This window comes from Pinus tabuliformis, chromosome 5_1 (assembly GCF_031772625.1).
Source record: "Pinus tabuliformis cultivar Carrire ecotype Pingquan chromosome 5_1, CPIR1, whole genome shotgun sequence".
Lineage (NCBI taxonomy): Eukaryota > Viridiplantae > Streptophyta > Pinopsida > Pinales > Pinaceae > Pinus > Pinus tabuliformis.
Window position 1 is genome coordinate 300,771,705 of NC_142305.1, and position 72,089 is coordinate 300,843,793.

At 35.9% G+C, this 72,089-nt stretch overlaps 2 pseudogenes; both read right to left on the reverse strand.

Moving 5' to 3' along the window:
* Positions 1 to 6,537: 6,537 nt before the first annotated feature.
* LOC149164560 (putative histone-arginine methyltransferase CARM1 pseudogene) lies at positions 6,538 to 27,556 on the reverse strand (annotated as a pseudogene).
* A 4,983-nt stretch (positions 27,557 to 32,539) lies between these two features.
* LOC149164561 (putative histone-arginine methyltransferase CARM1 pseudogene) lies at positions 32,540 to 32,863 on the reverse strand (annotated as a pseudogene).
* Positions 32,864 to 72,089: the final 39,226 nt, after the last annotated feature.

The following is a 72,089-nucleotide window of genomic DNA, read 5'->3' on the forward strand; positions in this document are numbered from 1 at the left end:
GAAGAAACCTACTTCAAAGCATTGATAGAAGAACTAGAGGAACTAGAGGAAGTTGAAAACCCAATCTTAGAACCAGAACCAGAACCCTATATTAGTTCTAAAGAATCTACAATGACTGGAGAAGGGGAAGGAGAGGTACATAATTTGAATGGTGAACAACCTAGGATTGGAGGGGGAAGAGGAGATGGAAGACCAGGTGAATGAGGAGGTGGTAGAGGTGGAGGAAGAGGAGAGGATATAAATCCATAACCCTTTGGATTTTCAATCCTCGATGAAGATACAACAGTAACAATAAAAAATATCTCACCCTCTATCCTTCCAAACTTCATGGATTAAGGAGTGAAGATTCTGAGACATTTCTCTTTGAATTTGAAGTCTTGTGTAGATCATATGATTATCTACATGATGCTCAAAAGTTGAAATTATTCCCTACAACCCTTAAAGATGCAACATTAAAATGGTTTATGGGTTTAGGAATAAACTCCATAAGAACATGGGAACAAATGAAAACTACATTCTTAGAGAAATATAAGGATTATTGTATGCCCCATAACATTAAAGATGAAGTCTTTAAAATGATACAAAAAGAAGATGAAAATCTTGAAGATTTTGTCGAAAGATTTGCTTACAATGTAAAAAGGGAAAAAATGAATAATCTAGATGAGGAAACTTTGAAAGCTCTCTTATTGAAATCAATTAGAGATGAGTGGATTGATATTCTCAATCTAATGGGTAAGGGAGACATTTCTCAGTTGTCACTAGGATAAATTTGTGAGTTGTGCATACACATTTCAAGAGGCAAAGCAAGAACTGGGAAAAATCCAAGAGATCCTCTTCTATCAAGGATTAATAAATATGCAGTTGGGACAGTAAGTAGAGCAGAATTAGGAAATTTGCTTGATAATTTTAAAACAGATATTTTAGGGAGCCTTAGTGAACAAATTGACACCCTTAAAATACAAAACAAGCAAAAAGCTGAAAATGTTGCATTGTCCATTTTTTGCCCTAAGTGCAGAAAGAAACATGCCTTGAGAGAATGTCCTCTTGATTTAAAAAGTGTAGAAACTTGTGTTATTTGTGCGGAAAATCATGATACAAAAGAATGTCCCTCAATACCAGGTCTTAAAGTTGTTTATCAAGAAGAAGGAGTACCAAATCAGGTAGATCCTCTTTGTTTTATTGCTAAAATACCTTGGCAGAATCCACAGCCAAATACAGCTCAAGGTTTTAATACTCAACCATTTGCACAATCTTCGCAAAGTAATTGGACTGCTCCAGTGCCTTGGAAATATTGGCCACAACCTTGGTCACAAGGATGGAAAAATCCTTATGGAAAATTCCCTCAATATCCTCAATTTCCACAACTTCAACAATCATATCCTACTTTTCCTCCACAATATTATCCTCGGCCTGTTCAACAAACTCAACCTCACAATGTGAATCCACAACTTTCATTACCATTTCCTCAAAGACCAAACCAATTTCTTGCCCAACCACTTCCAAATCCAAATAATAATAAAAATTCACAACCTGTTTACAATATGGAAGGACAAAATTTTCAAACCTACATGATAACTCCACTAGATCTAAATAATGTTCAACTTAGATCTGGTAGAATATTAGAAAAGAAGCCCCCCTTAGTTGTTATTCAAGAAAGTGAAAAAGAAAAGATCTATGGAGAAGAAAAAGTCTCTTAATGAAAAAGAAAAAAAGAAAAAACAAGTTACTCCAACACATTCAAATAAATCAACTCCTATTATGGAACAACCTTCAGTATCTGTTTCAAAACCACCTTTCCCTGAAAGATTAAAAATTCATGAGGGGTAGAAAAACAAATTTTATTACCTCATTATGACATGTTAGATGAACTGAAGAATGTTGGCATAAAGATTTCTTTGCTTCAAGCCATTAAGGAAATACCAATTTTCACAAAAACAATTAGGGAATTGAGCATAAAAAGACCTGGAAGAAAAAGAAAGAAATCAAAAGAATCCAACTTGTTGGGAAAATTGTAGATATCATGATGGGAAAAACAACAATTTAGAAATATCTTGATCTAGGAAGTCCCATTGTGAAAACACACATCAATGGTGTGGAGATCCCAATGTTGGAAATACTGAGAGGGGGGTGAATCAATATTTCTTTTTCTCACTATTGTTTTACTAGTTAAATCATATATGTTCAGAACACAAAATGAACAGCAGGAATAAATGCTTTTATTAATATAACTGTGCAGTAAAATAAATACAATAAATAGAATGTCACAATTGGTTGCCAAGCTCCAACTTGGACTTTGGTGAGGCTCCAACCTCCTGAGCACCAACTCTATTTTGCCAAGACACCAATCTTGGATTTAGGAGCACCAACTCCCAAGGACTTCAATCCTTTTCAATTCTGAGGCTCCAACCTCTTTGGTATACACTGGTGTGCTGCTGCGCTCTTTTCAGCTTCCACTGCTTCTGCTGCCCCCTTTTCTTCTGCTGCTTCCACTATCTCATGCTCAAGTTATGCCATCCACCAACAACCACCAATTCTCTGTTTTCTGCTGCTTTTTATATGCTCCATGCCTCTGTCCCTTCATATCTTCTTTCTTGCTGGCTCTTTGACTTCCTTTCGTCACAGGCTCTTCGGCTTTCTTACTCCGCAGACTCTTCGGCTTCCTCAGAGCTTGCTTGCCCTGTCAGTTACCTCCATATGCTTGCCCTGTCAGTTACCTCCATATTTTAGAATCAGAGCCACCAGCCGAGCGTTTCAATCAACCATCGGAAGCCACCAGCCGAGCGTTTTAATCAACCATCACCGAGCGCTTTAATCAACCATCACCGAGCGCTTGCAATCAACCATCACCAAGCGCTTGCAATCAACCATCACCGAGCGCTCGCAATCAACCATCGGAAGCCACCTTTTATTCGGCGCTTTCTATCAATAATCAACCATCGGAAGCCACCACCCGAGCCATTAATCAACCATCACACAGGCTTTAATATATATCTTAACCCCGCGGCCATATATCATATAATACACGGAAAACATTATAAACCCCCGCTCTAATTCAAATGCCGGACTTCAATTATTATGCACCCGCCTTTACAATTATCGGCGGGTCCGGATTTCGGCAATCGCAATGGGCCGATGGCCGATGGGCCGATCCTCTTATGGACGCGATATTGTATTGAACCATATTTTATGTGCCCGTCGAGTCCGCTCCCTTATCGCAATCGGCAGTCACCAATGGCCGATACACCATTGCTCTGATGAACCGGATGCGATATGATATTAAGCATGCTTTATATATATATGTCGGGTCCACTCCTTTCATCGCTATCGGCGATTAGATATGGGCGATTACCGCGGATGCGATGTTAATATATATTCTAGAAAGACCATGGCTAGCTACAGCCGATGCTTTCATAAGTTGTAGATTTGGTGACATGTTCATTTATGATGGGAGCACAACAAAGAAATTCACATTGTATCCATCAACAAAAACAACAATAGAGGTTTAAAATGAAGAATATGACCAATCTTTGCTACTTCACAAATAGACGAAGAAGATCAAATTTTAAATTTAATGGAAAATAATGAATCTTCATCATATTTTGAATCTAGTCAGAATTTTCAAGAGCAATGCAATATTGAATATTTATCATCTCATCAACTATCCTTGCACTCTATGGAAAAATTTGGCAATTCTACAATTGAAATATTCCAAGGAAAAACTTTGAATATCAATAATAATTTGGAATAATTAAAAAAAAAAGAATTAATCAAGATGTTACAAGAGCATTCATATGCTTATGCATGAGAATATACTGACATGAAGGGAATTGATCCTAATACTTGTAAACATCATATCTACATTGAAGAAAATGCTAAACCAATTCGACAACCTCAAAGAATAATGAATCCAAATTTAAGGGAGATTGTTAAGGAAGAACTATAAAAACTGTTGAATGTCAATTTTATCTATCCAATATCAGACAGTCAGTGGGTTTCACCCTTAGTAATTGTTCCTAAAAATAATGGAAAATGGAGAGTGTGTATTGACTATAGGGAATTGAATAAAGCCACTTTAAAAGATCACTTTCCACTCCCTTTCATAGATCAAGTTTTAGATACATTGGCAGGAAAGAAATATTTTTCATTTTTAGATGGTTTTAGTGGGTATAATCAAATCCAAGTAGCCCCAGAAGACCAAGACAAAACTACCTTTACCTGCCCATGGGGAACTTATGCTTACCGGGTACTTCCTTTTGGATTATGTAATGCTCCTGCAACATTCCAAAGAGTAGTATTAGGCATTTTTCTGATCTAATTCATGATTGTGTGGAAGTGTATATGGACGATTTTACAGTTTATGGAATTTTTTTTGAAGAAGCTCTTAAAATTTTGGAAAAAGTTCTCACTAGATGTAAAAAGGCAAATCTCTCATTAAGCCATGAAAATGGTTTTATGATGTTTACTAAGGGAATTGTTTTAGGACACCATATTTCAGGAAATGGAATTAGATTGGACACATCTAAAGTAGAAGTTATTTCTAAATTATCAATTCCAACCTGTCAACGAGATGTTAGGAGTTTTCTTGGTTTCACTAGTTATAATAGAAGATTCATAGAAAACTTTACAAAAATTGCATATCCACTTTTCAAACTACTCACAAAATATTGTGAATTCAATTGGAATTCTGATTTCCAAAAGGCCTTGGAGTCATTAAAACATAAAATCTTTGAAGCACCCATTCTTAGAGGACCAAATTGGAAATTACCTTTTCACATTTCGACTGATGCTTCAGATACAACTTTAGGAGCTGTACTAGGAAAAAAAAACTTAACTTCGTATGCCATTTATTACACCAATACAAAATTGACTCCCACAGAGCTAAAATATACTGTTACAGAGAAGGATTTTTTAGTTGTTGTTCATGCCATCAATAAATTTAGACATTATATCACTGGGTATGAAACTTTTGTACATACTGATAATTCTGCAATTAGATACTTAATGAATAAATCATTCACTAATGGCAGAATCACTAGATGGTTGTTGTTTTTGCAAGAGTTTAACATTACTATTTTGGATTGACCAGGCAAACAAAATACAGTTGTTGACTTTTTATCAAGGATTCAAAATGATAACAATGACATGCCTGTAGAAGATAATTTTCCTGATGAATATCTTTTTGCAATATCTACTAAATCTCCATGGTTTGCAGATATTGCTAACTATTTTGCTACAAGAAAATTACCATCATACTTGTCTCCTTGAGAAAAAGGGAAGATAATTCAAATTAGTGCATCTTATTCATGGATAAATGAAGAATTGTATAAAACAGGTCCAGATCTGATCATCTGAAGGTGTGTTAAAGAAGATGAAGTACCAAAGATATTGAAAGCTTGTCATGATGAGCCATGTGGAGGACACTTCACTGACAAAAGAACTTCTTACAAAGTCCTTCTCTTAGGATACTATTGGCCTTCCCTTTTTAAGGATGCCAGGGAGTATGTTAAGAGATGTGATAGTTGTCAAAGGATGGGGAAACATGTTCCTTCTGATGAGATGCCTCTATAACCTCAGGTACTTGTTGAGCCTTTTGAAAAATGGGTTATGGATTTTGTTGGTCCAATCAATCCACCTTCGAGACAAAAAAGGTACATTCTTGTTTGCACTGATTATGTTACAAAATGGGTAGAGGCTAAAACACTTCTTTCTGCTACTGAAAATGTTGTAGTTTCATTTCTTTTGAGGATATATTTACTTGTTTTGGTGTCCCAAGAGAAATTGTAACAGATCAAGGTACTCAATTCACATCGAAGTTGGTACAAAATATAATGCAGGAATACAAAATCAAACATCAGAAGTCTACTCCATATCATCCTTAAGAAAATGGACAGGTGGAGTCCACCAATAAAGTCATTGAAGCAATTCTCACCAAAAATATGCATTTGCATAGAAGAGATTGGGCAGAAAAGCTTCCAGAAGCTTTATGGGCATACCGTACCACATGGAGAAATACTACAGGACATATTCCTTATGAGCTTGTCTATGGAAAACAAGTCATATTTCCTATTGAGTTTCAAGTCAAAACTTTCAAGACAATAACCACATTAGGTCTTGATCTTTCAGAGGCATAGAAAAAAGAATGGAGCAACTGAATGAACATGATGAGATAAGACAAGATGCAATCCAAAGAACCAATCTAGTTCAACAACGTAGATCCAAATGGCATGAAAAATATATCAAAAGGAGAAAATTTCATTTGAAGAGATTGGGCATTACTGTTTGATTCAAAGTTCAAAGATTTCCAAGGGAAATTTCAAACTTATTGGCTTGGGCCTTATGAGATTGAAACAATCTTTGACAATGGTGCAGTTAGGATCAGAACTATTGATGAAGAAATGACCACTTTTCTTGTGAATGGTCAACGACTGGGAATCTATCATAAGCCATTAGCCAAGATTAAATTTTCTTCACATCTGTTCTAAACCCATTTTCTTTATATCCCACTCTTTTCTTTTCAAGAATAAAATAACTACAAAATTATTGAGTTTTTGCAGCTCTAACAGATTTGTGCAGCCAATTTGATGGAATAATTGAAAGAGTGATTGGCTCCCTCCACTGTAAATCACCTGAAGACAATACCAAGGACAATAACCAAACGTTAGAAAGCAATAATTCAAAGGTATGTAACTCTTTAATTTGGTAATAGGGATCACAAAAATAAATGTATGAATTATATAGACATCGTACTACCAAAATTCAAAATCATTATTACTAAGAGTTGATAGTATCATGTCAAATCGGATCTAATCCACCATTCACTCCTCGTCATTATACTTACACTCCAGCCCACATCCCGATTTTATTGATTTGATCACCCAAATCATGCTCATTCATGCTCTCAATGATTAGATTTTGCCGCACTTCTTTAAACTCTTACCACTTACATTCCCATCATTCACACTCTCGTCCTCATCGCTCTGAAACCCTTTGAAACCATCATACCCTGTCAAACAAAACAATCTTGAAACAAAGTTGCTCAGCCATGGGGGTTATAGTCAAAATGGAACCAGTAGGGAAATTTTTTTTAGAAGGATATCCACAGACAAGAGAATTATTGCAGACAACGCAGTGGTTGGAGTTTGTAGAGAAATTCGATGGTTTCCACAAAGAAGTAACCAAATCCTCGACATAGCTCCTCGACATAGCTTTTGATGGGGTGGAAGTTGAGATAGGAGACATAAAATTTACAGTCATAGAGTCCTTTGTTTCCAAAGCCACTCGATTGCTTCGAATTGAAGAAAAATGGTTTTAAAACAAAGGTATTGAGAGGGAGGACTGGAAGATTTTCCTGAAGAACCCTAGCATGGACACCACCATTTTCAAGAAGGTCATTCCAAGCACAACATTGAAAAGTAAGTGGAGAAATTTACTTCTAATAATTCAAAAATTTATTACTTGTGAAGGGAGGTTTGGATGCATGTTTTTCTATCATATTTGTCTGCTGATGAATTTTATTGTGGATAATGAAATAAATCTTCCATATTTCTTACTTAATAGTCTAAGAAAGATGTCAAGGAATGTTCAAAATAAAATTCAGTTTATAGAGAATACCATGTATCACCATGGTCTTGTTAAAATCCTCATTGAATTTCATCTTAAAAATGTGGGTGATAATTGGGAAAGATTTTTAATAAGGAATCATTTGAAGGAAGATACCCAAAAATAGCCTAGCAGGAGCAAAGCCAAGAGAGGGAGAAAAAGAAAAATTGAAGAACCAGTGGAACAAGAACAACAACAGCCACAGGAGCCGTTAGAGGATGACATTCCTCTTGCAGAAATTTTAGAGAATATAAACAAGAAAGATGTTAGAAGAAAGAAAGTCAACAAAAAGACAGAGAGCACACCCAAAACAGAAAAGCCTAAGATAGAAAGGAAGAAAGCAAAAATTCAAATGCCTCCTGTGACAAGCTTAAGAAGAAGTACCAGACTCAATCCAACAACAAAAGAACTGCCTTCAAAAAGTATGGAGCATATCGACTTAGAAGCAGAGGAAGATTCAAGGGTTTCTCCGCCAACTTTCATCACACCTCCTTAGAGCCCAGGCCGAAGAACACTTGAAATTGATCTTGTACAACAGGAGATTTATGATTATATTGAGTCCTTGGAGAAAAGAGATGCGGCAAGAGCATTAGTTTTAAATCAAGAAGAAGTCCAGTTTAGTAAACCACAAGAACTTCCAGTAATAAATGTTTTAAAACAAGAATTTTTCGAGCTGGAGACACTAAATAGGTATGTTTAGAAGGAGAATCAAACCCTAAAAGCATAGAGTGAAATCCAAATAGCTAAGAGTGACAATCTCATTTTACACTTAAGTCTGTGGTATAAGAAAAATAAGAAGTTGAAGCAGAAAAACAAAGCTCTACAAAGACGAGTCATAAACCTAAAGTACAAGATTCTCATGAAAAAGCCAAGGATGGCAGTGGTCGGAAAGAAAGGGAAAAAGATAAAGTTGGATGTACTTGCAAAGGTCTCAAAAGAAATGTAGTAATTAAAAAGGAGACATTAGTTTTGTGTTTTGCTTGAGGACATGCAAATACCTCAGCATGGGCGAATGTAGATTCTCATGACTGTTTTGTTTTTGACACCCTTTCCATCCATTTTCCCTCTTTTCATCATTGCTATTAACTCAAATAAACAGTACACTATAGATTTTGACATGTTAAGGTACTCAAATGTCTTATTTTTCATATTTATTAATGTGCCTTATTATTAAGTTAAAAAGATTGCAATAGCTACATATTTAATGTGATTATGCAGTTGTTTCATGATTCCGCAACTATCTCCATGGTTTGTCGGATTCCAGTATACCATCCAAGCAAAGAAGCACATGGGCAGATGAGGATTGATCTCCTCCTATTCTCCGAGCCAAATCATCAAGGAAATTTGGATGTCCCTTCTCAAACACATTAGTAACAGGGTGCTGCTACACAATTTTGCACATTTTTTACTAAGGAAGAGGGCCCCACATTCCGACTTGGGGACTTAGGGGCCAAATCGACTTTATTTAGTTGTTAATGGAATGTGGGGGCCACCCACATAGGAGTTCGATTAGCCATTCGATACGCTTGGAGGGAAAATCGAATGGGTGGTTGGAGGGGCCCACATGAAGCTAAGGGGGCCCAAGGAGTTATAAAGAGAGATCAACTCTCATTTTGTATTCATTTTGAATATTTGACTAGCAAACTCACTCTTGTACGCTCTGCTGCTTAGCGAGTCTACTGGCTATTTAGCCACGAGTCTTCCGTAGGGAAGATTCAAGCTCTACTTCAGGGTACCATCCGTGTTCGCCCTAGGGAGGTTGTTCCACAAAGATTGCAGGAGTTTCCAACAATGATTCACAGCTCATCCAGCCACGCAGAGGAAGGGATTGCATGTTTTTTGGGCAGCCAAAAATACGTAGAGGTTGATTTAGTCACCCAAGAGACCAAAAATCCAAAGTCAAAATCAGAGAAATTCGCTTCTGGGTTTACTGGGTTTTGTCCAAGGAGTCTATGGCTAAAAAAGCAGAATTTTATGGGCAATTTTTGGGTACTTTCCAGCAGTCCGAAAGTCAACATATACAGTTGGAGAGTAGCTCCCAAGAGGCTGAAAATCTAAAGTCAAAATCAGAGAAATTCCCTTCTGGGTTTTGTCCAAGGAGTCTAAGTCTAAAAGGGAAGAATTTTCTGGGCAGTTTTTGGGCACTTTCCAGAAGGCCGAAAGTGAGTAGATGTAGCCAAGGAGAAACTCCCAAGAGGCCAAAAATCCAAAGTCAAAATCAGAGAAATTCCCTTTTGGGTTTTTATGGGTTTGTCCAAGGAGTCTAAGGCAAAAAGGGCAGAATTTTTTGAGTAGTTTTTGGGCACTTTCTAGCAGGCCGAAGTCAACACATCAACAGTTTACTGGGACAACGCAGAACATAGTAGAGCAGCAGCTGAACATCCATCTTTCCAGCTATTCTACCACCTAGGTTTGGTCCAGCTTGTCCTTGAGACAAGCCCAGGTGCACTACTCCATTTACATATTGTACTCATGCTCTCATATTTCATAATATATGGCTCAACAGTTCTAGTATTACAATGTTTCATTGGTGTTTGCTAAATGTTTTTTATTTTGCACTGTTGCAGTGTTTGTTTAATTGGTTTATCACTTAAATTTATGTTTAGGAACATTACAAAATTGCCCAGTGGCGTAGTCAAAGAAGTAGGTCAATACATGGATGAACGAAGCAATGAGAGTTTAGATAGATCACAACTATCTGATTTTCTTTCCAAATAGCAAATCGTCGAGAAACGTTATTTCTCCATTATAGATTAGAATTCAGATTAGGATTGTTTTAAGTTTTATAAGGCATAAAATTATCAATCTGTTGAGCATGAATCCTATATATATATATATATATATATATATATATATATATATATATATATATATATGTATATATATATATATATATATATATATATATATATATATATATATATATATATATATATATATATATATATATATATATATATATATATATATATATATATATATATATATATATGTATCTCTCTCTCTCTCTCTATAAACAGAAAGCAAGGACACACATGTAATCTTTAATTAACAGTTTGAAGTTTTATAACTCTGTTCCTTTTAATTAAAGAAGTATTCTCGTTAATCTCATGCACAATTAGTTGTTGAATTAACGTTCTAAACCTATTGTTTTGTGGAGGGCCCCTACAGACAGTCGAGGTTCAATCTTTTATTTTTAGCTCAGTTCATTTCGTTTTTATTTTCCAGAATTGCATTATCGCAGCGTCAATTTCTTTGTAGTTATTTGTTTACAGTATTTCGTTTGTTGTCTCCCAATTTCAATCGTTTATATGCTTTCTAAAATACAAAACTTGTATATAATCTTATTCTTTTCATAGCAAATACTTTTGATTAGATCACATTCCTTTTGTTTTTGTTTTATTATTTCAACTAGAATTGTTAATAGCAGTATGGAGATCTCAACATAAGTTGCTTTATAAATTCATTCTAGAATAGAAGTGATTTTCTTTTAGAACATAAACAATTGTCTTTCTAGAACATAAGTAGTTTATTCATAGATTTTAGAATAACTTTCTTTTTATTTTCTTTTCAAAAACAAAAGTTATCTTAAAGAAGTTTTCATGGAATTTACAAAATAGTTTTCCTTTTCCACTACCTTCCATTGTAGTTCTTTTTGAAACTAATGACAGTCAGTTAAATATGATCATGATAGATTGTTTTACTTTTCTTTTTAGAATTGATCATAGAAATTTAACTGTAAATCTTCAATTTCATTAGGAACATAAGAATAAAGAAAATCCTTAAAACAAACACAATCATCATTATAATAAACTCAAAAAGGCTTCTAGCATATATAGTGCATTTGCACTTCACAAGTTTACCAACTCCGGTCGATAATTTATGTAAGCAATTTAAGAACATCAAATTAACTAAACAAAAAGCTTATCAGTAGCGGGGGTGGGGGGAATATGTAGAGATAGACCTTGTAAATGTCCTTGATGACACTAAGATTTTGTTGAGTGAAATGGAGTACAAACAACTCTTGAATTACGTTGTCACTCCTTTTAAGTGAAGTGTTTGTATAGGTTATGGTCATTATAATAATTATATTCAAAGAGTAGATAAATGACATGATATATTACATGAGCTAGATGTAAAGTTTTTCTAGGTATGGTAGCCAAACTTGAAGAAGCTTTGAGGTTCACCCAAAATATAGTCAAATACCTAGCCCTTGTAGCAAGGAAGAATATTTTTTCCCGCGATCTATGTTTGACTCACTTGTTGAACAAGGAATAAGCAAAAACTAGTAAATATTGCGAGGGGATATATACAACTAAAAAATATAGGAAATCTATGTTAGTAGATGAAATCAATAGTATACACTATTAGTTAGATATGGTACTTGGGCACAAACAAAGAGGGGAGGAGGCATTGGGCACTCAACATCCTTATATGTTGTCTTTTAAGGTGGGTTACCATGACATAGTAGTACTTGTCAATGAAGGGATAAAACATACAAAGAATTTTGAAATAATGAACGAGTAGGATCCATCCCAATGGAGTTTGCACATGAATGTTTGGCCCCAAAAGGCACAAGAATGGTGCAACAAGAAGAACAAAATAACACTAACACATGTATGAAAGGGAAGGCCATGTCAACCCCTTATATTGCCATTTTTTAGAGTACTTCAACTTCAACAAAGTAGGAGTTCTTTCTATTGATCAATAGTGAATGATGTTTGCTAATGTCAATGACATAGTGGATTCTAATATAAGAATACCACACAAAAGTGTTGTTGGAAGTCTCATATCCAATTGGCAACATAACAAGCAAGGGTTGAGGTTAATGGAAAAACACAAATATCCATAAAAAAAGGTCCTTGGAATAGGGTTGGCCTTGCTAAAACAAATGTAATTATTTCCTATCAATAAATATGAGGAGTTTAGGGGTACCTTAGAAACAAAATTCCTTGAAGAGAATGGCCCATAAGTGTAACTTAATTGTTCCCTATGTATAAGGGACCATGTCAGACAATGTAGATGTAGTTGGTCCATTCTAGGCACGATTGAGAGGGCAAAAAATTGTTATGACTAGTGATAGAAGTTATTCAAGAGGGTTGTCAATTAGGTGGAAGCTAATACTCATTAGGGGTGAGGTTTTTCCTTGTCAAAGGAATACGTATACCATTATAGTAATATATTGAAGATAAACAATAATTGCAAACAAAGAAAGTCTAACATGTTTTTTAATTCCCGAGAAAAAATTGCAATTTTTATTCATATAAAAAATGAAAATCATATTCTTTATGTGCATTTGGAACGATTAGAATTTTTTTGCTATAGGAATATCCCTCATGATAACCTAATGAGACATTTTTTTAAAAATCATAACAGAAAAGTTGATTTAAATCCAACACTCTTTTTAAAGTAAAAGTTCATTTCATTATAGAAAAAATGAGGCATACAAGTAGGATTTTGATTCAAACTTATGAAAGAATGAAACAGAATATAGATATAAACATAGACACAAAGATGCAACAAAAATAAATCTTCATTTCATTAGTATCAAAGAACTGAAAGATGCTTACGTACATAAGCAAATAGACTAACTCAGGTGATGGTAGCTTATCTTTGAGAAGAGATGTGGCAGGCACATACCTCTAAACTGTGTTACAATGAGGATTGAAGGCCTATTTATTATTGAGAAACAATGGAAAACCTTAAATATCCAAAAACTAAACCCTAGGAGATGAAGCGCCTAAACTATAGGCCACGTTGGGGTAAATTGCTACATAAACTTCTTGGGGTCGTAACTTTGGCATACGATATTCGTTTGACACACACGATACCTCATTAGAAAGATCTATCTCAGGACTAAAATTTTCGACTACAAATGTTATTAGACATTTTCCTGTTTTCCAAAAAGACATCGTTTAGGGCTTGTTGTAGTGAAAACACAACACCCACATTTTTATTCTATCATAATATACATGGGGACCATTTTGGCATTGCATGTAGACTTTGAGTGTGATTACTTCATTGCAAGTCTAATTTGTTTTTTATTTACACTTATTTTATTTTTATAGTTTGCCTAGGTTTGATTAAGTATGTTTGTTAATAAACTTTGTAAAAAAGATTTTGTTTTAAACATCTTAATTAATTAGATTAATGAATAAAATAACCCCCAAGACCAAGATGTGTGCATAGGCTTTAAGCCTTAATCATTAAACAATGTGGCATATTGATTAAATATATATCAGAGATTTTGGGCATTGAGACTTTCATATCAGAATAATCCTTTTGGAAATCTTTGATACCCAAACTCTGACCCATCATATTAATGTGGCTCTTTTCAATAAATGTATATTATAAAGTGGCTAGGCCATAAAACATATGATAATCAATTATCGGAGTAAAGGACCCACGTTCCATGTCATTGTCTCCACTCCCGCATATCGGAGGTAATGCATATCGGGGATTTCCTTTTTAGACACATTTAAAAAACTCCGATAACATCATTCACCGATACTCCAATATGGTTCCTCGTCGATATTCCGATATGCCGACACATCTTGCCTCTCTGACTTCCGATAATCATCTCCATCTGATCTCCGATATTCCGATGGCCATGATCGTTGATATTCTGATATCCTCATATCTTCGATCTTCGATATTCCCAATCCTTCGACTCTCTGATAAACCCCTCCTATCCATATCAGAACTCTCATATTGGAACTTCCTATCGGTTGTCACTATTTTCAACCCTCGATATCAAATGTTTGATACAAGACCTCTGATATAATGGACCCAATAAAACTATTAAAGGGAGTTGAATGTGATATCGAATCCACTCCATATCGGAGTCGCACAATATCGCAAATATTTTGTTTTGTCTCATTTTAAAAGTTCCGATGAGATTACCTCTGATACCACTCATCTCTTGACACGCAGAAGTAAAATCTGCTTAATTAATTTAAAAAGGTCTCCTGGCAGAAGTATAGTTTAATGCATTTTTATACTTTAATCTATGTTTTCGCCATTTTAATAAAAAAACCAACTATTTACCATTAATTATGTTTTATGTTTGACTTTAGATACATGGCTGATTGCAAAAACATATCAATCACCAATGCAATTCCTCCCGGTGGCAAAAAGGATTTCGTAATTGGTAAAGAGGTTGTTGAATCAGTTGAATAACGACTACATTTCCCGTGAATTATTCTTATCTATTAGAAACCAAATTGGGCAATTCGTTCTACTGTGTTCATCTAAGTCTGGACAAAGTTCCAATTAAAGTCATCTTTGTTGTAATTAACTTCGTTGTTGAAAGATTTGGGGAAATTGTCATTATTTCTAAATCATGTATTAATACTCGTCAGGAGATCCATGGGTGGAGGTCACGATCCACTTAAGGGGGATTGGGAAATTTTTTTAGAAGGATATCCACAGACAAGAGAATTATTGCAGACAGCGCACTGGTTGGATTTTGTAGAGAAATTCGATGGTTTCCACAAAGAACTAACCAAATCCTTCGCCATAGCTTTTGATGGGGTGGAAGTCGAGATAGGAGACATAAAATTTACAGTCATAGAGTCTTTTGTTTCCAAAGCCACTGGATTGCTTCGAATTGGAGAAAAATGGTTTTAAAACAAAGGTATTGAGAGGGAGGACTGGAAGGTTTTCTTGAAGAACCCTAGCATGGAAACCACCATTTTCAAGAAGGTCATTCCAAGTAAAACATTGAAAAGTAAGTGGAGAAATTTACTTCTGATAATTCAAAAATTTGTTACTTGCGAAGGGAGGTTTGGATGCATGTTTTTCTATCATATTCGACTGCTGATGAATTTTATTGAGGATAATGAAATAAATCTTCCATATTTCTTACTTAATAGTCTAAGAAAGATGTCAGGGAATGTTCAAAGGAAAAATTCAGTTTATAGAGAATACCATGTATCACCATGGTCTTGTTAAAATCCTCATTGAATTTCATCTTAAAAATATGGGTGATAATTGGGAAAGCTTTTTAATAAGGAATCATTTTAAGGAAGATACCCAAGAATAGCCAAGCAGCAACAAAGCCAAGAGAGGGAGAAAAAGAAAAATTGAAGAACTAGTGGAACAAGAACAACAACAGCCACAAAAGCCGTCAAAGGATGACATTCCTCTTTCATAAATTTTAGAGAATATAAAAAAGAAAGATGTTAGAAAAAGGAAAGCCAACAAAAAGACAGAGAACACACCCAAAACAGAAAAGCCTAAGATAGAAAGGAAGAAAGCAAAAAATTCAAATGCCTCTTGTGACAAGCTTAAGAAGAAGTACCAATCTCAATCCAACAACAAAAGAACTGCCTTCAAAAAGTATGGAGCATATCGACTTAGAAGCAGAGTAAGATTCAAGGGTTTCTCCGCCAACTTTCATCACACCTCCTTAGAGCCCATGCCGAAGAACACTTGAAATGGATCCTGTACAACAGGAGATTTATGATTATATTGAGTCCTTGGAGAAAAGAGATGCGGCAAGAACATTGGTTTTAAATCAAGAAGAAGTGCAGTTTAGTAAACCACAAGAACCTCCAGTAATAAATGTTTTAAAACAAGAATTTTTCGAGCTGGAGACACTAAACAGGTACATTTAGAAGGAGAATCAAACCCTAAAAGCATAGAGTGAAATCCAAATAGCTAAGAGTGACAATCTCATTTTACACCTAAGTCTGTGGTATAAGAAAAATAAGAAGTTGAAGCAGAAAAACAAAGCTCTACAAAGACAAGTCATAAACCTAAAGTACAAGATTCTCATGAAAAAGCCAAGGATGGCAGTGGTCGGAAAGAAAGGGAAAAAGATGAAGTTGGATGTACTTGCAAAGGTCTCAAAAGAAATGTAGTAATTAAACAGGAGACATTAGTTTTGTGTTTTGCATGAGGACATGCAAATACCTCAGCATGGGCGAATGTAGATTCTCATGACTGTTTTGTTTTTGACACCCTTTCCATCCATTTTTCCTCTTTTCATCATTGCTATCAACTCAAATAAACAGTACACTATAGATTTTGACATGGTAAGGTACTCAAATGTCTTATTTTTCATATTTATTAATGTGCCTTATTATTAAGTTAAAAAGATTGCAATAGCTACATAATTAATGTGATTATGCAGTTGTTTCATGATTCCGCAACTATCTCCATGGTTTGTCGGATTCCAGTATGCCATCCAAGCAAAGAAGCACATGGGCAGATGAGGATTGATCTCCTCCTATTCTCCGAGCCAAATCATCAAGGAAATTTGGCATGTCCCTTCTCAAACACATTAGTAACAAGGCGCTGCTACACAATTTTGCACATTTTTGACTAAGGAAGAGGGCCATACACTTCCGACTTAGGGGCCAAATCGACTTTATTTAGCTGTTAGTGGAATGTGGGGGCCACCCACATAGAAGTTTGATTAGCCATTCGATGTGCTTGGAGGGAAAATTGAATGGGTGGTTGGAGGGGTCCACATGAGGCTAAGGGGGCCCAAGGAGTTATAAAGAGAGATCAACTCTCATTTTGTATTCATTCTGAATATTTGACTAACAAACTCACTCTTGTATGCTCTGCTGCTTAGCGAGTCTACTGGCTGTTTAGCCACGAGTCTTCCGTAGGGAAGATTCAACCTCTACTTCGGGGGAACATCCGTGTCCACCCTAGGGAGGTTGTTCCACAGAGATTGCAGGAGTTTCCAGCAGCGATTCACAGCTCATCCAGCCACACAGAGGAAGGGACTGCATGGTTTCTGGGCAGCCAAAAATACACAGAGGTTGATTTAGCCACCTAAGAGGCCAAAAATCCAAAGACAAAATCAGATAAATTTCCGTCTGGGTTTTTCTGGGGTTTGTCCAAGGAGTCTAAGGCTAAAAAAGCAGAATTTTCTGGGCAATTTTTGGGTACTTTCCAGCAGGCCGAAAATCAGCATATAAAGTTGGAGAACAGCTCCCAAGAGGCTGAAAATCCAAAGTCAAAATCAAAGAAATTCCCCTTTGGGTTTTGTCCAAGGAGTCTAAGTATAAAAGGGAAGAATTTTCTGGGCAGTTTTTGGGCACTTTCCAGTAGGCCGAAAGTGAGTAGATGTAGCCGAAGAGCAACTCCCAAGAGGCCGAATATCCAAAATCAAAATCAGAGAAATTCCCTTCTGGGTTTTTCTGGGTTTTGTCCAAGGATTCTAAGGCAAAAAGGGCATAATTTTCTGAGTAGTTTTTGGGCACTTTCCAGTAGGCCGAAGTCAGCATATCAGCAGTTTACTGGGACAACGCAGAGCATAGTAGAGCAACGACTGAATATCCATCTTTCAGCTATTCTACCACCTAGGTTTGGTCCAACTTGTCCTTGAGACAAGCCTAGGTGCACTACTCCATTTACATATTGTACTCATGCTCTCATATTTCATAATATATGGCTTAACAGTTCTAGTATTACAGTGTTTCATCGGTGTTTGCTAAATGTTTTTAATTTTCCACTGTTGCATTGTTTGTTTAATTGGTTTATCACTTAATTTTCTATTTAGGAACATTACAAAATTGCCCAGTGGTGCAGTCAATGAAGCAGGTCAATACATGGATGAATAGAGCAGTGAGAGTTCAGATAGATCACGACTATCTGATTTTCTTTCCAAATAGCAAATCGTCGAGAAACGTTATTTCTCCGTTATAGATTAGAATTCAGATTAGGATTGTTTTAAGTTTTAAAAGGCATAAAATTATCAATCTGTTGAGCATGAATCTCTCTCTCTCTCTCTCTCTCTCTCTCTCTCTCTCTCTCTCTCTCTATATATATATATATATATATATAAACAGAAAGCAGGGACACATATGTAATCTTTAATTAACAGTTTGAAGTTTTATAACTCTGTTCTTTTTAATTGAAGAAGTATTCTCGTCAATCTCATGCACAATTAGTTGTTGAATTAAAGTTCTAAACCTGTTGTTTTGTGGAGGGCCCCTGCAGACAGTCGAGGTTCAATCTTTTATTTTTAGCTCAGTTCATTTCGTTTTCATTATTTCCAGAATTGCATTATCACAGCTTCAATTTCTTTGTAGTTATTTGTTTACAGTCTTTCGTTTGTTGTCTACCAATTTCAATCGTTTATATGCTTTCTAAAATAGAAAACTTGTATATAATCTTCTTCTTTTCATAGCAAATACTTTTGATTAGATCGCATTCCTTTTGTTTTTGTTTTATTATTTCAAGTAGAATTGTTAATTGCAGTATGGAGATCTCAACATAGGATGCTTTATAAATTCATTCTAGAATAGAAGCGATTTTCTTTTAGAGCATAAACAATTGTCTTTCTAGAACATAAGTAGTTTATTCATAGATTTTAGAATAACTTTCTTTTTAGTTTCTTTTCAAAAACACAATTTATCTTAAAGAAGTTTTCATAGAATTTACAAAATAGTTTTTCTTTTCCATTACCTTGCATAGTAGTTCTTTTGAAACTAATGACAATCAGTTAAATAGGATCATGATAGCTTGTTTTACTTTTCTTTTTAGAATTGATCATAGGAATTTAATTGTAAATCTTCAATTTCATTAGGAACATAAGAATAAAGAAAATCCTTAAAACAAACACAATCATCATTCTAATAAACTCAAAAAGGCTTCTAGCATATATAGTGCACTTGCACTTCACAAGTTTACCAACTCCGGTCGATAATTTATGTAAGCAATTTAAGAACATTAAATTGACTAAACAAAAATCTTATCAGTAGTTGGGGGGGGATATGTAGAGATAGACCTTTAAATTTCCTTGATGACACTGAGATTTTGTTGAGTGCAATGGAATACAAACAACTCTTGGATTACGTTTTCACTCCTTTTAAGTGAAGTGTTTGTATAGGTTATGGTCATTATAATAATTATATTCAAAGAGTAGATAAATGACATGATATATTACATGAGCTAGATGTAAAGTTGTTCTAGGTATGGTAGCCAAACCTGAAGAGGCTTTGAGGTTCACCAAAAATATAGTCAAATACCTAGCCCTTGTAGCAAGGAAGAATATTTTTTCCCGCGATCTTTGTTTGACTGACTTGTTGAACAAGGAATAAGCAAAAACTAGTAAATATTGCAAGGAGATATATACAACTAAAAAAAATAGGAAATCTATGTTAGTCGATGAAATCAATAGTATACACTATTAGTTAGATATGGTACTTGGGCACAAACAAAGAGGGGAGGAGGTATTTTGCACTCAACATCCTTATATGTTGTCTTTTAAGGTGGGTTACCATGACATAGTAGTACTTGTCAATGAAGCGATAAAACATACAAAGAATCTTGAAATAATGAATGAGTGGGATCCATCCCTATGGAGTTTGCACATAAATGTTTAGCCCCAAAAGGCATAAGAATGGTGCTACAAGAAGAATAAAATAACACTAACACACGTATGAAAGGGAAGGCCATGTCAACCCCTTATATTTCTATTTTTTAGAGTACTTCAACTTCAACAAAGGAGGAGTTCTCTCTATTGATCTATAGTGAATGGTGTTTGCTAATGTCAATGACATAATGGATTCTAATGTAAGAATACCACACAAAAGTGTTGTTGGAAGTCTTATATCCAATTGGCAACATAACAAGCAAGGGTTGAGGTTAATGGAAAAACACAAATATCCATAAAAAAGGTCCTTGGAACAGGGTTGGCCTTGCTAAAACAAATGTAATTATTTCTTTTCAATAAATATGAGGAGTTTAGGTGTACCTTAGAAACAAAATTCCTTGAAGAGAATGGCCCATAAGTGTAACTTAATTGTTCCCTATGTATAAGGGACCATGTCAGGCAATGTAGATGTAGTTGGTCAGTTCTAGGCACGATTGAGAGGGCAAAAAATTGTTATGACTAGTGATAGAAGTTATTCAAGAGGGTTGTCAATTAGGTGGAAGCTAATACTCATTAGGGGTGAGGTTTTTCCTTGTCAAAGGAATACATATACCATTATGATAATATATTGAAGATAAACAATAATTGCAAACAAAGAAAGTCTAACATGTTTTTTTATTCCCGAGAAAAAAATTGTAATTTTTATTCATATAAAGAATGAAAATCATATTATTTATGTGCATTTGGAACGATTAGAATTTTTTTGCTATAGAAATATCCCTCATGATAACCTAAAGAGACATTTTTTCATAAAAATCATAACAGAAAAGTTGATTTAAATCCAACACTCGTTTTCTTTTCTTTATTTTTTGTAAGTAAAAGTTCATTTCATTATAGAAAAAATGAGGCATACAAGTAGGATTTTGATTCAGACTTATGAAAGAATGAAACAGAATATAGAAATAAACATAGACACAAAGATGCAACAAAAATAAATCTTCATTTCATTAGTATCAAAGAACTGAAAGATGCTTACATACATAAGCAAATAGACTAACTTAGGCGATGGTAGCTTATCTTTGAGAAGCGATGTGGCGGGCACATACCTCTAAACTGTGTTACAATGAGGATCGAATGCCTATTTATTATTGAGAAACAATGGAAAACCCTAAATATCCAAAAACTAAACCGATATTCCGATATGCCGACACATCTTGCCTCTCCGACTTCCGATAATCATATCCATCTGATCTACGATATTCCGATGGTCATGATCGTTGATATTCTGATATCCTCATATCTTCGATCTTCAATATTCCCAATTCTTCAACTCTCCGATAAACCCCTCCTATCCATATCAGAACTTTCATATTGGAACTTCCTATCCGTTGTCACTATTTTCAACCCTCGATATCAAATGTTTGATACAAGACCTCTGATATAATGGACGCAATAAAACTATTAAAGGGAGTTGAATGTGATATCGAATCCACTCCATATCGGAGTCGCACAATATCGCAACTATTTTGTTTTGTCTCATTTTAAAAGTTCCGATGAGATTACCTCTGATACCACTCAACTCTTGACACGTTTAAGTAAAAGCTGCTTAATTAATTTAAAAATGTCTCCTGGCAGAAGTATAGTTTAATGCATTTTTATACTTTAATCTATGTTTTCGCTATTTTAATAAAAAATCCAACTATTTACCATTAATTATGTTTTCTGTTTGACTTCTGATACAGGGCCGATTGCAAAAACATATCAATCACCAATGCAATTCCTCCCAGTGGCAAAAAGGATTTCTTAATTGGTAAAGAGGTTGTTGAATTAGTTGAATAATGACTACATTGCCCGTGAATTATTCCTATCCATTAGAAACGAAATTCTTATCTACGCAAACCAAATTGGGCAATTCGTTCTACTATGTTCATCTAAGTTTGGACAAAGTTCCAATTAAAGTCATCTTTGTTGTAATTAACTCTGTTGTTGAGAGATTTGGGGAAATTGTCATTATTTCTAAATCATGTATAAATACTCGTCAGGAGATCCATGGGTGGAGGTCGCGATCCACTTAAGGGGGATTCTCTGTAGTTGTTTGATTTTTGCAATAACACTACTGTTATGTACAGAAAGGTCGGTTATAGAGAAAACAAAGGGTTTTTGGCTCTGTTCTCATTGCTTAGCACTATTGAAGGCAATGTGATTATGGGTTTGAGCTATTCCAGGACTGCATATTTTGTAATAAGCTTTGGCACTATTTACTAAATTTCCATTCTTGTGTACTATTATCGGAATCATGAATTTTCATATTTTTGTCAAAGTATTATAGTTTGTTTTGATCTACATCCTAAGTAGTATGTTTCTTTGATCTCTAACACTATTGTTGAGTCATATTGTGATATGCTACTGAAGTCTCGTAGGAGCTATCTCCAAGAAGCAGAATGAGATCAAAATCATACTTAATTCATTGAATTATACTTGTGGTGAATGATAACTATTCATTATTTATTTACAAGTGTATTTTGCTTTTATGTGTATTAATTGAAATGAACTATTTCTTTTGACTAATACAAATTTTATAATGAATTATGTTTAATATGAATTCAGGCTTGTAGGTGGACTTACCTTAATAACTATTTATTAAAGTAGATTCATTTATGTAGTTGTTTTAACCTTTTATGAGTTTACAAACTATTTTGGAATTCATAATCGAATATTAATTCTAGATTCTTTCATAAACCGGTCCTTCCCCCTATTTTATTTAATTTTCTCTTGGATTGGGAGAGGGTTATCCCATTCTAGTTCGAGATACGTTTTTCATGTTTTAGATTAGTTCTGAATTTACATCTTAGTTTCCATCAAGTCATTTCTTAAAGAGGAAAATAATATGAATTCAGGCTTGTAGGTGGACTTACCTTAATAACTATTTATTAAAGTAGATTCATTTACATAGTTGTTTTAACCTTTTATGAGTTTACAAACTATTTTGGAATTCATAATCGAATATTAATTCTGGATTCTTTCATAAACCGGTCCTTCCACCTGTTTTATTTAATTTGCTCTTGGATTGGGAGAGGGTTATCCCATTCTAGTTCGAGATATGTTTTTCATGTTTTAGATTAGTTCTGAATTTACATCTTAGTTTCCATCAAGTCCTTTCTTAAAGAGGAAAATAAATCATTTAATTGTGATTTGATCAGCCTTTTTAAATCGATCAAACTTTTGTGTCGATTTACTTCTTTAACCCACATCTTAAAAATCGATGCAAAAGAAATGTAACATGATGTAATATAGGCGCAAATAGATTAATTATTAGTTTAGGTTATATTAGTTTTAGATTAGATTAGATTTATGTTTAAGGGTAACTAGACCCTAACTAGTCGGAATCACTAGATTAAACAAATAAGGAGCTACTTTAAGTTCCTGACCGGGTGGTCTCCCCTGATGTTGACAGAGGACAATTTTGTCGATCAACATTTTTGGCACTAGAAGGAGGGCTAAGGATTCATTTTCGGATTGGAGATTTGTTCTAAAAAGCCTTTAACTAATCATGGATCCTCTATGCATTCTTACGTTGGGTCATGCTTTCAGCTCATGTAAACCTACTAGGGGCATGTCCAAGAAGCAAATTGAGTCCTTGTCTAATTTTAAGTATGATGGTGAGAGTAAAATTTATGCCTTGGATCGTCTTTGTCGTTTTGTAGATAAATGTGAGTCTTATAATATTATTAATGATAATGAGATCTGTAGGTTGTTTACTATGAATTTTCAAGGACGTATTCACAAATGGTTCAAAGTACATCCAACAAGATCAATTCATTCATGGAATCATTTCATGAAGGTATTTCTAATCACTCATCAAAATTATAATTATGACAATTTGTGTTTTGAATTGGACAATTTGTACATGTATGAATATGAATCTTCAGACGAATTTTACAATAGATTTTGGGCACTTTGTTATAGATTCCATCTCAGTGATTTACCTTCAAGTGAAGATTTGATTGACTATTTTACTTATATTATTTCTTTTAATAATGGAGATACTCAATCTGGTAATGAAGCATAAGATACATCAAGTTCATTAGGTAATCTTGAATCTGCAACTCTTGAGCCTATAAATAAACATGAAAATACTTTACAATGTTTGTCTTCAGGACACTATTTTGATTTCTTTCCAATGTTTGAAATCGATTATACAAGAAAATGTGAGGTCAAGTTCAAACAAATAATTACCATAAACATCAAGAAGGCCCAATCGAAATTAATCAAGAACAAGATCTGAATAATGAACACGTAAATCTATCTTCTCTTAAGGTAAATTTGAACTAGTTTATACATCCACAACTGAAAGGGATTCATTTAGCCAAGATTATAATGCTGATAATAATGTTGTGAATTACCAAGATGAACATTTCTAGCCATCATTATATTCTGGCAATCATTATTTTCTATATCCAGATATATTTTCACATCATATTACATTAAATAATGGCCTTCATAATCCTTCAGTTGAAACTAGATCCGTAACTAGTTTTGAACACCTCGAGATTGTCATTCAATCGGATGATAATTCTTTTTTTACTAACGTTGTTACTGAACTTTCCTCCCACATTTTTAATGTTGTTCTTAATTCAGATCAGTTGTATAATTCTCAGGAAAGGGAAGAAATATATGATGATTACCTGAATGTTCATGACGAGGATTCTTATCTTTTACAAAGTGAATCAAATTTAAAAATATATTTCAATGAAGAAGATTCAAACACTTTAATTTTGTCTCCTCTGGCTGAACACGAATTAGATTATGAACATTTTGATGAAACTGATTTATAGGTTTCCAACGTAATTCATTCTAATTCTTCTTTGGGAACTTGTTTTGATGAAATTTTGTTAGAACACTCTTCTGGTGGCAAACCTATTTGGTTCCAAAGTTGCCCTTGTAATTATAATATAAATAGTGATTTGTTAGATTTTTCTTATTCTTTTATTTTTCAATTATTTGATATTCTATGCTGGTATGTTAAACTGCTCGATATTGCACACGCACGAGATACATTAACAAAAAAGGATAAAGTTGAAATTTAGAGCTTTATTTTTGAACATCAAGAGCCATTACTCTTCCAATTTTGTCTAATGTTCAACTCATATCAATTTTCTTCTCCTTCTCAAAGGAATTGCAAACAAAAAATTGTACTTGAGTGTGTACCTTTACAACATGACCATCCATCTAACACAATTGATGACCTTCCATCATATGTACATAAAACTGACAAGTTGATGCAGGTCATTGCATTTAAAATAATATTTTCACAATCTAACTTGTTATCCTCTTCTTCATATCACTTCCAATCTCTAACTAATATCCATCCATATTTTTATGATCCCATCAAGATTTGGTTGGAAGAAAATCTCCAAGAGAGGGTGAAGGTAAATAAGTTACTTCTTATACATACATTAACAATAGTTGTACATCGTGTTTTCCGATCTATTTATGTTGGTTTAAGTAGATTTATACTTTTGATACTAATGCTTGAAGTATATATTCATGCAGAAAATAAGATGCTTGAATGGCTTCATTGGAAACACGATTTCACTTAGTCTTAGTCTACTTTTTAGATTAGGATTAAGAATAGTTTAAATTGAATATGAAGATGATTTTGAACTTTGATTAATACATGGGAGAAAATGAAGATTCATCTGGCAAAATTATGATCAAATTATTCTAGGTACACATTTATATGTTCATCCTCATTTGGTTTGCGCTTTATTCAACATTTCTTTTCTCTTTTAATCATTATTTCTTTCTTATATTTTGTTCTTCTTCTTGGAGGTTCCCATGGATTTGATTTATAGATTTAGCTTTGCTCGCAACTAACATTTTGGAAGAACAATCATCATATGATATTAGGGAGTTTTCTCTTTTCTAATTTTGCGTACATTTTGAAATCGATTGTCAGTATTATTCTTAAAATTAAAGACTCGCAAACTATCTTTAAGTAAGATTTGCAAAAGTAAGAAAACCCCTGTCAAAACATACAACAATAACTCTAAATCAATAACTATTCTTTGTGTTATCACAAAATAAGGTACTGAAGGTTGCCAATCAGCAAGACTCTGTGTAACTGTTTCAAACCAGGCTTTTAACTAAGGCTTAGCCTCCTTAGTCTGAGAGGGCTCTCTCACAGGTTATTAATATTGAACAAGATGGCTAACTCTTATAAGACACATGAAGAAAATATGCTGGCTGGACAAATATCAAATTGATTCCCATTGGGCTTATGGAGTCTCTAAAATCTCAGTAAACAAAAAACACCATCTTTTCATAGAAATCAGGGCTCTTTACATCTAATGTTCAAACACAACTTACATAGAACACAGTTTGCCAAAGCATACAGGAAGTCAGAGCATGATACATGAGTTCTGAGTGATTATGCCATAACAAGACTGTAAAAGAACATTAAGAGAATAAACCACCATACATTTGAACAATAAGATCTATTGAGAATCCTGAGAAGAAACAACAGCTATTTGCATTACTGAAATCTGCTTTACATAAACCAAAATAGACTTGTTCTTTTTCAAAACATCCAACCCCAATTACAACCAAGTCTGATCTATATATAGGAATACATTCTTAACCACCTAGAGCTAGCTCGAAGGCTGCTATTAACTATTCCTATCTACTGTTTAACTAATTCATTAATTACATAAGTGCTGAACTGTAATTACAAAAGATCCTAATTAATTCAAAACTCAAATCTGTCCTCCTCGTAGCATGATGACTTTCTGATCCTTGACACCTGTATACTTTCTATTTTGGCCGAGATATGTTGGAGGAGAATACACTGAACGAGCTGGCTTTGGATACTGGCTGCGTAGATGGCTCATTAATCAATTAAGATAAGTGCCATGTTTCCACGGTCCTTGTCTCCCATCATTCTTCACTACTTAAAGAACATGTTCCCAGCTCTTTAATTCTTCAAAAACAACGCATATCACCATATTCCCCAATGAGCTGGAAGCCTTGTGGATTGAACAGGCAAAATTCCCGCTTGTATACCAAACTGCCTGTCTGCGCTAAAAACACTACCTACAGCAGTTTCGTAGCGCGCTACGAAACTGCTGTGTAATTTCAAAACACAGTCTTCCAGATGAACTCAAGTGCCCGCAGATGCAGTAAAGTTCAGGGAATATCAATTTCATACCACTCTTCTTCCTTGACCTTTGTAAAGTCAATTGTGTGAGAGATAGGAGGGGCCACAAGCAATCTTGGGTCAAAAGCATCTACAACAGGCTGGGAGAAATAGCCCTGAAACGCAGAACCATGCAATGGTGTCAAGTCAACATCATAGTAATTTTGTTGTTGCCGAAACAGAGCCTTATTTGCAATTTCAACATATAAATATTCATCACTAAAAAGAGCCATATGTATCCTGCCCATAGTGGGAAACATTTTTCCAGTAGGACCAAGGAACCTGTCCCTCGCAATCACATATGTTTCTAGCATTCTTTCATTGAGTAACAATGTTCCCAAGGGCTCTGATATTAGAATATCTGCTTTCTCTGGCAACTCAACCTCTTCATTTTTTCCCTTGATCACTGGTATATGCTGACCCAAAGATAATATACACGCACAAAATGCAGATCAATCTGACACTATGCACTTAATAAACAAGAATTCCACTGTAAATGCTTGCATATTTTCTCACCCAAGAAAATGAACTACATCAGTCCAAAACCTTACAGTTGAGCCACTTGAATTATTAACTTGATGAGAATCTGTAATATCAACATCTGCATTTTATCAACCCCGCACATATGGCATGAATAATGTGATAGAAGGATCAGGATCATCCTGCATGATTTCTGCAGCACGATGAAATTCCTCTTTGAGCACACGTATACTGTGCTTGTCAACAACACAGCCCAAATCATGAGAAATCTCGAAGGGGTCTTCATTTAAATAAAAAATGCATCTTTTTAGTGTCTGCTTCCTCCAACAGATTCTGTTGTGTTCAAATGCACAGGTTTCCCTTTAACCTCTTTTTCAGAGGAGCTGCATAGGGGTTCATTATAGCTCTCAACCTCTTGCTCAACTTCCTTGGCAACTTGCCTGGCAACCTCCAAAGCATCACCCTCAACAAACTGGAGATCAATTTCTGTAGACCTTCTGGCATCCTCTTCTGATTTATTCTGTTCAACTTCAGGCCACCTCTTTGAAGCTCTATTTCCTTCATCAATTCCAGTTGAATTTTCCTCCATATTAATCCTTGAAGCTGACTCCCCATAAAGGCTTGTCACCATGGCAGTATATTTCCTATAGTCTCCATCTCCAACACCAATTCTTGTATCCTCCTGGTTTCCAGCAGAGTAACTGGTTCCAGAGGCGTCCTCTGTGGAATTACTGTTTCTTGTCTCACAGCCCTCTACAACCCCACATTCAGACAATGGCTCTCTTAAACCTTTTCTGTACCTAGAGGAACCATCAACCGTTTTCAGTGGCATATAGCTTGGCTTATGGCCACTGAAACTACTGTTTATGGATGACATCATGCTTGTATTAATAGAACTTGAATCATTAAGTTGAAATCCTTTTTTTTTTTTAAATACACTCGGTTCTCTTATCCATATCAGCAATCTCAGAAGAAATTAGACACCCATTCATTCCTTTTGGGGAGCCAGAGTCAGGATTCTCATCTGATGCCTTGATAGGCACTTTAAGATCAGCTGATGGAATACATATTTCTTGTCCATGTATTGGTTTAGTTGATGCGACCAAGCCTAGCTGTGATTCCTTTGTAATATGCCTATCTGTTTCCTTACACATATGAGAAATACCTGTCCACTCACCGGCATGCACCTCTGACTTTTGTCCTCCAAGGTCATCCCCCAACTCCATGGGTTCTGCAGCTTCAGCTATTGTTTCTAACTCTGAATCTTTTTCTTTTGGAGAAGAATGGATACAAGTGGGTGGAACATCTTCAGCATAGTGCACAGACGTTTCTTCTGCATCAAGGCAGCTTTTATTGCTTGAGCTCTCAAGGTAACTTGGCTTAGAAACACCTTCCTCCATCAGTCAAACCAAATAAAGCATTTATCATCATACTAGTGATTAGAAGTCTATGTACATTCTGGGAAGTAATCCGGAACTCTGAATTGAGTTGAATCAAGCGGTCGATATACGCATATGAAACTACAAAAACAGAGGGACTACAGTGCACATACTTGAAAATCCTCTCCAAATACACCGCTGATACTTTAAATATGCTAAAATAACTCGAGGCGGAGCTGACCAGTTTGTATTTGGAGGAGTAATTCTGGATCATACTGCAACAGTCTGATCAAGGCGGAATTACCTTAACTAATACGACCACCTTTCCTGCAAAGATAAGCAAATTTCGACCATGTGTCTCTGTCTTTTGTCGGTGGAAGAACTAATGAACGAACAGCTAGTACCCTTTGCCACATCTTAACATTTCGTTTGTCAAAGCTCATGACTGACACGTACACGATCCCACAATCATGTATACTTGAGGATGACATATGCACTACCTTTTAGTCGATAACCAACTTCTACTTCATGAGAGGAATTCACACTTATACAAGCATTTTTATCCTGAGAAACGTTCTTATCATCATAAAGAGCCTGAAGAACCTCAGACAACGGTGGAGCTGACACCATCGCCTTGATATCTTCAATCTTATCTGAAAGATCTGACATTAGACCTTTGAGCACATCAATCTCATCATCCACGACAGTTGTAGCCAGTGTACCAGTATGGAGATCTCCCTTGGGAACATTATTTGTCTGTGCATATTTGCCAGAACTTTCACCTTGTCTCAGCTTCATTTGTATACAAGCTGGGATCTTAAATAACTTAGTGCATTTGAGGACTTTTATCCTGGTTAACAAGCTTTAACTCAGATGAATTACAAACTTCACCATCAATTTGCAGAAACAGGCATTTCTATGCATATATCATATTCCCACAGAACCCATAGGAGACAAAGGTGATATGGGTGAGCTATGATTTCGGACAAATCCCCAATTTCGTAGCGCAGCCAGTGCTTACTATGAATTATGCGCTACGAAACCACCTAAACATTTTGCGCTGCGAAACTGCTAAAAGAGTTCATGTGCTCATTTGCAGACATTTAGCATTGAAATTTTGTCAGTGATAACAGTGGCTCCACTTGGGATAGTGTGCCCTTGTGGTACACTAAGAACCTGCAGTTCCGGTGCCTTATAAAATTTATTTGACAAACATAAATTTGCTTGACCAGCATGACTGTAGGAGAAAGAAAGCTACTTCTACTAAAAAAAAAATGCTCAATTGACCTTGAGCTTATTTGCATTTACCTACCTACCTACCCTAATAATTTCAAACTTCTTTCTGCTCAATCTATGTGAAATTTCCAATGTAGCCAATCCTCTATTTTATCTGATATTTGATTTCTTTGACTACATCGAAGTTCAGAGCCAATATGATAATATGATGACCGCTGCCACTGAAACTGCCTCTGATCTTCATAGCAAAACTGAAAAACTTGAGAGTAAAATTCTTCCATGTAGTCAGCTACAGGATCCCAGAATACATGATCAGCTAGATTTTTCTTGTAACTTTTCGGCTGTGCAAACTGCTCTTCAACAACAGTGTACAGCTCCTTAACCGTGAAAGAGAAAGGAAGTGGCACTCTCTCCTTGTGTTCTGCCATAGAAAGCTTCTGAAAATAATGATCATGATTATGAAGACTGTATGCCTGAATTTGTTCTTCCAAACCTTTAATGTCTTTCTCAATGTCCTCGGCAACTTCATCCAAAAATTTCATCTTATCCTCTGCCTTACACTCAAAGGATTTTAGATATGAGGACAAGGACAAAGAAAAAATTTCTTTTGTTTCTCCATTACTATGATCATTATTCCATTGTTTAAAACCTTCAACTGAGGGAGAGTCTGCCACCACCTCTGACCTATCTATCCATTCCTCCAAAAACATGAGCCATAGGTCTTGAAATGACTTAATGGATTTGGCAGGAAAGCTTTCAATCCACCGTTTACATTTCCCTTGAAGTGAATCATAGAATAACCTAATGCAAACATCCTCATGTTTAACTCTAAGAAGCTGTGAAAATTCACAAAAATCTGATATATGCTTCAAAGTTAAACTCAAATCTTCCCCATTGAATTTTGGACCATTCCCTAGAAAATATGCATCCTTGGGAAAATGATTTGGGAAACCATGAATCCCTGAAAAATCTATGCATGCATACCTTGAAGTAAGAATGATAGCATCTGGGTCCTTCATAACTCCAGTGGAATCACCATGAATGTATGAAGTTTGAATTCTTCAACAATGGAGTCGCCAAGGTAGTTTTGCAGCCTCAAAAACCTTCTGAGCTCCTGCTACCTTCAGAAGTTCAGCTTCATAATTTCGGGAAAGAATGATCTTCAGGCTCCCGGCAGACGCACCAAAATGTTATCACAAAATCAGGTACTGAAGGCTGCCAATCAGCAAGACTCTGTGTAACTGTTTCAAACCAGGCTTTTAACTAAGGCTTAGCCTCCTTAGTCTGAGAGGGCTCTCTCACAGGTTATTAATATTGAACAAGATGGCTAACTCTTATAAGACACATGAAGAAAATATGCTGGCTGGACAAATATCAAATTGATTCCCATTGGGCTTATGGAGTCACTAAAATCTCAGTAAACAAAAAACACCATCTTTTCATAGAAATCAGGGCTCTTTACATCTAATGTTCAAACACAACTTACATAGAACACAGTTTGCCAAAGCATACAGGAAGTCAGAGCATGATACATGAGTTCTGAGTGATTATGCCATAACAAGACTGTAAAAGAACATTAAGAGAATAAACCACCATACATTTGAACAATAAGATCTATTGAGAATCCTGAGAAGAAACAACAGCTATTTGCATTACTGAAATCTGCTTTACATAAACCAAAATAGACTTGTTCTTTTTCAAAACATCCAACCCCAATTACATCCAAGTCTGATCTATATATAGGAATACATTCTTAACCACCTAGAGCTAGCTCGAAGGCTTCTATTAACTATTCCTATCTACTGTTTAACTAATTCATTAATTACATAAGTGCTGAACTGTAATTACAAAAGATCCTAATTAATTCAAAACTCAAATCTGTCCTCCTCGTAGCATGATGACTTTCTGATCCTTGACACCTGTATACTTTCTGTTTTGGCCGAGATATGTTGGAGGAGAATACACTGAACGAGCTGGCTTTGGATACTGGCTGCGTAGATGGCTCATTAATCAATTAAGATAAGTGCCCTGTTTCCACGGTCCTTGTCTCCCATCATTCTTCACTACTTAAAGAACATGTTCCCAGCTCTTTAATTCTTCAAAAACAACGCATATCACCATATTCCCCAATGAGCTGGAAGCCTTGTGGATTGAACAAGTGCCTCTCTGTCAAAATTCCCGCTTGTTTACCAAACTGCCTGTCTGCGCTAAAAACACTACCTACAGCAGTTTCGTAGCGCGCTACGAAACTGCTGTGTAATTTCAAAACACAGTCTTCCAGATGAACTCAAGTGCCCGCAGATGCAGTAAAGTTCAGGGAATATCAATTTCATACCACTCTTCTTCCTTGACCTTTGTAAAGTCAATTGTGTGAGAGATAGGAGGGGCCACAAGCAATCTTGGGTCAAAAGCATCTACAACAGGCTGGGAGAAATAGCCCTGAAACGCAGAACCATGCAATGGTGTCAAGTCAACATCATAGTAATTTTGTTGTTGCCGAAACAGAGCCTTATTTGCAATTTCAACATATAAATATTCATCACTAAAAAGAGCCATATGTATCCTGCCCATAGTGGGAAACATTTTTCCAGTAGGACCAAGGAACCTGTCCCTCGCAATCACATATGTTTCTAGCATTCTTTCATTGAGTAACAATGTTCCCAAGGGCTCTGATATTAGAATATCTGCTTTCTCTGGCAACTCAACCTCTTCAATTTTTCCCCTTGATCACTGGTATATGCTGACCCAAAGATAATATACACGCACAAAATGCAGATCAATCTGACACTATGCACTTAATAACCAAGAATTCCACTGTAAATGCTTGCATATTTTCTCTCCCAAGAAAATGAACTACATCAGTCCAAAACCTTACAGTTGAGCCACTTGAATTATTAACTTGATGAGAATCTGTAATATCAACATCTGCATTTTATCAACCCCGCACATATGGCATGAATAATGTGATAGAAGGATCAGGATCATCCTGCATGATTTCTGCAGCACGATGAAATTCCTCTTTGAGCACACGTATACTGTGCTTGTCAACAACACGGCCCAAATCATGAGAAATCTCGAAGGGGTCTTCATTTAAATAAAAAATGCATCTTTTTAGTGTCTGCTTCCTCCAACAGATTCTGTTGTGTTCAAATGCACAGGTTTCCCTTTAACCTCTTTTTCAGAGGAGCTGCATAGGGGTTCATTATAGCTCTCAACCTCTTGCTCAACTTCCTTGGCAACTTGCCTGGCAACCTCCAAAGCATCACCCTCAACAAACTGGAGATCAATTTCTGTAGACCTTCTGGCATCCTCTTCTGATTTATTCTGTTCAACTTCAGGCCACCTCTTTGAAGCTCTATTTCCTTCATCAATTCCAGTTGAATTTTCCTCCATATTAATCCTTGAAGCTGACTCCCCATAAAGGCTTGTCACCATGGCAGTATATTTTCTATAGTCTCCATCTCCAACACCAATTCTTGTATCCTCCTGGTTTCCAGCAGAGTAACTGGTTCCAGAGGCGTCCTCTGTGGAATTACTGTTTCTTGTCTCACAGCCCTCTACAACCCCACATTCAGACAATGGCTCTCTTAAACCTTTTCTGTACCTAGAGGAACCATCAACCGTTTTCAATGGCATATAGCTTGGCTTATGGCCACTGAAACTACTGTTTATGGATGACATCATGCTTGTATTAATAGAACTTGAATCATTAAGTTGAAATCTTTTTTTTTTTTAAAATACACTCGGTTCTCTTATCCATATCAGCAATCTCAGAAGAAATTAGACACCCATTCATTCCTTTTGGGGAGCCAGAGTCAGGATTCTCATCTGATGCCTTGATAGGCACTTTAAGATCAGCTGATGGACTACATATTTCTTGTCCATGTATTGGTTCAGTTGATGCGACCAAGCCTAGCTGTGATTCCTTTGTAATATGCCTATCTGTTTCCTTACACATATGAGAAATACCTGTCCACTCACCGGCATGCACCTCTGACTTTTGTCCTCCAAGGTCATCCCCCAACTCCATGGGTTCTGCAGCTTCAACTATTGTTTCTAACTTTGAATCTTTTTCTTTTGGAGAAGAATGGATACAAGTGCGTGGAACATCTTCAGCATAGTGCACAGACGTTTCTTCTGCATCAAGGCAGCTTTTATTGCTTGAGCTCTCAAGGTAACTTGGCTTAGAAACACCTTCCTCCATCAGTCAAACCAAATAAAGCATTTATCATCATACTAGTGATTAGAAGTCTATGTACATTCTGGGAAGTAATCCGGAACTCTGAATTGAGTTGAATCAAGCGGTCGATATACGCATATGCAACTACAAAAACAGAGGGACTACAGTGCACATACTTGAAAATCCTCTCCAAATACACCGCTGATACTTTAAATATGCTAAAATAACTCGAGGCGGAGCTGACCAGTTTGTATTTGGAGGAGTAATTCTGGATCATACTGCAACAGTCTGATCAAGGCGGAATTACCTTAACTAATACGACCACCTTTCCGGCAAAGATAAGCAAATTTCGACCATGTGTCTCTGTCTTTTGTCGGTGGAAGAACTAATGAACGAACAGCTAGTACCCTTTGCCACATCTTAACATTTCGTTTGTCAAAGCTCATTACTGACACGTACACGATCCCACAATCATGTATACTTGAGGATGACATATGCACTACCTTTTAGTCGATAACCAACTTCTACTTCATGAGAGGAATTCACACTTATACAAGCATTTTTATCCTGAGAAACGTTCTTATCATCATAAAGAGCTTGAAGAACCTCAGACAACGGTGGAGCTGACACCATCGCCTTGATATCTTCAATCTTATCTGAAAGATCTGACATTAGACCTTTGAGCACATCAATCTCATCATCCACGGCAGTTGTAGCCAGTGTACCAGTATGGAGATCTCCCTTGGGAACATTATTTGTCTGTGCATATTTGCCAGAACTTTCACCTTGTCTCAGCTTCATTTGTATACAAGCTGGGATCTTAAATAACTTAGTGCATTTGAGGACTTTTATCCTGGTTAACAAGCTTTAACTCAGATGAATTACAAACTTCACCATCAATTTGCAGAAACAGGCATTTCTATGCATATATCATATTCCCACAGAACCCATAGGAGACAAAGGTGATATGGGTGAGCTATGATTTCGGACAAATCCCCAATTTCGTAGCGCAGCCAGTGCTTACTATGAATTATGCGCTACGAAACCACCTAAACATTTTGCGCTGCGAAACTGCTAAAAGAGTTCATGTGCTCATTTGCAGACATTTAGCATTGAAATTTTGTCAGTGATAACACTTTGAAACAAAAGAGCTTTAGTAACAAATCATCATACAAGAAAAATTAACATAATCTCATTTTTATGTTAATCCTCTATTTATAATGTAAGATATTTCTCGAGGTTCGTTTTCTTGATTGCCTTCTTTCCAATTTGATAAGCATTTTAGGCTTAGCTGGATTTTCTTTTCATTTCACAATAAAATGGAGTAATGTTTTCTCTTTCACCTTAGCATAATCATTGGGTGGATCATTTTTATGCTCTAATTTATATTAACGGGAGCTAATCTCTAAGGATAACTTTAATGAAGATGATTTCGTTTATGTTCATTTTCAGTTTTTTTAACCAAGTAAAGTCCCTCGTTTTTTGTTCTTTGTTCTTCAAGTTGGCATTCAAATAAGTTTAAGATGATCTTTTGCCACTATGCATTTATTCCTAATAGATGGGACATTGACATCTAAAAGGGTTAAAAGACATCCATGTCGAGGCTATAGACGCTCGCTGGCAACATTGGCCATGCCTATTGATCTGTATTTGTATGATTAATTTTGTTGTGTTGTTGAAGCCCCGAAAATCGGGTCTACAACAAGGGGGATACCCGCCCGGTCCGGACCTTGGTTGGCAGCTCCTTTTCTGTTTGGTATAGCGGGTTCAACTGGGGATATGGGACCAGTTTCCCAATTTATGTGTGTGTGTGAGACGGATTGATATTTCTCTTTCTAACAGTTTCTAAATGAAATACTTCAATTCTAATTCTAATCTAACAATAAGGAAATTGTATTCTAATAAGCAGAAATATCTAAGTCTACACTAACCCGGGGTGTAATATTTCTGTTACGCGATCTAAAATGATTTCAAATAACAACTGGTAATAAAGATCATTCAACTGTTATGAGAAAAGAATTCAATAAGGATGAACCACTTTGTATAAAAAGTTAGACGAAACAGTTGTGAAAAACATATTGCATAATAAGCTACTCATACATTAAGCATAAATAAATAGCTATCACCGTACAAAAGTGCCAAATGATAACTCAGGCATTCACGCATTAATATATAAACAACTGAACTTGAATATCACTTTAACACAGAAGATAGAAATAGTTAAGAGATAGAAGTACCATTTATAACTAGTCCTACTCATGAGCTTCAAGCGATAATGATTTATCTCTTCTTGATCTAACATCCACTAAGAGTACAGAAGTACAACATCAGTAGCAGATATTAAATGCAAATATCAATAAATCTTGTTCCATTCATTCATCAAAACCTCCTCAGAGGGTACAAAAGTGCATGTTCTGGGGATAAGTTTTTGACAAATTTCAGGACCCTTCTCTAAATGCATGAGAAGGGTTTAAATACTACTAACTAAATCTAAAAATAACTTATTACAAAAATGTAGGATGCGGTTTAAATGACCGTCCTCATTTTAGGCAAAAATAAAACAAAATTTAAAACTAAAACTGAATCTAAAATTAACAACTAACTATTTCTGTATCTGCTCCTTGAAATCGCAAGCATTCAACATTTGCTTGAGTAGAGTCGGCTGACCGACTTCCGATTTTAGCTGAGCTGAGAAAACAAAATCGGAAAGAGCTGGCGCCATCTTCTCGGCAGAACAAATTTCTGGGCTTACAGGTGACTGAGCACTAAGGAGTTTTCCTTTTTAAGAAGTTTTGCCCAGCGACTAGGTGCTAATCACGCATCGGAAACTACCTCCGTTTCTTGATCCGGGCTTCTTTGGTGCGTTTTTCGCCTTTTGCGTGTTTTCTTTTAGCGGATATAAAGCTCAAACTTTGTGAAAATAATGATTCCGTAAGCTTTTTGACTCTTAGTTTTAAACTATCTGTTTCTGATATCAGCATTGTTGAGTATCCATTTAACCATGTCTGTATATGGGAGAATTTTGGGCCTTGCCGCTATCCGATGTAAGAATGAACAAGCTAGCTCTGTGATGGATGCCTAAGAAGAATTATGTGAGCCCGCAGTAGCCTCGACCTTCATTACCCTTGGATTCTCCTCCTCCAGTAGATTATACATGCCTTCCCAGGTAGCAATCCCAGCATCTCGGTTACAGGTTGTGTCTGTATACAAGGGCGCCATTTATTTCTCTTCAAAGCTCGGGGTTTTGGTTTTCTTTCCCATAGTATCCTGCGTGCTGCTTTGTATCATTCTCTATTCTTCGTTCCTGCAATTTACAAGTGAAGTGAGAATAATGATAAGGAATGGTGATGGGAAAGTTTTAAATGCAGAAGACATATAAAATATACCACCTTACGTGAAATGACTTCTTGATAAGCGCGAAACCATATTTCCATTAATAACTGGCAACTAACTCATTAATTAGCATTAAAACGCATAACCAGGTCTGTGTTTATGGAAACTACCTTTTTGAACTGCGAGCCCGAAAGATCTGCGATGAGGCGATTTTGCAATTTGCTTCGCAATATCTTAGATCGCAACATCGCAGAATAACGACATCGCATGCTTTCTATATCGCAAATTAACACTATCTCATTATCGCATAGCTGCTCTATCGCAATATCGCAATATCGCAAGAACACAGTGTATGACAATTTTCGTTAAGCTATTTTCTGCGATTTGCGATATGCGCCATCGCATATCGACAGTTTAAAGTTTTTTAATGTAAGCAGTGTTTGATGCATGCGATGCGATATATGTTTGTAGTCGCGCATTGCGATCTCGCAATTTTAGAATTCGGCTTGCAAGGAGGTATACTGCTATCTCTTTGCGATGCGATATTTCCGAAGGAACTTCTACTTTATCATAAAACTTAGGCTTTTTTAAGATTTTCAAGAGATTTTCCTAAGTTTATGATGGTAAGTTTTATCAAAAAGGAAATACAAGCACTAATTGATTTTTTTAAATTTTTGACTAAGGGTCCCCACTTATTGAGTATTAAGAGTAACACTAAATAAGAAGGGGGGTTGTTGGTGGTCTGTGCTAATAACAATTACAGATTAATAAACATGTGCTTGCTTCTTGCTTTTTGAGTTGAGGTTTCCTTAGTTGTTGGTGCTTACAAACAGGTAAATTTCCTTAAGTTAAACAAGACATTCATGAGCAAAATAGCTTCAAAAATGAATAATGAATAGAAAACATCTATAGTACAACAAACCATCAAAGAGACACATTAACACAGTGTTTTGATGAAGGATTTCATCCCTCTTGGGCTACATCTCCTTGGTCCAACTTCCATGGTTTGGGCTTCTGTATTAGCTCAATGTGGCAAAAATGTTGTTTACAAAGCTCTATGGCTCTTGATACCTACACCAATTTGTTCATAAGGTCCAAATTAGCTAAGAACACTTCTTTATGATCTCAATTTGGTTGAAAATTGAGTAAGTTATGCCTCATTCAATTTTTCCTAGGAAACCTCTAATAAATCTAGAGAGACTCCAGTTAAGTCCGCCAAGTTTGGTGGCGGTTCCAGATTTGGTGGCTTTGCCATAAATTCTGCTAACTTAATCAATAGGTTAATTAAGGCTTAAACGTGGATTAACGGTGCACTAATCACGCTTTCGTTGGCCCTTGGACGTATGGCTAAGGTCATATGGGGTGGGGGCTGGCTCCCACTACCCTGCCGTCGGCATAAAGCAATGGCTTAACAAAATGTGCAATGGCAAGGCTTTGTAGTGAGATGGGGGAGGTTGTGGGTTCCATTACCCCTCCGTCTGCTCCTCATATAATTTTGACAATTAAAACATTAAATGTGTTATTTGAAATATTTCGATGCGGTTGAAATAGTTTGGAGTTTATGTAATTTATATATATGTGGAAATTAAAACATTAAATGCGTTGTTTGAAATATTTCATTGCAGTTGAATTAGTATGGAGTTTACATAATTTATATATATGTGGATTTATTATAATGTTTGTTAATTAGTATATATATATATATATATATATATATATATATATATATATATATATATATATAACAAAACATAATTTCCACCTTAGAGGCTAAGTAAGCAATTTATTTTTCACACAACCACACTCCAGAGGTGACACTTGTCACAACCCATTGGGAAAAATCTAAAGAAAATTCCCCTTTCTGACTGGACTGCTGACTGGACAGCCATGTCATCATTTTGTGCCATTCTGCAATTTTTTTAGTTGTTTAGGAAAACTAACAACAGGCCTTTTCTCTTCATTCTGACTCTGTTTTCGACGAAACAAATTGTGTTGCGATCGTCTTGATGAGATGGATGCAACCATATAGCTTTCGAGCTAATATGAGAACTTTGAATTTTGAGCTAAATACTGAGCACCTGATCATTCCTCCCCACTAGAAGCCTTTTGGACCCCAAAAGATACTATTATCTACAAGTGGATGAGGGTACATCCCCTCACTTTTCCAAGCTCAATCCAATTGGCTTTTGACAAATTTGTTTCCTTGATCTCCTCTCTAAGGAAATCAACATTCACTTGCCTTGAGGACCTCGTTCTTCTTTCACGAATGACGTCTTGTTGAAACTCATTCAATAATTCTATGGGAATGCATTCAAAATATGAAATCTAAACATTCTCTCATTGTTCAACAACTTGAAGCTTCTTTTTGCAAAACTGACACCAGCTTGCACCACCGACTTGAAACTTGTGATTCAAATAATACATGTGCCTATCTTTGCCCTTTTCAAGTTGATCTTGCACTGTTTGTTGCACCATTTTCAGTCATTCATAGAAACTCGTGGTTTTGTCCATGTCACCATAAAAAATAACATTCTTCGTACCAAGATGACATAACAAAATGTAATGCAAATGGATGAAAAATTTCACCACTTGATTTACATGATTTAAGCCCGATTGTACATCTTGAAAGTATGAAATTTTCTGAACATAACTTTCATGTAAACCATAATGACGCTTGAATACAATAGTTACATAAACAATAGGCCAAAAAGGCATAATAATGAACTTGTTGCTTATACCTCTTTTGTACCTTCGAACCAAATGAAATTTTTTACAAGTATCCATCCAATGATAGTGCATGGATCGCTGCAACTTAATCTTTACACCATGGAAATCTTCTTAATGAAATAAGATGGTGAAGTTGCTTGTATAAACCTGAAACCCAAATGAACCTTTCAAGTTTGAAAGAGCATAAAAAAGAATTGAACTAATCTTTTGGTTTGAAGCAACACATGCCTATTGCTATTTGCCTCCCCACTAGAAGACTTTCCACACACATGACAATGCATGCCAAGGAGCTTCGAAAGAAGAAATGTTAAAAACAACTCTCCTCCAACATTGGGCTGCTCCCAACAAACCTCTTATCAAAATGATGATCTTGGGCATTGACCAATCAACAATGGCATCCAACTTGGAGAGGCTTGCCTTCAACTTACCTCCTCCAATATCATGGCCAAATGCATCAAAGAAGTGAAACCCAACTTTTACTTTGATATCTTCAAAACATCAAACAATTTTCCTTCATAGATGACATGTGCATAAGAAAACTTTCTCAACATGTTTATGTCACCCAAGTAGACAATTTCTTCAAGAAATGACTCTTTTTTTCCATAATTCAAATACATGTATGTAGTAGAAGTGCTACAAAGAACATACAACATTAAAATCCATACGAACCATTATTTTTTTGTGGTATGTATATTCTTGCACTGACCTCTTTTTACAACTTTGCTTTGGCAAAAACTACTCATTTTGTCCTCTTCCTTGAAATACTTACCATTCCTTTTTGGCACTATGACCATCGGTGCACAACATGGCGTAAGGGATGGTTGAATGAGCCCATTGTTGAACAAACTTTTGCATTGCATTGGTTCTCTACACTTTGCAATTTTGTCAACTCTTGCATGCTAGCATCACAAAGAGAAACCTCTTGCTGCAAAGATATTTCATGTGAAGTTTCTTTCTCCTTGAAGGACTATCCTTTCACAACCTAAAATACTTCATCACTCTGATGAACTGAACCAACCAAATCAAAATTGAAACTTGCATTACATGCAACAACATTTTCATAAACAATATCATCATTTTGCTTGAACATGAGAAGTACTAAACTTTTACTTGAATTCACTAGTATTTTTGCCTCCCCTACCTTAACCAAAGAAATGTTCTGCTTTTGCGATGGGCTCTCACTATGTACTCCACGCCATCCTTGAATAAGTGATACTTGTTTTCATGGTGGTAAAACATTGCTTTCGAGTCATACAAATATGGACTACCCAAAACAACACCTGAAATATCAAGCGGTACCACATGTAACTCTACTTCGTCAACAAAATTTGCAGTGATTGCAAACTTAAACAAACTTTTTCTTGTAACTTGTAAACATGTGTCTCTTGTTATCCATCCCAAAGAGTATGGTTTATGGTGAGGTACAGTTTCAAGATTCAATCTGTTGACTAAGTCTTTAGAGATTAGATTCGCTTGTGACCCACTATCAAAGAGTGTGTCAATCTTGGTGTGTTTAGAGATGACCCTAACATGAAATAACTCAATTCGTCTCTTTTCATCTAGAGTAGTAGTAGTGTTACAGTTTTGCGAACCAGTGCTTTCAACATATTGTTTTCCTTTGATTCCCATCACAATGATTTTATTTTTTTCACGTGATTCAGAACCTAAATCTTCTTGAGTGATAGCAATGGTTTTCTATTTACTTTTGTTGTTGAACTTATTTGGTCTCATTTCTAGATGCAATTTCCAATAGTTATCCTCATTATGTCCCTCTTTTGAAATCAAGAACAAGATCTGAATAATGAACACGTAAATCTATCTTCTCTTAAGGTAAATTTGAACTAGTTTATACATCCACAACTGAAAGGGATTCATTTAGCCAAGATTATAATGCTGATAATAATGTTGTGAATTACCAAGACGAACATTTCTAGCCATCATTATATTCTGGCAATCATTATTTTCTATATCCAGATATATTTTCACATCAGATTACATTAAATAATGGCCTTCATAATCCTTCAGTTGAAACTAGATCCGTAGCTAGTTCTGAACACCTCGAGATTGTCATTCAATCGAATGATAATTCTTTTTTTACTAACGTTGTTACTGAACTTTCCTCCCACATTTTTAATGTCGTTCTTAATTCAGATCAGTTGTATAATTCTCAGGAAAGGGAAGAAATATATGATGATTACCTAAATGTTCATACGAGGATTCTTATCTTTTACAAAGTGAATCAAATTTAAAAATATATTTCAATGAAGAAGATTCAAACACTTTAATTTTGTCTCCTCCGGTTGAACACGAATGAGATTATGAACATTTTGATGAAACTAATTTATAGGTTTCCAACGTAATTCATTCTAATTCTTCTTTGGGAACTTGTTTTGATGAAATTTTGTTAGAACACTCTTCTGGTGGCAAACCTATTTGGTTCCAAAGTTGCCCTTGTAATTATAATATAAATAATGATTTGTTAGATTTTTCTTATTCTTTTATATTTCAATTATTTGATATTCTATGCTGGTATGTTAAACTGCTCGATATTGCACACGCACGAGATACATTAACAAAAAAGGATAAAGTTGAAATTCAGAGCTTTATTTCTAAACATCAAGAGCCATTACTCTTTCAATTTTGTCTAATGTTCAACTCATATCAATTTTCTTCTCTTTCTCAAAGGCATTGCCAACAAAAAATTGTACTTGAGTGTGTACCTTTACAATATGATCAGCCATCTAACACAATTGATGACCTTCCATCATATGTACATAAAACTGACAAGTTGATGCAGGTCATTGCATTAAAAATAATATTTTCACAATCTAACTTGTTATCCTCTTCTTCATATCACTTCCAATCTCCAACTAATATCCATCCATATTTTTATGATCCCATCAAGATTTGATTGGAAGAAAATCTCCAAGAGAGGGTGAATGTAAATAAGTTACTTCTTATGCATACATTAACAATAGTTGTACATCGTGTTTTCCGATCTATTTATGTTGGTTTAAGTAGATTTATACTTTTGATACTAATGCTTGATGTATATATTCATGCAGAAAATAAGATGCTTGAATGGCTTCATTGGAAACACGATTTCACTTAGTGTTAGTCTACTTTTTAGATTATGATTAAGATTAGTTTAAATTGAATAAGAAGATGATTTTGAACTTTGATTAATACATGGGAGAAAACGAAGATTCATCCGACAAAATTATGATCGAATTATTCCAGGTACACATTTATATGTTCATCCTCATCTGGTTTGCGCTTTATTCAGCATTTCTTTTCTCTTTTAATCATTATTTCTTTCTTATGTTTTGTTCTTCTTCTTGGAGGCTCCCATGGATTTGATTTGTAGATTTAGCTTTGCTTGCAACTAACATTTTGGAAGAACAATCATCATATGATATTGGGGAGTTTTCTCTTTTCTAATTTTGCGTACATTTTGAAATCGATTGTCAGTATTATTCATAAAATTAAAGACTCGCAAACTATCTTTAAGCAAGATTTGCAAAAGTAAGAAAACCCCTGTCAAAACATACAACAATAACTCTAAATCAATAACTATTCTTTGAAACAAAAGAGCTTTATTAACAAATCATCATACAAGATAAAATCAACATAATCTCATTTTTATGTTAGTCCTCTATTTATAATGTAAGATATTTCTCAAGGTTCGTTTTCTTGATTGCCTTCTTTCTAATTTGATAAGCATTTTAGGCTTAGCTGGATTTTCTTTTCATTTCACAATAAAATGGAGTAATGTTTTCTCTTTCACCTTAGCATAATCATTGGGCGGATCATTTTTATGCTCTAATTTATATTAATGGAACCTAATCTCTAAGGATAACTTTAATGAAGATGATTTCGTTTATGTTCATTTTCAGTTTTCTTAACCAAGTAGAGTCCCTCGTTTTTTGTTCTTTGTTCTTCAAGTTGGCATTCAAATAAGTTTAAGATGATCTTTTGCAACTATGCATTTATTCCTAATAGATGGGACACTGACATCTAAAAGGGTTAAAAGACATCCATTTCAAAGCTATAGATGCCCGCTGGCAACATTGGCCATGCCTATTGATCTATATTTGTATGAATAATTTTGTTGTGCTAATAACAGTTACAGATTAATAAACATGTGCTTGCTTCTTGCTTTTTGAGTTGAGGTTTCCTTAGTTGTTGGTGCTTACAAACAGGTAAATTTCCTTAAGTTAAACAAGACATTCATGAGCAAAATAGCTTCAAAAATGAATAATGAATAGCAAACATCTACAGTACAACAAACCATCAAAGAGACACATTAACACAATGTTTTGATGAAGGATTTCATCCCTCTTGGGCTACATCTCCTTGGTCCAACTTCCATGGTTTGGGCCTCTGTATTAGCTCAATGTGGCAAAAATGTTGTTTACAAAGCTCTATGGCTCTTGATACCTACACCAATTTGTTCATAAAGTCCAAATTAGCAAAGAACACTTCTTTATGATTTCAATTTGGTTGAGAATTGAGTAAGTTATGCCTCATTCAATTTTTCCTAGGAAACCTCTAATAAATCTGGAGAGACTCCAGTTAAGTCCGCCAAGTTTGGTGGCGGTTTCAAATTTGGTGGCTCTGCCATAAATTCTGCTAACTTAATCAATGGGTTAATTAAGGCTTAAACGCGGATTAATGGCACACTAATCACGCTTTCGTTGGCCCTTGGACATATGGCAGAGGTCATATGGGGTGGGGGCTGGGTCCCACCACCCTGTCGTGGGCATAAAGCAATGGCTTAACAAAATGTGCGCGCGCCCTCCTTTCAATGTATTGTCCTACGGTGCATTGGCAAGGCTTTGGAGTGAGACGGGGGAGGTTGTGGGTTCCATTACCCCTCCCTCCGCTCCTCATATAATTTTGACAATTAAAACATTAAATGCGTTATTTGAAATATTTCGATGCGGTTGAATTAGTTTGGAGTTTATGTAATTTATATATATGTGGAAATTAAAACATTAAATGCGTAGTTTGAAATATTTCATTGCAGTTGAATTAGTATGGAGTTTACATAATTTATATATATGTGGATTTATTATAATGTTTGTTAATTAATATATATATAAATATATATATATATATATATATATATATATCTATATATATAGATATGATAACAAAACATAATTTCCACCTTAAAGGCTAACTAGGCAATTTATTTTTCACACAACCACACTGGCGAATCCGGAGGTGACACTTGTCACAACCCCATTGGTAAAAATCTAAAAAAAATTCTCCTTTCTGACTGGACTGCCATGTCATCATTCTGTGCCATTCTGCAATTTTTTTAGTTGTTTAGGAAAACGAACAACATGCCTTTTCTCTTCATCCGGACTCCGTTTTTGACGAAATGAATTGTGTTGCGATCGTCTTGACGAGATTGATGTAACCTTATAGTTTTTGAGCCAATATGAGAACTTTGAATTTTGAGCTAAATATTGAGCATCTGATCATTCCTCCCCACTAGAAGCCTTTTGGACCCCAAAAGATACTAGTATATACAAGTTGATGAGGGTACATCCCCCTCACTTTTCCAAGCTCAATCCAATTGGCTTTTGACGAATTTGTTTCCTTGATCTCCTCTCTAAGGAAATCAACATTCAATTGCCTTGAGGACCTCGTTCTTCTTTCACGAATGACGTCTTGTTGAAACTCATTCAATAATTCTATGGGAATGCATTCAAAATATGAAATCTCAACATTCTCTCATTGTTCAACAACTTGAAGCTTCTTTTTGCAAAACTGACACCAGCTTGCACCACCGACTTGAAACTTGTGATTCAAATAATACATGTACCTATCTTTGCCCATTTCAAGTTGATCTTGCACTTTTGTTGCACCATTTTCAGTCGTTCATAGAAACTCATGGTTTTGTCCATGTCGCCAAAAAAAACATCCTTCGTACCAAGACGACATAACAAAATGTAATGCAAATGGATGAAAAATTTCACCACTTGGAATACATGATTTAAGCCCGATTGTACATCTTCAAAGTTTGAAATTTTCTGAACATAACTTTCATGTAAACCATAATGACGCTTGAATACAATAGTTACATAAACAATAGGCCAAAAAGGCATAATAATGAACTTGTTGCTTATACCTCTTTTGTACCTTCGAACCAAGTGAAATTTTTGACAAGTATCCATCCAATGATAGTGCATGGATCGCTGCAACTTAATCTTTACACCATGGAAATCTTCTGAATGAAATAAGATGGTGAAGTTGCTTGCATAAACCTGAAACCTAAATGAACCTTTCAAGTTTGAAAGAGCATAAAAAAGAATTGAACTAATCTTTTGGTTGGAAGCAACACATGCCTCTTGCTATTTGCCTCCCCGCTGGAAGAATTTACACACACATGACAATGCATGCCAAGGACCTTCGAAAGAAGAAATGTTAACAACAACTCTCCTCCAAAATTGGGCTGCTCCCAACAAACCTCTTATCAAAATGATGATCTTGGGCATTGACCAATCAACAATGGCATCCAACTTGGAGAGGCTTGCCTTCAACTTACCTCCTCCAATATCATGGACAAATGCATCAAAGAAGTGAAACCCAACTTTTACTTTGATATCTTCAAAACATCAAACAATTTTCCTTCATAGATGACATGTGCATAAGAAAACTTTCTCAACATGTTTATGTCACCCAAGTGGACAATTTCTTCAAGAAATGACTCTTTTTTTCCATAATTCAAATACATGTATGTAGTAGAAGTGCTACAAAGAACATACAACATTAAAATCCATACAAACCATTATTTTTTTGTGGTATGTATATTCTTGCACTGACCTCTTTTTACAACTTTGCTTTGGCGAAAACTACTCATTTTGTCCTCTTCCTTGAAATACTTACCATTCCTTTTTGGCACCATGACCATCGGTGCACAACATGGCGTAAGGGATGGTTGAATGAGCCCATTGTTGAACAAACTTTTGCATTGCATTGGTGTCTCTACACTTTGCAATTTTGTCAACTCTTGCATGCTAGCATCACAAAGAGAAACCTCTTACTGCAAAGATATTTCATGTGAAGTTTCTTTCTCCTTGAAGGACTATTCTTTCACAACCTGAAATACTTTATCACTCCGATGAATTGAACCAACCAAATCAGAATTGAAACTTGCATTACATGCAACAACATTTTCATAAACAATATCATCATTTGGCTTGAACATGAGAAGTACTAAACTTTTACTTGAATTCACTAGTATTTTTGCCTACCCTACATTAACCAAAGAAATGTTCAGCTTTTTGCGATGGGCTCTCACTATGTACTCCACGCCATCCTTGAACAAGTGATACTTGTTTTCATGGTGGTAAAAGACTGCTTTCTAGTCATACAAATATGGACTACCCAACACCACACCTGAAATATCAAGCGGTACCACATCTAACTCTACTTCGTCAACAAAATTTGCAGTGATTGCAAACTTAAACAAGCTTTTTCTTGTAACTTGTAAACATGTGTCTCTTGTTATCCATCCCAAAGGGTATGGTTTATGGTGAGGTACAGTTTCAAGATTCAATCTGTTGACTAAGTCTTCAGAGATTAGATTCGCTTGTGACCCACTATCGAAGAGTGTGTCAATCTTGGTGTGTTTAGAGATGACCCTAACATGAAATAACTCAATTCATCTCTTTTCATCTAGAGTAGTAGTTGTGTTACAGTTTTGCGAACCAGTGCTTTCAACATCTTGTTTTCCTTTGATTCCCATGACAATGATTTTATTTTTTTCACGTGATTCAGAACCTAAATCTTCTTGAGTGATAGCAATGGTTTTATATTTCCCTTTGTTGTTGAACTTATTTGGTCTCATTTCTAGATGCAATTTCCAACAGTTATCCTCATTATGTCCCTCTTTTGAATAGTGTTTACAGATAACTTTCTCCCCTTCTTTCTTCACACTTGCATTCTTCTTTCCCTTCCATTTTCCTCCTTTCTCTTTCTCCTTACCCTTAGGTGGTTTTTTATTAATATCCTATTCATAAGTGTTCTTTCCTATAGATTCAAGATGTGTGGCTTGCACACATACTTCATCCAAATAAGTTGGATTGAACATAAGAATAGTATGTTTTAGATAGGAATGTAAACCCCCAATATATTTCAGCAGTGTATCTTGAGAATTCAAATTCACTCCTAATAACAAAGCCCTTTTCCTAAACTCCTGTGTATAATCTTAGACTGTTTGACCTTTAAGCTACCTAAAATTTTGCCAACTCATAATGGCATTTTGCATATAGGCTAAAGGATAAAATTGTCTTTTAATTACAGAAATAAATTCAACTCAAGAAATGGATATCTTACCATGGATTCTAATTTCCTCTTGAGTCTTTGCTTCCCACCAAACTAGTGCGGCTCCTTCTAGCCTTAATGAAGCCAACTAGATCTTTATGTCGTCTTCTTGAAGGTTCTGACTTCTGCAGTATACCTCCAACTGTCGAATCCAATTATCCAACTTTTCTGTATTCACCTCTCCATTGTACATGGGAAGTTCAAATTTTATGTCCAATTTCAGTAATGGAGTTTTTCCTTTTGGGGTTTTGGAATGAGTATGGGTAGTTGCAGTGGTGGTAGTGGAAGATGATGCTGTGTGGGATGGTGAAGATGGCGAGGAAGATGATGAGGATGGTGGAGATGGAGGTGGATTTCCACCATTCCCTTTGGAATCCTCTTCTCATATTTTTTATCCTCTGAGCTTCATTCTCCGTGTGGAGGTTTAGAACTCTCTCCAACCATTCTGAGTTAGACTAGCGTTGACTAGCCACCTGTAGACTTCGAATTCAAGAGTGGATAGGTATTTCACCATCCTTGGACATTTATGAACAAACCCCAGATCTTCGAATTTGCTTATCTATCATGCAACATGTCAAACCATTAAGCTATTACAGGAAGTTGCAAGAACTTGTAATTTTCTAGAAATTTCGTTTATGTTCATGGACTTGTTCTTTAGAATTTCTCATGAAATTAGTGTTTTGAAGACTAATTGTGCGCACAATTAGTTTCCTTAATGATCAGTTGATCATCCGGAATCTGCAAAAAAAAAAAAAAAAAACAAAACAAAACAAAACTTGGCATAAAGAACATAAGTATGTTCAAAAAGAAATGGCCAATTCCTTGATGATTCTTACGCAAAAATTAATGCCAAATGAAACAGATTAAGGAGAATCAAAAGCGTAATTTTAGTCCAATTCCTGATGTTGATAACAATCCATTTTTAATAAATATCCATGAAAAATAACTTAACTATTGTTTTGATTTATTTATTGTTTTTTAATTGTTTTGGTGTTTTTTTTAACATAAAATCTATTAATATATATTAAAATAAATCTATTATATAACGTTCATTTGATGCATTATTTGTATAATGCATGTAAGTAAATCACAATCTATAACATCAAACAACAGCGTAATATTGTTAATAGATGTTGCTAAATGTTGCGCTAATTCCCAGTAGGCTTGGCCAATTTGTGTGTCTTCGTAGCTGGGGGATACCACTTTGGCTGACAACAAACATCGGTATCATAACCGGGAGCACGCTCACAAGACTACCCGGGATCACAGAATTTTGGGAAATCTTTGAAGCATTCAATGCTTTGATAGTTAAGGCTCACTGGAGCGATAACATTTGTTGTCAATGTCAACAAAATCAGAATTGGTAAGACAGTAAACATTTTGATATCCATTGTCTTTTTTTGCCATTTTCTTCAGCAGATCGAGAGTCATAGTGGCACGTGTTTAAAGAAATAATGTTCCCGTGTTTCTACGAATGATTGATGCAGAGGTTAAGGCGCGGTCGAAGATTCAGTTGGAGCAGCAGATGCCAAGATCGATATCTTTTCTAATTAGTAGCTTCACAAAATCTGCATGCAATCATCAAATCCCTCAAATCATGCCACAAAATCTGTATGCAATCATGAAATCGCTAAAAATGGATCAACCGAAAGCAGATCAAATCAAGACTTGAGGAATGAAACGAGATTGCGTAGTGAAAGTGCAGATGTAGCGGACAGACGAGTCGAGATAGTGGAATGAGGAAGAGCCAGATAAGCTAATCACAAGGATAGAGCCGTAGTGACTCAAGTAAGAGACCAAAGGAAGGAGCTTGTTCCACGGAACCTAATTTAGCTCGCCCAATTTGGCAAAAACCCTTTACTTAATTCAACAAACAGAAAACACCAAGCAGAGTTTAATTTAGAATCTTTTCTCCATGTCAATGACATCTCAACACCCTTTAGCAATGGCCCTTCATTTCTGAGCGCTCTTATGCAATCACCGTCAAAGTGACAATGCCTCTTCTCGCGTAGCTGGCTGGCGATCACTCTGTTGCAAGAAAGCATAAGCCGAGGCACCAAATGCTCTTATGCACTTCCCAATACAACTCCAGTTCTGAAGCTCCAAAGCTAGTCTCACAAGCTGGTTGTTTCTAACTCGCAGAAGTTGGCTTCACACGCAGATGAATCTCTGGGTTGCATGCTAGCGTTCCCGGTGAATCCGACGTGATATTGGAATTCTTACTGAGCGTAGGAACCCAATAATCCTTTACAACTCAAGTTCGACAGTTCACTAGCTGGAACAAGTTTCACAGTTTACTCAAGCACATTCACACCAAACGTTTACTCAAGCATGAATGAAAGGGTCCCGAAGAACCACGATTTCCTCTCAAACCGTTAGGAATCCAAGGAAACGATTTCTGGGTTATGTAATTTATTCTGTTTCAGAAAAAACCCATGTCTTCGTTTTTCCTGATTTGTTTTGGTTTGATCACAAAACATGTTTCAAAAATGACGTGTCAAAACTGCTGCGTCTTCTGGCAATGTTGTAACAAAATCAAATCAGTTAGGTCATAACTCGATTCCAAACCCATCGATTCTTCTATAAATTGTGATCTGTGTGGGAATGAATTTAGTTCATGGTCACATGAAATGCCACTCTGAAACCCATCGAGATAGCAGCGATGCCCATACGGAAGAGTCACAGCAAAATGAGACACAAGATTGATAAGAAAGTGAGAATGATGTTGAGATTGAGGTTGACCATCGAAACGAGAAATCAAGCAGGATTGATAATTGGATGAAGGGAAAGGGATCCAAGAGACCCAGCTGTGCAACCCAACATGGCACACTTTGTTCACAATTAAGATCAAATGCAAAGAAGGATCTCATTATTACAAAAATTATGAGTTCCAAAAATTCAGAAGCCGAGAACAAAGTAAATGTAGAGAAGTTTCAACTTCCTGTTTGAATTGTTTATATGCAGACTTGGCTTGCTTGAAGAAATGGTCCCAGCGCATACAAGACCTAGCCTAAGAGGAAATATGGTTTTTTTTTTATCAAATCACTAAACTATAGATTTCATTTTTAAATTTGAAATCGAAAATAAACGATTATTTTTTTAAATGATTTTGATTTCTTATAATGCTGTAGTTTTAATGATTTGTGCAATTTCCGAGCAACAGATTTTTTTTTTTAAATAAATCAGTAGACTTTCTGATCTTCCTGATCGCTCGAAGCGCAGGAAGAGAGCATACTACTCTATTGATTTGTTTTTTGGTTTTTTTAAATTTTGCAGGTTAGCGTGGATGAAGTGGCTCTTACTAGTTTATTCATGGGAAATGTTGATGAATTTTTATTTTTATTTGAAAACAAGACCAAAGAAAACTCTACTAGATCTCGTTTTATTTTTCTAATCTATTATACCTTAACTTGAAACTTTTTTTTTTTTAGGTAAAAGAATGTTTCCAAAGAAGCCACCTACGGACTAAGAATTCGAAAATGCTCACATCAAGATTTAAAATTTTTACCTTATGATTTGCAAGCATGTGAGTAACCTGTTTGATCCTTGGATTTGGCGCAAGGTTCTTTTGAAACCAATCTTTGATATTGTTCTTGCTCTCCAAGAAGTACCTGTTTAACATCTTCAAATTTCTCATCCGTAGATGGATTAGTAAGAAATGGGGGGTTTAAAAACACTGAATTTCAAACTAACTAAGTACGAAAAAAATAAATGCTCAAAGTTGAACTCCATTATGAAGATCCTGTTGTCACCAGGTTTCACAAGTTAGTCCATAAAAAGAAATTGCAATAAAAATAACTTCCTAAGTCTATCTCCAAATGATCCTCCCCAGCAACGGCGCCAAAATGTTGGGTCTAAAATGCGGATGCAAATTAGAGTTTCATTTACTATCAATCCAGGTAAGTAAACTTCGAGGATCATCCAATATATAAGGACTTAGATACAAACTAAACTAAGTTAGGTGAAGAAATGCCAAAGATCCCTTATAGGAGGTCTTTCATTGGGATCTCCAACACCTATTTAGTCATTTAATCAAAATGAAATCTAAAAACATTGTGACAAGTGTAAGAAATATTAAAGCTCCCTTACAGGAGACTGTTCATTAATATTTCTAATCATCTTAATCAACAAACTATTTAAACTAATGAAATTAAAGCACTTAAACCTAATTCTGATTGATTGCATGAAATATTAAATGTTGGGTGTGGAGCCTGATTATCTTCTATAGTACCGGCATATTGGACCCCAGTTCAAAATGGGGCGGCAACGCCGCCCATAAAATAATCGCTGCCGTGGGGGGTCCCGGGGGGGGCGGCAGCGACTTTTGGGAGCCCCCCCCTGGTGGGGGGTTTCGGGGCAGCGCCCCCGAAGCTAAAAACAGCTGTAAAATTGCCTTGTAAAAGTATAGTAATTTCTAGTCAATCTGGGCCGTTCATTAGGCGGATGATCTGACGGTAGAACTTATGTTTAGTTTAGGGTTTTTTGCCCTAGAAGGCAACCCCTCTCCTTATATGAGGGCATTGTATTTGAGGCTGTGAGATAGATGTGTATTCGGTGAACGAGAAACATAGAGGTGAGACTGTGAGAGAAAACAGAGGATATTACAGCGGTTTTGTTGTAGGTTGTATCTCTTCATTTTGCTGGATAATAGAAAGGAAGGACTGGCTGTTCGGGGTGGACGTAGCCCAAACTGGGTGAACCACGTATATCTGTGTCTCTCTTGTTTTGTGCGTTTTCTGTGTTTATATTTCTGCAATATTTTATGTGTTCCATTGCTCCGTAATATATAATTTTCTAACATTAAAGCTCTCATACAATAGACTATTCATTTATATCTCAAGCCAATGAATCAGAAACTTAAACTAATTAAATCAAACATTAAATAACAAATTAGATTCATTGAAAGAAACATTAATACTTTCTTACGAAAGGTCATTCGTTAATATTTCAAACATATGAACCAATGATTTAATCTAATGAAATTCACAAACAAACATAAAATGAAAGTTTACCAAAATAAAACAAGCATGCAAGTGAGGCAATGGGGGCCCTCCATAGCTCCACAAGCACACCTAGAAAGAAGTCAAATGTAGAAGAAAATCTAATCCACTTTATTTATCATCAATTGCAAATTGCAATTACAAGTTCCAAGTTCTACATTCCAAGAGATCCTAAACTCTACATTACAATGATTCTAAAATCTAAAATTACAAATGAAGGACTAAGTTTCTAAATTCTAAAAATCAAGATTACAAATGAAGGAGATAACACTCCTATTTATACAACAAGATGAGATAACAAACTCATAATGATGATCCACTATTCCCTCCTTTGATCCACATATTTCTCAACCAATGGTGACACATAACCCTATCCTCCATGATCTCTTCAAATTCGAATTTGAACATAGAGTGCCACATAAGGGTGCCTTAGAAGCTTCCTTTGTACCTACACACGTCAACAAACTCATTCTAATTGTTAGGTATAAGTATATGGATATTATTTTCTAAAGTTTAACCACAAATTCTCTTAAAAATAGTAAGAATTAATAATGTTTGGGAAAACACAATGGTCACCCATTTAATGATGAAAGTGAAGCTAATGTGATGACATGGTGGTGGAATAGAGGTGAAAAAATGTGTGAATGGAGAGAAAGTGGATGTTGAATGGAGTGAAAGTGGATGTATTTTAAGGATAATTCTTAGGCCCAACAGAGGACTTTAACCATCTCAGTAAAAGTGTAGAAAGATTTCTTGAATTCTTCCTCTTTTGAAGAGGGACCTTCAGGCTCTCTTTCTCCGGACATAATGGCTATGGATTCAGGCTCATAAATTTGTATTGATTGTACCTGTTCAATTTCAATTGAAGACAAAACTTGAGGAGTTTCAAGTGCAACTGGAATTGAAACTTTGGGTGTTGGAGATTGTGGCCTTGTGGCTCTCCTTCTTCTGGGCATTACCTCAGGAGTTGCAACCAATAGCTTCTCTTCTCCTTTCTGCAACTTTAACCTTGTAAGCATCACAATTTTGCAACCATTAAAATCCTAATTGCACAAACTCAAGCAAGCAAGCAATTCAATCTTTTGCTATGATACCAACTTGATCTGTATTTGTATGATTAGTTTTGTTGTGTTAATAACAATTACAGATTAACAAATATGTGCTTGCTTCTTGCTTTTTGAGTTGAGGTTTCTTTAGTTGTTGGTGCTTACAAACATGTAAATTTCCTGTTGGTGCTTACAAACATGTAAATTTTCTTAAGTTAAACAATACATTCATGAGCAAAATAACTTCAAAAATGAATAATGAACAACAAACATCTACAGTACAACAAACCATCAAAGAGACACATTAACGCAGTGTTTTGATGAAGGATTTGACCCCTCCTAGGTTACATCTCCTTGGTCCAACTTCCATGGCTTAAGCCTATGTATTAGCTCAATGTGGAAAAAATGTTGTTTACAAAGCTCTATGTCTCTTGATACTTGCACCAATGTGTTCAGAAGTCCAAATTAGCTAAGAACACTTCTTTTTTATCTCAATTTGGTCGAAAATTGAGTAAGTTATGCCTCATTCAATTTTTCTTAGGAAACCTCCGCTAAATCTGGAGAGACTCCAGTTAAGTCCGCCAAGTTTGGTGGCGGTTCCGAATTTGGTGGCTCCGCCATAAATTCCATGAACTTAATTAATGGGTTAATTAAGGCTTAAATGTGGATTAATGGCACACTAATCACGCTTGCATTGGCCCTTGGACATATGGCTGAGGTCATATGGGGTGGGGGCTGGTCGGTAGAGCTGGCTCCCACCACCCCGCCGTCGGCATAAAGCAATGGCTTAACACAATGTGCGTGTGCCCTCCTTTCAACGTATTGTCCTATGGTGCATTGACAAGGCTTTGGAGTGGGGCAGGGGAGGTTGTGGGTTCCATTCCCGCCCCCCCGCTCCTCATATAATTTTTCCAATTAAAACATTAAATGCACCATTTGAAATATTTCGATGTCGTTGAATTAGTTTGGAGTTTATGTAATATATATATATATATATATATGTGTGTGTGTGTGGGGGGGATTTATTATAATGTTTGTTAATTAATATTTAATATATAATAATTATATTATAATATATAATTTTTAAAAAATCTATATATATATATATCAGAACATAATTTCCACCTTGGAGGTCAAGTAGGCAATTTCCCTTTCACACAACCACACTGGCGAATCTGGATGTGACAGTTGTCACAGCCTCATTGGGCAAAAACTGAAGAAGATTCCCCTTGCTGACTGGACTACCATGCCATCATTCAGTTCCATTCTGCGATTTTTTTATTGTTTAGGAAAACGAACAACAGACCTTTTCTCCTTCATCCAGACTCCATTTTCGATGAAACAAATTGTGTTGCGATCGTCTTGACAACACAGACGCAACCATACATTTTTCGAGTCAATCTGAGAACTTTGAATTTTGAGCTAAATATTGAGCACCCGATCACCTATAGTATGGAGGTTAAATTAATACTATGTTTTCTTGACTAGCTTGTTTACTCGAAAACTGATGCCCAACTAAGCTGACTGTTGTACATATAAATTTACTGAAACATTGAATTCATGGGGTAAATTTTTACAAGTTCATGAACGATAATGGTTTATCTATTTATTTGACAACATATAATAGGGACAAAATAGTTAGGATATCTAAATTTGAGCATTTCAAATTGGCTAATTATAATTCCTTCATTTTTAAACTAGGTTTTGTATCTTTACGATAGAGATAACTGCTTCTCCCCAGTGTGTCGCCATTGTTGTAGTGAAAACACAACACCCCCATTTTATTCTATCATAATATACATGGGGACCCTTTGGACTTGCATGTAGACTTTGCGTGCGATTTCTTCATTTCAAGTCTAATTTGTTTTTTATTTACACTTGTTTTATTTTTATAGTTTGCCTGGGTTTGATTAATTCTGTTTGTTAATAAACTTTGTAAATAAGTTTTGTTTAAACATCTTAATTAATTAGATTAATGAATAAAATAGCCCCCGAGACCAAGATGTGTGCATAGGCTTTAAGCCTTAATCATTAAACAATGTGGCATATTGATTAAATATATATGAGAGCTTTTAGGCATTGAGACTTTGATATCATAAGAATCCTTTTAGAAATCTCTGATACCCAAAGTCCTATCCATCATATTAATGTGGCTATTTTCAATAAATGTCTATTATAAAGTGGTTAGGCCATAAAACATATGATAATTAACTGTCGGAGTAAAGGACCCACATTCTATGTCATTGTCTTCGCTCCCGCATATCAGAGGTAATGCATTTCGGTGATTTCCTTTTGAGACACATTTAAAAAACTCTGATAAAATTATTCGTCGATACTCCGATATGGTTCCTCGTCGATATTTCGATATGCCAATCCGTTGATATGGCGATACACCTTGCCTCTTCAACTTCTGATAATGATATCCCTTCAATATCCGATATTTCGATAGTCATGTTCGCAGATACTCCGATATCCTGGTATCTTCGTTCTTCGATATTCCCAATCCTCTAACTCTTCGATAAACCCCTCCTATCCATATCAGAACTTCCATATCGGAACTTCCTATCTATTGTCACTCTTTTCAACCCGCTATATCAAATCTCCGATACAAGACCTCTGATATAATGGACCCGATAAAACTATTAAAGGGAGTTGAATGTGATATCAAATCCACCCAATATCACAACTATTTTGTTGTCTCATTTTAAAAGTTTCAATGAGCTTACCTCCGATACCACTCAGCTCTTCCCACGTATAAGTAAAAGCCACTTTATTAATTTAAAAAGGTCTTTTGGCATAAGTATAGTTTAACGCATTTTTATACTTTAATCTATGTTGTCGTTATTTTAATAAAAAAAGCCAAGTATTTACCATTACTTATGTTTTCTATTTGACTTCAAATACAAGGTTAATTGCAAAAACATATCAATCACCAATGCAATTCCTCCCGATAGCAAAAATGATTTCTTAATTGGTAAAGAGGTTGTTGAATCAGTTGAATAGTGACTATATTACCCACGAATTCTTCCTATCCATTCAAAACAAGCGGGATCATTCTTATCTATGCAAAGCAAATTGGGCAATTCGTTCTAATGTGTTCATCTATGTTTGGCCAGAGTTCCAATTAAAGTCATCTTTGTTGTAATTAACTCTGTAGTTGTTCGATTTGTGCAATAGCACTGTCTTTATGTACAGAAAGGCCGATTATAGAGAAAACATAGGGTTTATGGCTCTGTCCTCATTGCTTAGCATTATTGTAGGGAATGTGATTATGGGTTTGAGTTATTCCAGGACTACATATTTTGTAATAAGCTTTAGCACTGTTTAATAAATTTCCATTCTAATGTACTATTACGAGAATGATGAATTTTCATATTTTTGTCAAAGTTTTATAATTGGTTTTGATATAATCCTAAGTAGTATGTTTATTTAATCTCTAACACTATTGTTGATTAATATTGTGATATGTTGCTGAAGTCTCACAGGAGTTATCTCCAAGAGGCAAAATGAGATCGAAATCATATTTAATTCATTGAATTATACTTGTGGTGAATGATAGCTATTTATTATTCATTTAGAGGTGTATTTTGCGTTTATGTGTATTAATTGAAATGAACTACTTATTTTGATTAATACAAATTTTATAATGAATTATGTTTAATATGAATTAAGGCTTGTAGGTGGACTTACCTTAACAACTATTTATTAATGTAGATTCATTTACCTAGTTGTTTTAACCTTTTATGAGTTTACAAACTATTTTGGAATTCATAATCGAATATTAATTTTGGATTCATTTGTAAACTAGTCCTCCCCCCTATTTTATTTTATTTGCTCTCAGATTGGGAGAAGGTTATCCCATTCTAGTTCAAGAGAAAATGAAATAAAACAGGGGGAAGGACTAGTTTACAAATGAATCCAGAACTAATATTCAATTACGAATTCCAAAATAGTTTGTAAACTCATAAAAGGTTAAAACAACTATGTAAATGAATCTACTTTAATTTGGCAATCATTATTTTCTATATCCAGATATCTTTTCACACCAGATTACATTAAATAATGGCCTTCATAATCCCTCGGTTGAAACTAGATCCGTAACTGGTTTTGAACACCTTGAGATTGTCATTCATTCGGATGATAATTCTTTGTTCACTAACACTATTATTGAACTTTCCTCCCACATTTTTAATGATGTTGTTAATTCATATTAGTTAGATAATTCTTAGGAAAGGGAAGTAATATATGATGATTACCCGAATGTTCATGATGAGGATCCTTATCTTTTACAAAGTGAATCAATTTAAAAGATATATTTCAATCAAGAATAATCACACACTTTAATTTTGTCTCCTCTGGCTGAACACGAATCAAATTATGAACATTTTGATGAAACTGATTTACAAGTTTCCAATGTAATTCATTCTAATTATTCTTTGGGAACTTGTTTTGATGAAATTTTGTTAGAACACTCTTCTAGTGGAAAACCTATTTGGTTCCAGAGTTGCCCTTGTAATTATAATATAAGTAGTGATTGGTTAGATTTTTGTTCTTCTTTTATTTTTCAACTCTTTGATATTCTATGCTGGTATGTTAAACTACTCGATATTGCACATGCACGAGATACATTAACAAAAAAGGATAAAGTTGAAATTCAGAGCTTTATTTCTGAACATCAAGAGCCATTACTCTTCCAATTTTGTCCGATGTTCAGCTCATATCAATTTTCTTCTCCTTCTCAAAGGCATTGCCAACAAAAAATTGTACTCGAGTGTGTACCTTTACAACATGACCAACCATCTAACACAATTGATGACCTTCCATCATATGTACATAAAACTGACAATTTGATGCAGGTCATTGCATTTAAAAGAATATTTTCACAATTTGACCTGTTATCCTCTTCTTTAGATCACTTCCAATCTCTAACTAATATCCATCCATATTTTTATGATCCCATCGAGATCTAGTTGGAAGAAAATCTCCAAGAGAGGGTGAATGTAAATAAGTTACTTCTTGTACATACATTAAAAATAGTTGTACATAATGTTTTTTGTTTTATTTCTGTTGGTTTAAGTAGATTTATACTTTTGTTACTAATGTTTGATGTATATATTCATGCAAAAAATAAGATGCTTGAATGGCTTCATTGGAAACACGATTTCACTTAGTCTTAGTCTACTTTTTAGATTAGGATTAGGACTAGTTTAGAAATTAGTTTAAATTGAATAAGAAGATGGTTTTGAACTTTGATTAATACATGGGAGAAAATGAAGATTCATCACGTAAAATTATGATCAAATTATTCCAGGTACACATTTATATGTTCATCGTCATCTGGCTTGAGCTTTATTTCAACTTTTCTTTTATCTTTTAATCATTATTTCTTTCTTATATTTTGTTGTTCTTCTTGCAGGTTCCCATGGATTTGATTTCTAGATTCAGCTTTGCTGGAAACTAACATTTCAGAAGAACAATCATCATATGACATTAGGGAGTTTTCTCTTTTCTAATTTTGCGTACATTTTGAAATCGATTGTGAGTCTTATTCTTAAAATTAAAGACTCGCAAACTATCTTTAAGCAAGATTTGCAAAAGTAAGAAAAATCTTGTCAAAGCATACAACAATAACCCTAAATCAATAACTATGCTTTGAAACAAAAGAACATTATTAACAAATCATCATACAAGATAAAATCAACATAATCTCATTTTTATGTTAATCCTCTATTTATCTTGGAAGATGTATCTCAAGGTCCGTTTTTTTGATTGCCTTCTTTCTAATTTGATAAGCATTTTAGGCTTAGCTGGATTGTCTTTTCATTTCATTTCATAATAAAATGGAGTGATGTTTTCTCTTTCGCTTTAGCATAATCATTGGGCGAGTCATTTTTATGCTCTAATTTATATTAACGAAACCTAATCTCTAAGGATCACTTCAATGAAGATGATTTTGTTTATGTTCATTTTCAACTTTCCTAACCAAGTAAAGTCCTCGGTTTTTTGTTCTTTGAGTTTAAATATTTTCGTTATTTGTTAATGAACTATCTTTAACCCCTATCTTTAAAGAAAGTAAAACACATTTAAGAGCAGTTACTTAAGGTCACGAGTTCTTTTGGCGAACAAGTTTAGTCGAGTGAATAGTAGTAAGCTTAAAGCTTTTTAGGCCATCCCTTGCTCTTAAGGAGCAATATGGCACCCCATCTATTAAGTAATCTCTATGAGATTAACAGTAACCATAGTTAAACATAAAAACAAAAATGGTCAATTGAAGGATAGGAGGTCTCATCACAAGCCGACCTACCATGATCATAAATTCTAACATTGTGACATTACCATTATTGGTCACCAAGCCAAGGTAATGGATTTCAACCAGAAGGTTGAGAGACAAGAGGTCTCATCACGAGCTGGCTTGTTCACCATGTTAGATATTGCAAATGGAATTGTCGTTAGTTGGTTACCAAGCTAGGACAATGATCTTCAGTTGCAATTCAAATAAGTTTAAGATGATCTTATGCAACTATGCATTTATTCCTAATAGATGGGACACTAGCATCTAAAAGGGTTAAAAGGCATCCCTGTCGAGTCTATAGACGCCTGCTAGCAGCAGTGGCCATGCCTATCATATAGAGGTTAAATTAATACTATATTTTCTTGATTAGCTTGTTTACTCGAAAACGGATGCCCAACTAAGTTGATTGTTGTACATTTAAATTTAGTGAAACTTTGAATTCGTGGTGTAAATTTTTACAAGTTCATGAACGATAATGGTATATCTATTTATTTGACAGCATATAATAGGGACAAAATGGTTAGGATATTTAAATCTGAGCCTTTCAAATTGTCTATTACAATTCCTTCATTTTAAAACTAAGTTCCCTATCTTTATGACAGAGATAACTGCTTCTCCCCTGTGTGTTGCCATTGTTGTAGTGAAAACACAACACCCCCATTTTATTCTATCATAATCTACATGGGGACCCTTTTGGAATTGCATGCAGACTTTGAGCGTGATTGCTTCATTTCAAGTCTAATTTGCTTTTTATTTACACTTGTTTTATTTTTATAGTTTGCCTAGGTTTGATTAAGTTTGTTTGTTTATAAACTTTGTAAAAAAGATTTTGTTTTAAACATCTTAATTAATTAGATTAATGAATAAAATAGCCCCCGAGACCAAGATGTGTGCATATGCTTTAAGCCTTAATCATTAAACAATATGGCATATTAATTAAATATATATCGGAGCTTTTGGGCATTGAGACTTTGATATCAGAAGAATCCTTTTGGAAATCTCTGATAGCCAATGTCTGATCCATCATATTAATTTAACTCTTTTCAATAAACATATATTTTAAAGTGGCTAGGCCATAAAACATATGACAATCAATTGTTGGAGTAAAGGACCCACATTCCATGTCATTGTCTCCACTCCCGCATATCGGAGGTAATGCATATCGGGGATTTCCTTTTGAGACACATTTAAAAAACTTTGATAACATCATTCGCTGATACTCCGATATGGTTCCTCGTCGATATTCCGATATGCCAATCTGCAGATATGTCGATACACCTTGCCTCTCCGACTTCCGGTAATAATATCCCTCTAATCTCCGATATTTTGATGGCCATGATTGTCGATACTCTGATATCCTCATATCTCTGATCTCTGATATTCCCAATCCTCTGATTCTCCGATAAACCCCTCCTATACATATCAGAACTTCCATATCGAAACTTCCTATCGGTTGTCATTCTTTTCAACCCCCGATATCAAATCTCCGATACAAGACCTCCGATATAATGGACCTGATAAAACTATTAAAGCGAGTTGATTGTGATATCGGATCCACTCCATATCAGAGTTGCCCAATATTGCAACTATTTTAGTTTGTCTCATTTTAAAAGTTTCGATGAGCTTACCTCCGATACCACTCAGCTCTTGCCACATATAAGTAAAATCCACTTAATTAATTTAAAAAGGTCTCTTGGCATAAGTATAATTTAACGCATTTTTATACTTTAATCTATGTTTTCGCTATTTTAATAAAAAAATCCAACTATTTACCATTAATTATGTTTTCTGTTTGACTTCATATACAAGGTTAATTGTGAAAACATATCAATCACCAATGCAATTCCTCCTGGTGGCAAAAACAATTGCTTAATTGGTAAAGAGGTTGTTGAATCAGTTAAATAACGACTACATTGCCCGTGAATTCTTCCTATCCATTCGAAATAAGCGGGATCATTCTTATCTACGCAAACCAAATTGGGCAATTCATTCTACTGTGTTCATCTACGTTTGGACAAAGTTCCAATTAAAGTCATCTTTGTTGTAATTAACTCTGCTATTGAGAGATTTGGGGAAATTGTTATTATTTCTAAATCGTGTATAAATACTCACCAGGAGATCCATGGGTGGAGGTCGCGATCCACTCAAGGGGGGTTCTCTGTAGTTGTTCGATTTGTGCAATAATAATATTTTAATGTATAGAAATGCCGATTATAGAGAAAACAAAGGGCTTCTGGCTCTGTTCTCATTGCTTAGCACTATTGCAAGCAATGTGATTATGGGTCTGAGCTATTCTAGGACTACATATTTTGTAATAAGCTTTGGCACTATTTACTAAATTTCCATTCTTGTGTACTATTACCAGAATGATGAATTTTCATATTTTTGTCAAAGCTTTATAATTGGTTTTGATCTACATCCTAAGCAGTATGTTTCTTTGATCATTAACAATATTGTTGAGTCATAGTGTGATATGTTGCTGAAGTCTCTCAGGAGCTATCTCGAAGAGGCAGAATGAGATCAAAATCATACTTAATTCATTGAATTATACTTATGGTGAATGATAGCTATTTATTATTCATTTACAAATGTATTTTGCTTTTATGTGTATTATTGGAAATTAACTATTTCTTTTGATTAATACAAATTTTATAATGAATTATGTTTAATATGAATTCGGGCTTGTAGGTGGACTTACCTTAATAACTATTTATTAAAGTAGATTCATTTTCATAGTTGTTTTAACGTTTTATGAGTTTACAAACTATTTTGGAATTCATAGTCGAATATTAATTCTGGATTCATTCATAAACCAGTCCTTCCCCGTGTTTTATTTAATTTTCTCTTGGATTGGGAGAGGGTTATCCCATTCTAGTTCGAGATAGGTTTTTCATGTTTTAGAATAGTGTGAGATTAGTTATGCATTTACATCTTAGTTTTCATGAAGTCCTCCCTTAAAGAGGCAAATAAATCATTTAATTGCGGTTTGATCAACCTTTTTAAATCGATCAAACCTTTGTGTCGATTTATTTCTTTAACTCGCATCTTAAAAATCGATGCAAAGGAAATGTAACATGATGTAATATAGGTCTAAATAGATTAATTATTAGTTTAGGTTATATTACTTTTAGATTAGATTAGATTTATGTTTAAGGGTAACTGGACCCTAACCAGTTGGAACCACCAGATTCAATGGATAAGGAGCTGATTTAAGTTCCCGACCGGGTGGTCTCCCTTGATGTTGACGGAGGATCAACAGGGCCTTAAAACAACTCTGGTAATTCAGGACTCGAAAAACTGCCCAAAATAGAAAATTGTATTACAATTAAGGAAACTGAAAAAATTGAAAGAAATAATGGTGGGGGTCCAAGTGAAATAGGAGGGTGGCCACTAATATCCACGTGGATCAATGCTCCTCCCTTACGAAGCAATGGTCCCCATTGCGTTGAGTCCCTCCATGAGATGGGGAAACTTCTGTTGAGCTTGGTCACCGGTGAGCCACTTGCCTTGATGCAGGAGTTGGCCAGCTTTGACAACCCGATACAGTTGAATCTTCTTCTGGCGAATGTTCTTGATCTGCATGTCCATGATCCTATCAGTTGTGACTTGTTCCATGTAGTTTGGGTTTAGCTTTGTTGGTGTGAGTTGTTCTGCAATGTCTGATGTGTTTAGTAATGGTGGAAAGTATGGTCAAAGGTGGTCCACATTGAACATTGTGTGCATGCCAAGGAATGGGGGAATGTTGAGCTCAAAATAATTGTCTCCCACAACCTTGGTAATGGTGTAAGGCCCATATCAGAGTGGTATGAGCTTCTGATGGGCTCCGGTAAGATATTCTTTCTGCAAATGAAACTAAACTTTGCTGCCCACTTGAAACATGTGTGGCACCTGATGTTGATCATGTCATTGCTTGTACTTGGCATTAGACTTCTCCAAGATGTTGTGAACCTGCTAGTATATGTGCTGGATGTGTTCAATAAATATGGTTGCTTTATAAACCTCGGACTGTACATGTGTGGATTATGTTTGTGTAGTCACATGAAGCATGACAACATCAATCAGACACAATGGTTGAAATCCTAGACCCACTTGAAAGGGACTACGACCAGTCGAGCTATGGAAAGCTATGTTATAATTGTGTGGCACATAGGGAAGGCTCTCATACTGGGTTTGAGGATGTTTGGAGTTGTACATGCGGAGTATGTGCACTATCATCCTGTTGACGACCTCTGTCTGGCCATCAGTTTAGGGATGGAATGCAGTCGACTTGGTGAGCTTGGAGTCCAATAGTGTCCAGACGCTTGACCAAAATGTGCTATAGAACCTGCTAGCACGATCTAATATAATGGTCTGCGGGATCCCAAAATGTACCCACACTCGTTCAAAAAATAGTTTGACAGTGTCCTCTACTATGATACTCTTCTTGTAGGTTGCTAATATAGCCATCTTAGAAAATATGTCCACGACTACAAATACACATTCATTACCATGCTTGGTAGAAGGGAGGCCAGACAGATAATCCATGGAGATGGATTCCCAAGGCTGGTTGGGAGTAGGCAGAGGAGTGTACAGTCCTTGCTTCTTGATGGTTAGATTGTTGATGGTGCAGGTAGTGTAGGATCTGATATATTTCCCAACATCGTGTCGGAGTTTTGGTCAATAAAAGTACTTTTGTAGTACGATTACAATTTTCTCCATACCAAAGTGTTGTGTGACCCAATTGTATTGTGCCTCCCAAATCAGCTTGGCATGCTTGCTTGAAGGAACACAAAGGTGGCTCCAGTAGAATAATAATGTGTCCTGGAGGTGGAAGTCAAGAACTGCTTGCCATACACTAGCATTCGGTATGTGTAGGTGGACTCTGGATCATTTTTGTACAGTTGTGGCTATCCAGATGTCTCGTGGCCACAATAGTTGAGAACATTAGTCAGTGCTGCAACTGGGGGCCGGATGAGGCCGTCTGCAACATGATTGGTGTTACCCTTTTTGTATTTAATGTTCAAGTGGAATTGTTGCAGATATGTATACCACTTCTAATGGCGATCGTTTTGCAACTTCCCTTGTGTTTGTATAAACTGAAGAGGTCGGTGATTGGTGTGGATGACCTTTTCTTTCATTGTCGGCAAACCTGCATGATGGAATACATCTCTCTATCATAGGTGGGGTACTTATGAATTGTATCAGAAAGTGTCTCACTATAATAGGCCACTAGATGCCCGTCTTGGGTGAGGATTGCAACAATAACATAGTCAGAGGCGTTTGTCTTAATCTCAAATGATTGTTGTAGGTCTGGCAATGTGAGTACTGGTGCAGAGCAAAGGTGACGCTTCAACTCAATGAATGCCTTCTGTTGGGACTTGGACTAGGAAAACTTTGATTTTGCTCCGCCCTTGGTAATTTGACTCAAAGGCCAAGTGATATCGGATAATCCCAACACGAACCTCCGATAAAAATTTGCAAGGCCCAAAAAGTTGCGAAGCTCTGTTAGAGTGGTCGAGGATGGCTAATCTTGAATGACTTGGATCTTAGTTGGATCCACATGCACGCCTCGCTCATATATGATGTAACCTATATATTGGACTTGGCTCATGCCAAAGTTGCATTTCTCCAAGTTGGCACATAGTTTGTGCTGTTGCGGGGTTTGATAGACCTGACGAATGTGTTACAAGTGTTCTTACCAACTCTTGTTGAAGATGAGGACGTCGTCTAGAAACAACCATGAATGAGTTGGTGAAGGGTCGTAAGATGTCATCCATTAGACTCATAAAAATATCAAGGGAATTTGTCAACCTAAAGGGCATAACCAACCATTCAAAAAGGCCTTCCTTGGATTTGAAGGCGGTCTTCCATACATTTGTGGGCTCTATTAGAACCTGGTGATAGCCATACTTCAGATTGATCTTGTTGAAATACTTGGCCCCCTTAAGTTAGTCTAGAAGGTCATCAATCCATGGGATTGGATATCGGTTCTTAACAGTGATTTTGTTTAGTGCCCGATAATAAATGCAGAGCCTCCAGGTTTCATCCATCTTCTGTACAAGTATAATCGGGCTCCCACAAGGTGAGGAACTTGGTCAGATGTGCCCTTTTTACATTAACTCCTGGATTTTCCGCTTGATCTCTTCATTTTCAAGAATGGAGCGACGATATATCGGCCTGTTGGGTAGAGGTGTTCTGGGAGTCAGATCGATCGAATTCTTGACCTGACAGTGTAAGGGTACCCCTATAGGTGAGGAGAAGATGTCCTTGTATTCTTCCATGACATTATCCACCTGTTTCTGCTGCATGGAGGAACCCTTCCTAGGGGCCATGGATGTGGCCACAATCTTCCCCTTACTTTAAGAGTGTATAAAAAGAAAATAAAATTCCCGGTCTAGGAGATGATCTTACTGCATTGCTTAGAAAAGATCAAAGAGATGACAATAGGTGGGGCTACCTTTAGTATCCTGTATAACTTATTTCACAAAGAAATAATAACAGTGTGAGGCCTTGACTCATACACAACATGAAACTTCCACAAGTAAAGTTGGCCTAATAATACATCACAAACTTCAAGAGGAGCGACATCAGACAATACCTCATCGTGAAGGGCTTGATGTTGTAGGGAAGGAAACACTGTTAGCTGAAGCAAAGATCCCGTCCTTGGTGAAGCCACCCGATGGTGTACGATTGCGGTTGTGGTGTGGTCAGTAGGCCCAACCGCTTCATGACCTCTGTTGAAATGAGGTTCTTTTGTCTTCCGTGTTCAACAATGAATTGCAACGACGAACCCTTCACCCACATCTGTGAGTGGAAGAGACGCTCCCCCTCCTTTTGATCTTCGGGCTCAATCTTCTAGATGTTGGTGGTGGAAACAATGGCGCTGGGCTCCGCATCAATAATATTCTTCCCTTTTTCATTCCCCTTGTCTGGTTATGACGTAGAGTTTGAACATGCATCTAAATCTAAAGCCTTCAGATAGACCACTAGTGACTGCATGGCTCGACACTCACTTGTGTTGTGAGTGGGGCTCTTATGGAACTCACACCACTTTCTTGTGTCATTATTTGTCTTAATGGTGTTGTTATTTGCTTGTGGTTTCAACGGGTTATCCTGGGTCACTCCACCTTTGCTTTTTACTTCGTTTTATGGTTTGGGGGTACCTTTCCCTTGCTTCAGATTCGCAGATCCAAAGTCTCGCTTCTTCTATTTAAACTTTTTCTCGATATTAACATCATATCAGTAGGCGGTGAAAAGCGAGGAGATGTCCAAGAACTCCATATCATCCTAGATGTATTTGTGTAGACAACCACAATACTTGAGTACTAGATTCCACTCTGAATCCTTGATACCCAATTTCGTGTGAAGGGTACATAAAATATTTGTGAACTATGGCACGTCTTGGTCCCTTCCCTACCGCAGTGTGGTCCACTTTATGTACTTATCTTCATAGCTCCCAATAGTGTAATACTGCTCCTTGATGGCATCTCGGAAAGAGTTCCAAGTGGGTGTAGCTGAAAACAATGAGATTTCCCTCTCATCCCTCTGCTCACAGTAGGTTTCCCAGCAGTCCTTGACACGGGGGGTAGATTTGAGGAGTGCAAAAGTAATATTTTCCCTATTTGAAAATTCATGAACCAGAAAATACCCTTCCAACAGGTTTAACCATCTATCTACGACGTCTGCATCTATCTAGCCTTCAAATATGGGAATGTCAAAGTGGAAATGTACCTTGAAGGGAGTGGCGCCTCCAGAGTGGTTGCTGGATGAAGATGCGTTGCCTGTGGGCATTCACCAAGGATCTGGGAAAAATTGTCCATCATTGCATTCCTTTATCGCTCGAGGGCTTCTTTAAGCAATATTTTGAAAGGATCTCTTGCTCCCTCATCTTTCTTTTTCTTCCGCCATGAGAGGTTCTCGGGGTTTACGAGGCCGATCCTGTAAAGGTTCAACCAGTTCGAGCCCTAACTCCTTATACCCCGACCTCATTGGGGACATGCAAAGAAAAACAGAGAAAGAACATATCGCTCTGATACCACTTATCCAGACTTATGCAAGAATGAAACAAAATACAGATATAAACATAAACACAAAGATGCAACAAAAATAAATCTTCATTTCATTAATATCAAAGAACTGAAAGATGCTTACATACAAAATGGAAATAGAATATCTTGGGCGATGGTAGCTTATCTATGAGAAGAGATGTGACAACTACAGACCTCTGAATTGTATGACAATGAGGCTCTATGGACTATTTATTATTGAGAAACAATGGAAAACCCTAAACATCCAAAAATCTAACCCTAGGAGATGAAGCACCAAAATTATGGGCCTCGTTGGGGTAAATTGGTACATCAACTTCCTGGGGTCGTAAGTTTGGCATATGATCTCTGATTGACGAGCACGATACCTCGTTAGAAATATCTATCCAAGGAATAAAACTTTCGACTACAATATTGTTAGCTCGTTTTCCAAAACACAGTGTTTAGGGCCTCAAAACGACTCTGAAATTTCAGGACCCGGAAAACTGCCAAAAATAGTAAATTGTGCTACAATTAAGGAAACTGAAAAACTCAAAGAAATAATGGTAGGGGTCGAAGTGGAATAGGGGGTTGGCCACCAATATCCACCTGGATCAATTTTCCCTTGTTTGCCACTAGGGAAACTAGACCAGTGGTAGAACCAAATATTTTTAAGTGTCTAAAATTTCACTATGCTTTGGGAATTCAAAATTACAACATATAAACCTTGAGGCATGTGGCTAGCTTGAACTAACATATCCAAAATACTAGAAAGCCAAATATGAAAGTAAATAACAGTAGATTGTGCTAGGTTCATTAACATGCTTCAAGAGAGTCCAATTCTTCTACCTCAATGGACTCTTAGTTTCTCCCTAGTAAGCAGTGTAAATTTAGAGGGAGGCCCAAGTGGACTTCAATCCTTTGAAAATGTCGATCCAATCCCTTAGCTGTGAGTTGTAGCTCATTTAACATCAACAATATTTCTTCACAAGCTTCATTTCTATCTAGAATGACTCTCTCAAGCAACATTTTATTGTGCCAATAGATATCTATGGTGTATATATATTGATTTAATATTCCCATTGTGTGTCCAACATTCATAATCTAGCCAGAGAAATCAACGACAATTTCTCCATGAATATGAGATGGGGTATGTAATGGGGCTTGGGAGCCCATCTCATGGTAATAGGTCGCTCCTCTACATGATCTTGCTCTTTCTCAAGGCATGAATATGTGCAAAAAAATAACAGGATCGAAACTCAGGCATGTTAGAATAAATCCAGGTAGGAGGTGGGGAAAGGGGGTGGTGAGAGAAGGGGTCTAGAGAGACAGAGAGTGAAGATAGGGAATGATCGAGGAGGCATGAGTGGTGGGGTTAGTAAGGAACCAACATAGAGGCAATACTAATAGAGAAAACACAAGGAATCCATTCATTGTATAATAGATGTTAAGCCTAGAAGGAAGGCATGGAACATGAAAGGGAGGTCAAGGTTCAAATAACGAGAAGAGGCAAATAAGGAGCCAACTTCTCGATCGTGAATGGAAACATTTAGAGATAAACTATAGGACCAAAAAGAAGATTAATTGTAAATAGAAACAATACATTAGGGAAGTATTGCATCATTTGTCCGCTGATTTAAACCAAGACTTCTAACCGCCCTGCGATGAATTCCCCATGCTAGAACCTGCATCCATGAATAACATTGATTAACAACCGTAAAAGAAATTCAAATTGGTGGTTAGAACCCAGCTCGTGCTTGGGTTGGTTAGTACACATACCCAATGCTCTCCATCTCTAGAAATGACAAATTTACATGGTGCATTGAATTGGTAATGATAACCAGAGCCAAGTCTAGATTATTCCACTCACATAACAATGCTTTGGAATGAATGTTGAAACCTTCAACATTAAAACTCAACAATGCACAAACTCTGCCATTTGCATGGAGTGTTGTGTGAATCATCGCCAACCTGTGTACGAACTTTTAATTTAATAACCTGGGGGGGGGGGGGTTGCCCACTAATTTAAACCAAGATTTATGACCACCCTAAAATGAATTTCCCATGCCAAAATTTGCATTCATGAATAACATTTATTAACAATTGTCAAATAAATTCAAATTGGAGCTTAGAACCGAGCTCATGCTTGGGCTGGTTGGTACACATACTTAATGCTCTCCATCTTTAGGAATGATAAATTTGCATGGTGCAATAAATTGGTAGTGATAACCAAAGCCAAGTCTAGATTATTCTACTCACATAACAACACTTTAGAATGAATGTTGAAACCTTCAACATTAAAAATCAGCAATGCACAACCCCTGGCATTTGCATGGAGTGTTGTGTGAGTCCTCGCCAACCTGTGTATAATCTTTTAATTTAATAACATGGGTGAAGGGCATTGCCCAGGTCCCCCTTGTTTGTACTTGGTGGGGAAACAACCATGCCCACCCCACTTATTCCCTCCTTGACACCCAATATGGGGATGAAAGGTCCTGAAGAGCTAAATTCCAAACAAATTTGTTTTAAATATGAGTGTGGAAAATCTTCTCGTGCACAACATATTTTCTTTGTGTGGTTCATGCAACCTTCATTAGCCAAAAGGTTTGTAATTTCATTGCTAGCCCATCTGATGTTGGATGTGATGATGACCAATATACTTGGGATTATGGCTGCCACATGCTTTAAACAATTCTCCAATCTCCAACTCTTTGAGACTTTATTTGGGGCCAATCCATTGATGGTTTTGTTGATCAATTTAATCATGAGTTGTGACTCTCCTTCAATTACGAGTGTATGGAAATGTTGGGATTAAGCATATTTTAATCCCATTTCCATTTCCTTGAGCTTTGTTACATTATTGCTAGATATACCCATAGGCTCATAATGGAGGCAGACTATGTTGCCAGATTGATCTTAAAAGACCTCGCCATATCTTGTTA